The 72,089-nt window shown below is 44.8% G+C and overlaps 1 protein-coding gene across 1 annotated transcript; it reads right to left on the reverse strand.

The window, feature by feature from the left end:
* Positions 1 to 4,843: 4,843 nt before the first annotated feature.
* BOD1L1 (biorientation of chromosomes in cell division 1 like 1) lies at positions 4,844 to 58,278 on the reverse strand. The gene is made up of 26 exons (XM_052641923.1): positions 58,039 to 58,278; positions 52,549 to 52,673; positions 47,680 to 47,870; positions 46,044 to 46,658; positions 45,321 to 45,470; positions 43,339 to 43,505; positions 42,115 to 42,226; positions 41,327 to 41,465; positions 40,213 to 40,285; positions 32,224 to 38,167; positions 30,092 to 30,156; positions 28,954 to 29,038; positions 26,745 to 26,788; positions 25,042 to 25,099; positions 23,993 to 24,063; positions 19,962 to 20,034; positions 18,414 to 18,493; positions 16,579 to 16,663; positions 16,148 to 16,218; positions 15,076 to 15,148; positions 14,955 to 14,989; positions 13,883 to 13,928; positions 11,319 to 11,368; positions 11,136 to 11,220; positions 10,580 to 10,733; positions 4,844 to 5,008 (listed from the first exon to the last, which is right to left on the reverse strand). Exons 1-26 carry the CDS (start codon positions 58,276 to 58,278, stop codon positions 4,891 to 4,893), a joined length of 8,949 nt encoding a protein of 2,982 aa, XP_052497883.1. The 3' UTR covers positions 4,844 to 4,890.
* Positions 58,279 to 72,089: the final 13,811 nt, after the last annotated feature.

Below are 72,089 nucleotides of genomic sequence, written 5' to 3' on the forward strand. Positions count from 1 at the left end.
ATGCGTTCTAGGTTGGTCATAACTTTCCTTCCAAAGAGTAAGTGTCTTTTAAATTTCATGGCTGCAATCACCATCTGCAGTGATTTTGGAGCCCTCCAGAATAAAGTCAGCCACTGTTTCCACTGTTTCCACTGTTTCCCCATCTATTTCCCATGAAGTGATGGGACCGCATGCCATGATCTTAGTTTTCTGAAGACATAACAAGATCTAATTACAAAATGAAATTTATATTCAATTACATTAAAATTAACCAAAAAGTATTGTAAAGAAAGTGGCAAGATAAACCCTTGCTGTGTGTGTGTGTGTGTGTGTGTGTGTGTGTATTTGGCAGAGTGGTATTTGCAACAGGTTTACATGAAGGTTTATTGTGCAATACATAAAGACATGGGCTTCCTTGGTGACTCAGTGGTAAAGAATCTGCCCGCCAAGGCAGGAGACGTAGGTTCAATCCCTGGGTCAGGAAGATCCCCTGGAGAGCCTGGTGGGCTACAGTCCATGGGGTTTCAGAGTCAGACACAACTTAGCGACTAAACGGTAGCAACACCAATATAAAGATATTTTCAATACATTTATAACTTTATATAAAATAGTGCATAAATATATATCTTTATATTAAATATATAAAGGGCTCCTACAAGTCGGTAAGAAAAACACAAAGAACCAATTGGGGAAATGACATGAACAGGCCTATCATGAAAGAGGATATAAGGATAGAAAAGAAACACATGAAAAGATGTTCATCCAATGCAACTGGCTGTAAGCAATGCAAATGAAGACCACAGTGAGCTATTTCACATCCACTCCATAGGCGAACATCAGGAAGTCCTATCTCACCAAACATCAAGGGAAGGAAACACACTGCTGGTAGGAGTCCAACATAGTAAAAGCATTTGGGAAACAAACTGGCATTATCTTCTAGGAATCGGCTGTCAGACACTGGAGCAGAAAGCTGGGTGTGTCTCAGTGCGGAAAATGGGGACATATATTAACCCTTTAGCCTTTGAAGTGGCTGAGTGGCCTCTGGTTCACAGGCTAGTGGTTGCCTCAGGCAGCCCCCGGACTGCTCTTTCTGCTTTCCTTGATGTGACAGTACATGTCATTTTCTGTGTACAATGATTAGTTTGAGAGGTTCTGCCCACAAAATATCATAGAATATTCACAGAAGCAACCCAAAGGCCAGTAACAGGCAAATGAGCAACTTAGTATATTGCGATGTAGTCTTTCAATGGAATACTATACAGCCTTGAAGATCTACTAACCGGAGCTATGCACGTTACTATGGATGAATTTCAAAACACAGCATAGAAGAAGGAAGCAACTCAAATGACCCTTAAAATAGGATTCTATTTACATAGCTTAAAAATGTGTTCAAAACTTAAAATATTGCTTACAGATGTGTGTGTGTATATATATATACAGCAACGTGATAAGCTTGTGTTGAGAATGGTGGTAACCTTGGAGGGCTTCCCTGGTGGCTCAGAGGTTAAAGTATCTGCCTCCAATGCGGAAAACCCAGGTTCAGTCTGTGGGTCGGGAAGATCCCCTGGGGAAGGAAATGGCAACCCACTCCAGTATTCTTGCCTGGATTATCCCATGGATGGAGGAGCCTGATGGGCTACAGTCCACAGGTTCGCAAAGAGTCGGACACGACTGAGCGACTTCACTTTCAACCTTGGAGGCACGCAGGAAACTGCCAAGGTGTTAGTTGATAATAGTATTGGCCTATGTTTTCAATGTGTTAGGGGCTGTAGCTGCTGTATTAAACTGCAAATATACAGATTACAACCTGCTGAACGAGGCAGCGTAAATTACCCCCGTGGGGTTAGCAGTAGCTCCCCCACATTGGAGCTGCCACCCTGGGGAAGTGAGAACCCCTGGGTCCCCTTGATCGAACACGTCCTGTGGGGCCAGACGGCAGCCCAGTGCCCTACAGCTATGTGCCACATGTCTGGCCATCCTCGGGGTTGTGGCTCACACCTGTGGCCCCAGTGCTGGGCGAGGAGCAGCACAGATGCACATCTGCCCTCCCAGCGGGCCCAGTGGCAAGATGCTGTCTACACAACCATCTCCTTTCCCCTGAGAAAAATGCCTCTGTCAGGGTATGGTCAAAAAGTTCTTGTTCTTGATATGGCTGCACACAAATAGCTCAGCAGCAGTTTTAGGAAATGGAAGATGCTCTTGCACGTGGAATGAACAGTGCAAAAAAACCAAATGAGAATCAAACCATCGAGGGGACCTCCCTGGTGATCCAGTGGTTGATTTTGTGCTTCCAATGCAGGGGGCATGGGTTGGTTCAATCCCTGTTTGGGGAACTAAAAACCCACATGGTGTGTGGTGCATGAAAAGAAAAAAAAGTAAAACACATACACACATTATTGGGCTGGAATCAGCTCCCACACCCCCTCAGATCAGGTAGGTTTTATCAGCGTGTTGTCTGGGAAACCTCCACTGTCTCATGGTCTGGCCATCTGTTAAGTGAGCTGCTGTGGAGGTAGGAAGACCTGTCTTCCCTCCCGTGGGGCTTGGCAGAAAAGAACCCAGACCCGGGGTTAGAAGACAGGAGGGCTGTCCCAGCTTGGCTTCCACTGCGAGATCACAAGATGGCTGTTTCTAATGGGTGGCCTTGGCACTCTGGAGCTGGTAGGGTCTAGTCTTGAAGGGGTCCATGTGATGGCGGTCTAGCAGGATCACCCCAAGGAAGGAGGCCTGAAGCAGGGTGGCAAGGGCCAGCTTCTGCTGCAGGGGAATTGGCCACGTCACTTTGACTCTGGGACACGCTGCCCCTTCGGGACGCCTCGACGGATGGGCCCAGCCTCATGTCAGCTCCTCAGATGGGCCACTGTTCAGGTTCTTTATGGAGGAGCAGGGAGGCATGGGGGTCGTCACTAAGCTGAGACCAGGGAAACGTGAGTTTGAAGTGGTGTGCCAGGGTTCTCAGGGGGCACTCAGGGGGCAGCCCCTGGCATCTCGGGCTGTGGGGTCGGGGGCTGTCCTGTGTCTTGCAGGATGCGCGGCACTTCAGACCTCCTCCTTTCTACAGACGTGGACCAGTGTTGCCAAACATCATGATGCCAAGAGCCACCTGAGTGCTTTTCTAGAGCCGCTCAGGGTGAAACACGGGTTTTAGAACTGCTGGAGCTGAAGTGGCCCAGCTGAGTTCTCCAGCAGGCAAGTCCTTATGCAGTGCTCATGTTTGGTTTCAGCTTTATTAAAAGAGCTGCACCCACTTACAGCCCAGCTATGCCCTCTGGTAAGGCTGGGGTGGGCGGTCCTAAACTGAGTAACACGTGGAGAACACCTTGGGTAAGCAATTCTGGTGAACCAACCTAGAACCATCGAGTGCAAGGATGGTTCACCTAGGAGTATGGAGTCTTGCAACCCGGTCTGGCTTCTTATCCTTAACTAACTTTAAGACAGATCACTAGAATTTTGAGCTTTGGTTAAATTCAAACATATCATGTTCCTTGTCTCTGAAGCCCCTTCCAGATATAACATTAATTCTACTGAGAGAGGCCATTGCCAACTCAAGTCTGAATGTGAAAATGGAATAAATAAGACCAATTATTTAAAGAGATGAAACAGCTTTCACAGGGAGACATTTTAAAATAGGGGAAAAAAAAGGAAAAAAAAAATCTTAACACTCAAGTTTTGGGAAACATTTTATAATTTATATATAAAATCTCAGTAAGAAACAATGTAAAATGACAGAAATATCCACCTTACATTAAGAGTCAAAAAAAAAAAATTCACACACACTGAATGTAAATTTTAATTATAAAACAAGAATATGAACAAAACATTTTAAAATAATCTCAATTATTTGGCAACTCATCACATCATTGCTAGAGACAAATTTGATCTTAAGAAAAGTTTAATTTTATGAAAAACTTAAGTTGGACAGTTTGCTCATATGGGAGTTAAAACATGTTTAAAAAAGAATCTGGCAATAAAGCCAGGTTCTACCTTGAAATAACTGTGTATAAAACAACATATAATCCTGAAGCTCAACAGACAGGGGTGACCTAATCTTCAATGCATCACTCTTCGCTGAAAAAGACACTGTGGGAAGGATGCGGGGTAGCAGAGAGAGACATGGGTACCGACGGGGTTTCTGCTGGAGGTGACAGACCCAGAACCCCTGACGCCAGAGGGGCTGGTAGTAAAGTCACAGATGTGAGCATCACCTACAAACAAGTTACATTCTTAAAAAACAGTCACAACTGTGACAGGAAAAGCAATGGAAACTCTTTCTTGAGCTAACCTACTTTACTCGGGTACATGCGAGAAGCGTCTGTATTTCCTGCCAGATGAGATTCAGATATTTACGGGGGAGGCAGAGTCCTAGAACATCTCTACTGATGACTGCATAGCATTTAAAACCCCCCTTTTTATTAAAAAAACAATAATAATAAAATAAAATAAACAGATATATAGTAAAGTTCACAGATAAGTTTTCTCTGTAAAATAAATAAAGTGTTCATTGATTAGCATCATACATAGAGTAAAATACAACCTATTTTTACATGTTTATATACTGTACACAGATTACCAGTGGGCAGCCTGGTGTCTGATGGGCTGGAAGGGTTTACATGAGTGACATGTCACATCGGGAAATCCCAATTTCGAACGTTAAAATATACAACTACTTTGTTTTGAGTTCAGATACAAAGTAAACTTATTTTCCTTTATCTGAAATTAATGTACATAATACCTCTATGAACAATAGTTTATAAAGCTGTTCAGAACGTAACAAGAAAAAGCTTGCACCTAGGTACTTGGCGCACATGCACGGCCTTCCCCCGGTTAAACGCTGCGGCCCATGGCCCCGAGGTGTGTCCCTCTTCTCGGTCCCGTGGCCCCGGCGGACCGGCTGGGGTGGCCGCGGTCCTGTTACCGCTTTGCCTTCTTCACTGGGGTCTCCTCCACCCTCTGCTGGCCTCTGGTGCGTGCCCCGGGGGGGCTGGCTTCTCTCTTGCGCTTGGCAGAAGGGGAGAGCTGTGCCTTCCATCTGCAGGAAACAGAGGTCAAGGCTGTGATTAAGATTCGAAGAAAAGGACCTGCTTCAAATAATCTGGGAATTCTTCAAACACTGGAAGGTTTTTGAACTTGAGAGCCAAGAAGAGGAAAGCTGGATAAAGGGCTACATGGGAAGAGGGGACCCTGCAAGAGCCTGTGCTGACTGGCTGTCTGCCAACAGCCTCACTCCTAACAGGCCATGAGGAGAAGTCAGGAAGCCCCAGCTGAGGTTCTGGGTGGGTGTTGACTTTGGTCAAGTCCACTTTCTTCTCGAGCACCTAGTGCTGGTATCTATACAGTAGAGACATCAACAACCAGTCCTGCGTTGAAACAATCATGAACACAGCGGGATGGCATGATCTGAGCACATGCACACCCGCGCTCACAGGATGCTCCCAGAAAGCTGGCAGTCTTGGAGAGGGCGTGGGAACTCGAGAAGAGCTCCCCATCCAGTCTCCCGGCCAGCAGCCCAGCCCAGCCCTGCTCTCCGTCCTGCCTGCAGAATGACTTGTCGGAAATGTCAAGTTAATCACATCCATGTCATCATCTTGTTTATCTCCATCCTCAGGCTCTCTGATGCCTTCAGCGTAGGACCATCAGGAGCCCAACAGAGTCCCTTACCACCTGCCCGGGATACCGTCTCGGACTGCAGCCCTAACACAGCAGCCTCGTTCCCTAACACGCAGCGTTCTTTCACACTGTCTACTTGGGCAGGTAATTCTTTTTGGCTTCCCTGTGACTCAGCGGTAAAGAATCCGCCTGCAGTGCAGAAGACACAGTAGACACAGGTTCGATCCCTGGGTCGGGAAGATCCCCTGAAGAAGGGCATGGCAACCCACTCCAGTATTCCTGCCTGGAGAATCCCCACGGACAGAGGAGCCCGGCGGGCTACATTCCATAAGGTCACAAAGAGTCGGACACGACTGAAGCAATTGAGCACGCATGCAATTTTTAAAAATACTCCACACCTTCTATCTGGCAAACTTCATTCTGGAGCCTCAGTTCAAAAACAACTCCTTCTGGGAACAGTTTCTCATCACAGAGCAACCTGCCCTTCGGAAAACCTGCAGACAGCACTTTCTGTCTCTACCACTGCACTTCTGGTTGTTTGTTTGTCCACTGGGGTTTTTCAAATTGCAGGTTACAGCCTTTATTTTAAAACAAAGTATTAATAGAACACAATAGAAAATACCATTGTTGCCATGTCTATTCAGTTTGGGCATTAAAATTTTGTTTCAGTGACAAGAGGCAGTATTGCAAAAGACATTCTTCCTATGAGCCGCCTGCTGTCAAGGGAGTTTGAAAACCAGCTACACACACGTCCCCCCAGTTAAGACAGGATGTTTCTCCAGGGCAGCTGCAGAGGTTATTCATTTTCCTTTCTCCAAGGCCTAGTACAAAGCCCAATCTGTGTATTCGAGCAATAAATGTTATACCAAAGAATGAAGACGCTTGGATAACTAAAAGGACAGGAGATGGAGAAATGGGCCGTCACTGACGTGAAGACCTGTCTACTCGCTGCTCCTTTGACAGCAGAGGTAAATACGCTCAGACTGACTCAGATAAAGCTGAGTCAGGTACTGTTGTATACGATGCAGTTTTAGCGTAACATTACCTACGCATGTGTTGAGAACAGCTAACAAGCAGTTGCTTGTCAATATCCCATTTCAAGCCACGTCCAGGGAGAGCCACCAGCCAGAGTGACCAGCTGTTTACCCAGGAGTGGGTGTGTTGCCAGCACAGTGCTGACGCCATGCAGCGGAGAACAGAAGCTTGGCACAGAGGCTTCTGCCCATGGGCATGAGCTCGGCCCTCTCTTCCCGCCCAGAGGGTGGCCTGTGCCCAGAGGCCCTGGCAGCACCTGGGAGCTCAGCAGCAATGCAGACTCTCAGGTCTTGGCCCAACACTACAGAAGTGGAGCCTGGGTCTCTGCACATTTGAGTTTGAGAAATAACAAACCAGACCTTTGTGAGATTCTTCTCAAATACACAATAAAGGTAAATACTATGTTTTACTTACTGAGGAATAATGGGAGAGAATCCACGTGAAAGGTGCCTGGCATTCCAGTTTGCTTCCCTTTCTGTCATGGGGGAATAATAGTGCGCATGCGCGCGCACACACACGCATATGCTGTGAAGACCTAATGTGATTCAATATACCTAAACGGCCTTTGTACACTGGGAAGTCTTATTTTTTGATGCTATCATGTACAGAAGGTAAATCAAGTGCCTGACCTCAAGGAAGAAGCTCACAGACCAGGGAGGAAGACAAAACGAAAACCCCCGAAGCAACGTCACATGCCACTGCCCACCGCACAGGCTGGGCGGGAAGGGCAGAGGACGGGGATGCGGCCGGGCGGAAGCAGGCAGGGGGTGTGTGTGCAGGACGGAGGACCTGGTGATGGGGGGCTGGTGGCGAGGGTGCTCCTCAAGGAAGAACTGGCACAACCTGCAGGATGCGGGAAGGTGACTCGGGCGGCATGAAGGTGCCTGCTGGCCCACGGCTGTGCCTCAGGCGGGTGCCCTCCTGTGACCCCATCACCTCTCCAGTGCTCTGTGAAAAAGAGAGCTGGCTCTGGGCTGTAACCCGCCTGACCACGCTGCACTGCTTTAACCCAGCACCCAGCGCTGTGTCCACTTGAGGAGAAACAAGGTGTCCCTTTGGTCCTGGGGGGCAGGAGCTGATGGCAAGGAGCACAGGATAAAGCCGGTGCAGGAGTGCTGTGAGGCAGGGAGGACTGGCGAGGCCACTGAGACTCCCTCTGGGAGTCCTTCCCGCTCTGTCTAGGGTAGGTTTCCACTTGGGAAGCCGAGGACCCCCACAGACAGCTGTGTGGCAAGCCAAGACTCTTAAAGAAACTTAGGGAGAAAGTATCAGTGCACCACAAAAAGCTTCAGGGGGTTAAAGATGACTTCAAGTGTCAGCAGGGACTTTCCTTCCTAAGAGGGGAAAATTTACTAACTTCTTCACTGGCAGATAATTTTTCTTTTGCTAATTTTTGGTGATATCTAGTAGAAACGATTCCTGGGCTCCCAAGTTTGGATGCTGTGCATGTAGACAGCTCTCCATGCTGCTTTCTGAAACAGATGACAGAAACCCTGGGCGATGGCAGCACTGAACGCCCCAGTCCCTGAGACTAGAAAGGGCGAGGCTCCTCGTGCGCAGGGCAGAGGTGGGGATGAAAAGCAGGAAAATGCCTGGTTCTGTGGGTCTTGGCTGATGAGCAGAACTTCATGCCACATGACTAACTGCTTCCCTGACTCCGGCTTTGCTTTCACTGTGTGGGATACTTGACCATGATTGAGAGAAAGATGAACCTGTGATAAACAGAAAACATACTGGCTGATGAAGCGAGATCCCACAGTGCTCACCAGAGTAGAAGGCGGGCCAAGATGGATGGAAGCACAGTGTGAAGGCCCGGGGACCGGGTCTAAGCAGCGGGGCCCGCACAAGCAGCAGGTGAGAGAAGGTGTGCCTCATCGGGACAAGGGACGCACTGAGCTGGTGCGCAGCCCAGGCTGAGGGAGCCCAGCAAGCTGGATGCAGGCTGAGCTTGGTCTCTAGGAAACAAGGCAGACAGTCCTCTTCTGGATCCGTCAGCGCACACCTGGAGTCAACATTTGCTTCGTAAAGAGAATAATCAATAGATAAACTGATGAGAACAAACAGGATGAGGAGGCACCCAGTGCAAGAGAAGACCTGGAAGCTGCCTTCCGGTGTTTAAGCCAAAGTGGTACAGGAGGCTCTGAGAGCAGAAGCTATGCGGAGCCCAGTGCCCACTGCACACGGAAGAAAATCTTTCCCACCCAAGGTAACGCGCAGAAGCAGAAAGACTCTTCAGAGCGGCTGGGCACTGTGATCGACACCCACAGAGACCCCAGGCGAGCCTGAGGACCTGGGAGACGACACAGGCGCCGGAGCCTAGAGCCAAAGCACCAGTGCGGAGGTGTCTAGAGGGAGGGGCCGCGTGGAGACCGCAGGCTGCCGCAGTGCCGAGGAGAAGCACCGGTGATCCGGGTGATCCCAGAACCGAAACACAATGCACTGCGGAAGAATGGATTTGGGAAGGCACACATCTCAGCTGCTGCAGACGCTCACTCGAGGCTGCCTCGGCGGCCCGCGGCGCGTCCTGCGTCGGGCCCCACTCCACTGGGTGATCTCCCGTGACGCACAGAGGGCGCGGCGGCGCTGGGGGTCTGCATCTAGGCGCGCACCCACCCTCTCGGTGCACGGTGAGGTGCACCTCTCAGTCAGCAGGTATCCTGGTTTTGTGATTTCTAGTTATCCGAGCTGCCCCGCCTGGAAAACCTTACCTTTAGCCCTGTGAGCTCCTAACATCTTTTGGCTCTAAAAATCTCACCAGGGCACAGATAGCTAATGATGTCCAAGTTTAGAGAAATTAGAAATAGGCTGATTTTAAGTCTTTACATAAACACATCAGCGTCAATGTATGGCAAAAACCACTACAATAAAGTAATTAGCCTCCAATTAAAATAAATAAATTTTTAAAAAGGCAGGCAAATAAACACATCAGAACTACTATACTACAGTGACAGATATTAATAAATGATACTCTTGAAATCAATATTCCTCAACTTTCTAATCTTGGATAATGAAATTATAGAAGAGGGTACTAAGATTAACAGCTTGTGAATCACATTAAAAATGGAAAATATTCACGCTTCAGAAGTTATAAAACTGTAAAGTGATAAAACATTTCTCAAAATGTGCTGCGGGAAAGGCGTGCTGACTGATGCTACCAGGCATAACGACACGGGGAGAGGGGGTGGCAAAGTGGAACTGACAAAGCTGGACAGGTTTCCCTTCTCAGGACCACGCCAAGTGCATTATAGTGGGCACTGTGGCTCAGAAGGAGGGGGAACTCACGGGCACTCCCCAGGCTCACTGAGCCCGGCCTTCTTTTCTCCAGAGGCTTCTGGCTACGTGAGGGCGTAGGACGTCCCGTGGGGGGCGTAGGACGTCCCCAGCCGTGTGCGTGGAGAATGGGGCACTTGGCTGGTCTCCTGTGACGGACCTGTGACGCAGCACTGGGAGGGGCACCGACGACGGGGACGGGGCTGAGCCTTCTCCCTCACAGCCGCTAAGCAGGCTGCGCACGCAGATCATGCTGTACGCGTCTGTTTCCACCGACCGTGCTCAGCATGGCCTCTGAGATCTAATTGTACTTGGTAAGTATTCATAAAGGAACTGAATAGGTTCCACCAAACAGGCATCGAAGCCTGGCAACGATTCTAAAGGGCTCCTGGAAAATGGTTTCAGAGGGAAAACGGGTTTCCCCGGGGGAAACTGAGATGTCAGAGGGCTGGGAGCACGTGCTCTCTCCCCACTGGGGCTTGTGTTTTATGCAAGGAGAGGGCTCACTCTGTGGCATGAGTGAGGCAAAGAGATGGAGCCCTCGCTGTGGTCTGACGGAGAGCGGGGGAAGGTTCTGGAAGCGCCTCGCTGCGGTCTGACGGAGAGCGGGGGAAGGCTCTGGGAGGGCCCCGCTGCGGTCTGACGGAGAGCGGGGGAAGGTTCTGGAAGCGCCCCGCGGCCCCATTACCTCTGAGCCTCTGACCTGGTGCTGGACCTTGTGGTGGCTCCCGACGGCTCCTCGTCCTCGTCTTCCTCCTCCTCCTCCTCAGACTCCTGGTCTTTCTTGTCCTCAGTCGCTTCAGAAACTGATTTCTGACGTTTGCGCTCTGGCTCTGAGGATTCTGTTCAGACAGAAGGGAAACATCTGGACTGTACAATTCCCAAGGACACTTCCAGAGGACAGAGTCGCAGAGTTTAGAACAAAGGATATTAGGGACTTGGAGGCAGAAGAAGTGGTTTTCCACTTCCTTTTTGTTTCAGCACTTGCAATTCACAACTGTTTAACTTAATCTCAAACACATTTGGGATAGTTTACTTAGGCGGTTCACAGCCAGCATTTGCGAAAAATTCACATGTGCTCAGAAAAGCATCTGGAATGTGCCATTTCTGACACAGGATTACAGCCATTTCACACATATTTATGTAGCATTAATACTAGCTGGACCCCACTGGATTTTTTCTCATCCAAAGAAAAAGTCTTAAAAAGGTGACTCTGACATGATAAGACCTTGCCAGTAACATACCAGCATCATCTGACAGAGTGAGCGAACGCTTGGGCTTTCTTCCTCTCCGACGCACACTTGCCACAGATTTTTCTTCACTATCATCCTAGAAGAAATAAAGTTAAAGTGGAGAGGGTGGTCACCTGAGCATTTACTAAGTTTTATTTCTAAAGGACATGCCTTGATCATAAAATTAACACTTACGTTGCTTCCACTTCGTTCTTGAAGGTTAGGGGTTTCTTTAATGGCTTCATCTTTAAGAAAAGAAAGATTTCTACATTAATATTTTATTAGTGTCAAATTAAACTTCAACAGTTTGTTGTCTGTGAAGGTACCTAATTAGTGCTAATTATGGTATCATTACACAATTCATCATTGCTTTCTTGTATCAGCCAGCAAAGATTGAGATGGAATACCTGAGCAGAGAACACATCAGAATGAAAGTCAGGACACCAAAGTCTGCATCTCAGACCTGGCATGCCTGCCATGAATAAGCTATGTGATTTGGGCCAATCACTTACATTCCTAGAGCCTTGGTTTTTTATCAGTGAGAAGGAGTTGGGTTAGAAGGCCTTCACAGTCTCTCTCTTTCAGCTCAAATATCTGAATCTGGAAAGGGAGGAGGAAGAGGGTATCTAGGGAGCCCCCGACACAGCAGGAACTACAGTTCAGGATTACAGACTTCACTCAAATCGTAACATAGCTCTCTAAATAGTTTTCCAGAGTCATGTACAGATGTAAGTTGGACCATTAAGAAGGCTGAGTGCCAAAGAATTGATGCTTTTGAATTGTGGTGTTGGAGAAGACTCTTGAGAGAACCTTGGACTGCAAGGAAATCCAACCAGTTAATCCTAAAAGAAAGCAACCCTGAATATTCATTAGAAGGACTGATGCTGAAGCTGAAACTCCAATACTTTGGCCACCTGATGGGAAGAGCTGACTCATTGGAAAAGACCCTGATGCTGGGAAAGATTGAGGGCAGGAGGAGAAGGGGACCAGAGGATGAGACGGTTGGATGGCATCACCGACTCAATGGACATGAACTTGAATCAACTCTGGGAGATGGTGAAGGACAGGGAAGCTTGGAGTGCTGCAGTCCATGGGGTTGCAAAGCGTCAGACACGACTTAGGGACCGAACAACAACAAATAGTACAAGCACCATTTGACAGGGAGGAAAATGAGGCTTGAGCAACTTGGTGAAGTACTTTGTTCAGAGTTCCATAACCAGTACATGGGGTGGGAACTGGATTCTTAGCACTCCATATACTTCCATGATGGGATCTAGAAAAGTATACTGGATAAGTCTATTTTAGGTTGTGTATACCTATTTCTTATGTATTTGTTTCCTGTAGACGTTACCATTTTCTGAGAATGTATCTGGTAAGAAAAGTGAAATTTACTTCACTGCACTGTTAGAAGCCAAAATTATGAACATGTTGATTAGACGACTCAACACCCAGAGGTGAACTTATCAGTAATGAAGACTGTATAGCTGCCCTTTCTGAAAGTTCACTATACGAACGATGCCAGAGTTAAAAACCAAGAAAAAGGCCCACAAAGAAGAATCTAGTCTTAAACTGGTCATCGTTACCCAGATTCAGAAAACTACTGCTGAACAACGCATTAAAACATAATTATGCAGCTTAAAATAGAATCTTTAAAGGGCATTTAAGTTATGGAGATTTCTCCTTGTGTGAATTTAAACATACAATTATGGATAAAAAGATGGTTAAAAACAGAACATTCTTTTTTTGTTGTTAAAAAGAAAACCTTAACTTTCAAAGAGATAAGAAAAACTAAAGTATGATCATAAGATCCCACACATAGTTAAATGTGGAAAAATTCTCAAATACACATTTACTGTTATCTTGCTGATCAGAATATATATTTCATGATATCACCATGCTATTTATTTGATCCAAAATAGCTGTCATATTCTTTTTTTTTCCCTTAATCAACACTTAAAGCCCACCAATGGCTCTTTTTGCTTGTATGTAAAAAGAAAAATTTAAACCATGAAATTAAAATATACACATGGTAAAAATTCTGGAAAATGCAGGCACTAGTGAAAATATGAAATCTTCCTATTATCTCACCAAGGTGGCTCAGAAGGTAAAGAATCCTCCTGCAATGTGGGAGACCTGGGTTCAATCCCTGGATTGGGAAGATCCCCTGGAGGAAGGCCTGGCAACCCACTCCAGTGTTCTTGCCTGGAGAATCCCTATGGACAGAGGAGCCTGGTAGGCTATAGTTCATGGGGTCACAAACAGTCAGACACGACTGAGCGACTAAGGACAGCACAGAACTAATCATTATCAACATTTTGGGAATATTTTTTTTCTCCTTGGACTGAAGACAAAAATACCTCATCAAAACAATTTTATCTCTTGCAGCCTAGCTCTGTAAGCAGTACCAGCTGCTTTTGCTGAAAACAACAGGCTCTTGGGCTGAAATCTTATCTTCCTGATAAGAGCTCTCAGTCCCCAGGTTCATCTGTTTTTCCCTTAACAAGTCCAAGTCTGGACGTGGCCATGCTGCCCCCCTCCTCTTTGAGGTTTCCTGGACTGACAAAGACAAGAACGACTCAGATCACAGGAAAAACCAGCTACTAGAATCTCTCACGGCTACAAGGGCAGCTGCTTTTACCAAGGAAGCCACTCACTTCATTGAGAAACAAGGACATCCTAAACCCTCTGCAGCCTGCGGTTCCCCCCGGGCCGCCCCCCTTCCTTAGATCACACACACAGCAGTGCTTTCAGGTACACACCTGTTTGCATGACTTTCAGCTTGCCGCCAGGTGGAGACTGTTCTACCTGAGTTTGAACAAGGAGAAAAAAGAGAAGTCACTGGTTTGTGATCATCACACAGGAAGTCAATCAACAATGTGAAGAAGGTTCAGGACCTCTGTTTATTATGTAGGCAGAATATCTGTAACCCACTTCCTGAAATGGATTAAATAGACCCAGCAAATATGGATGGCTATGAATCTGAACTCACGGGTCTTCCCACAAGGATCAAGGCTGCCACATGCCTCTTCCCCAGTCGTGCTACTGCGGCTATGAGCACTGGAGGCGACAGAGGCCTGCAGGTAACACCCCCTAAACTGGCAAGCCATCTTCTGTGTGCTGGTAAAGGCACTCACACTTTTACACGTGGCTCTTTGGTTTAGCTGTCTTGGATGAATTCTAGTGAGATAATGATTTCTTCGTATCCAAGGAAATGGGAATCTGGAGAGGGTCATATGACTGGCCCCATGTCACAGCATCTGGGAGCAAGCCATCAGTGAAGACATATCTGTTCTGTTAATAGTGCTATCACTGAAACTCATGCAATGAAGTCTTGGTGCAATGATTTTGTTGGGTACACACTTCAGGGTCAAAGATAAAGAACGGTAAAAAAGATCAAGTCTTACTACAGACTTTCCTGCACTGAAACTAGTGTCCATTCTAATAAAAAAGGAGCTCCATTGAAAGTAGTAAGACACACACTTTGGAGGGTTCCATAAAGAAGCTGTTATCTAAAAATCATATAAAACAGCTATTTTCTATGTTTTAATCAAGGATGACAAGATAAGTCCCTAGATAATTTTTATACAGCCGATCAGACAGGTGAGGATAGAGTCAAACTAAATTACAATGAATATAATTATGTTTATATGATGTTACTAGTAATTAAAATATTATCTGAATGGTTATTTGAGGTTTTATTTTAAAAAGTTTCTTTAAAGCTTTTCAAATACTTTAAAAAAAAAAGGCTATTTGAAAATGCTAATATTGCAGTGTACTCTTTCAGGTCTAGAACAGCCAGTTGAAGAGTTCTCATCTTTCGCAATTACTTACCGTGACAAGGCCAGCATCTGTTTTGCAGTCATCTTCTGAAAAACAGGAAATAAAAATCCCACTTAGAAAATCCAGTTTGAAAATATCTTGTGTGTGAACTGAAAGCACACCAAATACCTACTTGTTTTTAATGTTTCTACAGGGTGTTTACGAGGTCTTCCTCTTTTCCTTTTAATAATTACTGGTTGATCTTCCTAAGGGGGAAAGGGAAAAAAAAAAAAAGGGAAAAAAAAGTTCTATCATCTATTACACAAATAGGTTGCTTTCTCAAAATGGAATTTAGAGTTCCCTCCCAAAAGGGTTCAAATCCCAGCTTTGTCTCTTAAGAAAACACGTGACCTGGGGCTCAGTGGTTCATTTTTCTCAGTGCAGTCGGTTTGAATTCACGGAGCCCCGAGGACTATGAGGTAATGAGGTAATGGGAGTGCTCAGGGTCAGCTTCTACTTCTGTAATAAATATGCACGTCCACTTCGTGTGGATTTATTCCTGGTTACTTGTGATCAAATGCCATCCCTTACAAAAAATAAAGGAGGCCCGCGAAGACAAACATAACTATTAAAAAGCTGTATCCGGACAGGCAAACTTGGCGATGGCTACCTAGAGGATCTGGCTGGGGCACAGCTTGTCTCCCTTGATTTATGGGCCTGCACCTCAGGTCACGCGACTCTGTGTCCCACTGGGTTGTCTGCAAATCCCAAGGGGCCTGGAGCAGCAGAACTGGAGGTCTGCCTCTCCTGCAGCCTCTCAGGAGTCCCTGACCTCACCCCGTCAGGCTGGGTCCTGGCTGGCCCTCGCGGCCGGCGCTCCGCACAGCCTGCCGCTGCTCCCGTTTCGTCCCGCGGGACCCCAGGGCTTGGCAGCCCCGTTCTCCATGCTGAGCTGGAGCCTGGCTTGGCTGTGCTAAGCTTCCCGGTCAGGAAGGGACACGGACACTGAGGTACAGATCTGGGCTGAACCCATGGGGCTGACAGAAGGAGGTCTCATACAAATGTTGGGAGAAAATGAAGACACAGAGGACAAAATACATCAAAATGACACTGATAAAGTGCTCTGCGTGAAATGCTGTCCGCTGCACTAAAAAAAGAGCTACTTCCAAAGCATTTAGGAGCAACTCCAGGTAAGAGCACACTGATGCACTCTGTTTTTAGTACTTGAAAAAACCTGAACAAATAAATACGAAAAACATCTCTACCTGAGATTTTACGGTGTCATCATCATTCTGCTCTGCCTTTTCACCGGCAGCTTCACTGCTGCTGGATTCATCTGCAGAAAGAGCAGAGCTCGTTCACTGCTGGGGCCACCCTCAGCCTCAGTGCCAGGACGCCCACCAAGGTGACCCAAGTCATCCGCGTGCACACAGACTCCATTCTCAGGCAGACACACTAAAGTGCATTAGCCAGAGTCTGGTTAACCAAGAAGCAGCACACTTAGTGTAGAACAGGACCTCGATTAAAAACAATCTCCAGGCCCTGTTACACTCAGCACGACACACTGTGCTATATGGAGGGAAGAAAGATCAGCAAACCGCAGTTTCAGCTGGCGAAGCCTGGGGAGAGAGGTGCTAACTGCTTTGAAGGATTAGTCTCTCTCAAAACAGTTTAACTGCAGAGATGTCTTACTCACCTTTTTCTTCCATGGCCCTTGAAGCAGCGCTGTCTGTCTTAGAACTTGCTTTAGATAACTCTTCCAAATCTCCAGAGTTCTCTTCCTATGGAGAAGTTGAACAAGACAAGAAGCTCCCTTCTCATACCCATTTCAATATAATTACTTCAAAAATAATTTCCTAGCCTGTTTGTTGGACATTTTTTAAAAAAAAGTAACTATTTTGCTGCTTGGCAGACTGTACAAAGATTCAAATTCTGAAGGCAGAAAAACACAAGATAAGGTTATAAAGCAACAAGGCCGTTATTTTTACCCCTGCAAAATAGAAACTGCTCTTTTTGCTGACCCTGGACTTTTCAAGAGAAACTCCAAAGAAAGAACTTAAAGGAATTTCCAAGAGATATTTTTCTCTTTGCTGGTGGAAGGGAGGGACCAGAAGAAAGGGATAAAGGAGAAGGAGCCAAAGAGAACTTCTGGTGTCCAACTGGGCTGATTTAGATAAATGGTCTATCAATGGTTATATTATCTGCCCTTAGTTGCAAAGAAGTTTTGAGCATGAAATAACCAGTTGTTTATACTACAGTATTAATATAATGTATACACAAAATTATACAAACTAAATTTAAAATCAGAGGACTGTTTTATACATGGAATTTTTAAATACAAATAATTAAGTCAGAATATATTTAAACTTAACACTAAAAACCTTACATGAAGTTAAAAGTGAAGTGAAAGTCGCTCAGTCGTGTCCGACTCTTTGCGACCCCATGGACTGTAGCCCACCAGGCTCCTCCGTCCATGGAATTCTCCAGGCAAGAATACTGAAGTGGGTTGCCATTCCCTTCTCCAAAGGGATCTTCCCAACCCAGGGATTGAACCCAGGTCTCCCGCACTGCAGGCGGGTCCTTTACCATCTGAGCCACCAGGGAAGCCCTACATGAAGTTAAAGAGAAACTTAAAAGCTACCCTTTAATCTGCCTCGCTCCAAATGATAGAGTACTGTCTCGAGATTTTTGTTCTCAATAGGTCAGGGGAAGGAGTGGGCTTTTGAAAACCTGTTTCTTTCCTTGACCATGACCAGTTGAAATTCATGACAATGTATGACTTCACCTCTTCGGTTGTTAAACTTCTTTTACTACTTTTTACTTAGTATATCAGTTACTGGGGGAAAAAAACGAGACTATAAACTGGCTTCAGTGGGCTGGAAGTCAGCTGAATATATTTCTGGAAGCTGACTTAATACTTCTGTAACAAGCTGGAAAAAAATAGATTAGGAAAAGAGGGAGGAAGAGAAGATAGAGGCAGACTGGAATAGTCAATAAGTATTGAGTCTCAGGAATGTAAGAATATCTATGAAGAGGAGAAAACTGGCCTAGAACAAAAGACAGGATAAGAACAGAAATGAATATTTGTGAGTTACTTCCCCAAGGCACAAGATGAAAATAAGACCACAGGAAAAAAGGGCAATGAGTGAGGCCTCATCCTGGGACAATCTATGTATTAGGGGCTGGAGGTAAGGTAAAGAGAAGCTTGTGTATTAAAAATTTTAAGTCACATGTATCACTGTATTTCACTGTTCTGATACAACTATATCTGTAATAAAGCTTATTATACTTGGGAACAAAGGACCTGAAAGTCTAAAGAAGTCAATAATACCACTGAACAAAAACCTAAGCAATGATTATATCTAAACTGTGATAGTAATACAATCTTGCAGTTTATGATTATAAAGTGTAACATTTTTCTGAGAGAGTCTAAAAACTATACACCTTTTACAATAAATACACAAAATACATATACACAGTGATGTAAACAGGCTATCCCTAAAACTTAAATTTAATATGTGGAAAAAATACCTTTGTATCTTGTGGCTCAGTTCCAGAACACTGCCTCTGTGCTGTTTCTATTTTGGAATCCAGGACATCTGGGGTATCGTCTGTAAATCAGTTTAAACAGAATCACAAAGGAATAAAAGCTAAATGAAAAATGAAATGCACAGTTCTATTTCAAGACAGTTTGAGACTTTTCTTAGGCTTATGATACAGTGAAGCCAAAGTAATCCTAAATGTATTTATAATGTCATGTGACATGAGCACTGAGCACTGGCCTGCTGCTGCTGCTGCTGCTAAGTCGCTTCAGCCGTGTCCGACTCTGTGCGACCCCACAGACGGCAGCCCACCAGGCTCCCCCATCCCTGGGATTCTCCAGGCAAGAACACTGGAGTGGGTTGCCGTTTCCTTCTCCAATGCATGAAAGTGAAAAGTGAAAGTGAAGTCGCTCAGTCGTGTCCGACTCTTAGTGACCCCATGGCCTGCAGCCTACCAGGCTCCTCCATCCATGGGATTTTCCAGGCAAGAGTACTGGAGTGGGGTGCCACTGCCTGGGCCTTAGCAAAGCCAAAAAATAAAATATCTACAAATGCTTAAACAACTCCAACAAAACAGGAGGTTCTGTGGAGAGGGCTTAGGGCATAGTTTCTAGACATACTTTTTAACTTCCTGAACAACTTACCATCTAAGTGGTATGGCTTAGTGATGAAGACCATAATCTTGGGAATCAGATTTACTTGGTAGAGAAAAAGTCATAATTTCTCAAAATCTTAATTTCTTTATTTATAAAACGGCAATATCTGACTCACATAGTTATTGGGGATGTGTATAAAGTACTAGAGACGGTACCTAGCTTTGGTATGAACTCAGTAATTACTAAACATGTTCCAAACCAAAAAAGTAAAGTATGTAACTATCCATTTTTTTCTCACATATTATTTAATATGTTATTTACTGAGTTTGCATTTTGTGTCAGGTATTAAACTATAAAAGTCTCTGCAGTGTCCAAAATGGGAGCCACTAGCCACAATGGCTCCTGAAATTTAAATTAATTAAATTCAAATACAACTAAAAACTCAGCCTTTCATTCACAGTGACTACATTCAAGTGCTCAATAGTTCTGTGCCTTGTAGCTTCCAGTAGACAAAACAAACATGGGACGTTTCCACCTCTGAGCAAGTTCTATGGGCTGGCATTGTTACGGACAACCAACAGCATGAAGCACAGAAGGGTCACTATTGCATGCCTGTTCCTAGAGTGCTTCACTAGTTCCGCGCGGCCTCCGTTCATGACGTAAAATAAGCAACTCAGGGGCACCTGGAGGCCAGGTGACAGAGGGAGCCTGGGTTTCTGTGATTTCCAAGGGCTGGGTCTTCGCCGGGAACAACCTAGCTTCTAGATCAAGTCCGGAAAAGACCCTGGAGGAGTCAGGCTGGTCTGGAAACACACGAGACTCAAGATTTGTAAACGACTACTACTCTCAAGAATTTTCTATGCTACTGGCCCACTATTTGGATGTGGAAATAATAAGATTTTCAGAGACATTTAAAACAGGAACATGTATATTCTAGATACCCAGTTCATCTTCTGAAGAGAGGTACTGCTTCTTTCTTTTTCTTTTAGGTACGTGCCTTCCTTCCTCTTCAACCTGGAATTAAGAGTGACTATATTAAAGGCAGTAGAACCTGGATCCAATTCTACTTAAACGGGAGCACACTGTATTAGTTTCTAGTCCTTGAGACAAATTTTTTGAAAAATCTAGAATGATACTTCTGTCATCTAGATTCAGACTAGAGTCATTCGTAAGGTTGAGTCTTTTTAAAGATTTGAATATAAACCCATAAAAAATATCCAAATCTATTTTTCACTTCATAATGTATTTCAACAATTCCAAAATATGTTAAAAATATCCTCATTTTACCACTTCTGAAGTCAATCTATGTTTTATAATTGATGGCACATCATAAATTAATTGGCAGCATTTTTCTGCTCTCTTGGTAGCTCATTAAAAGGCTGATGAAAGGAAGTATATAAGAAAACAGCGTCAGTTCAGTTCAGTTCAGTCGCTCAGTCGTGTTCAACTCTTTGCGACCCCATGAACAGCAGCACGCCAGGCCTCCCTGTCTATCACCAACTCCCGGAGTTCACTCAAACTCATGTCCACTGAGTCGGTGATGCCATCCAGCCATCTCATCCTCTGTCGTCCCATTCTCCTCCTGCCCCCAACCCATCCCAGCATGAGAGTCTTTTCCAATGACTCAACTCTTCGCATCAGGTGGCCAAAGTACTGGAATTTCACCTTTAGCATCAGTCCTTCCAATGAACACCCAGGACTGATCTCCTTTAAGATGGACTGGTTGGATCTCCTTGAAGTCCAAAGGACTCTCAAGAGTCTTCTCCAACACCACAGTTCAAAAGCATCAATTCTTCGGTGCTCAGCTGTCTTCACAGTCCAACTCTCACATCCATACATGACCACTGGAAAAACCATAGCCTTGACTAGAAGGACCTTTGTTGGCAAAGTAATGTCTCTGCTTTTTAATATGCTCTATAGGTTGGTCATAACTTGCCTTCCGAGGAGTAAGCATCTTTTAATTTCATGGCTGCAATCACCATCTGCAGTGATTTTGGAGCCCCCCCAAAATAAAGTCTGACATTGTTTCCACTGTTCCCCTATCTATTTCCCATAAAGTGATGGGACCAGATGCCATGATCTTAGTTTTCGGCATGTTGAGCTTCAAGCCAACTTTTTCACTCTCCACTTTCACTTTCATCAAGAGGCTTTTGAGTTCCTCTTCACTTTCTGCCATAACGGTGGTGTCATCTGCATATCTGAGGTTACTGATATGTCTCCCGGCAATCTTGATTCTAGCTTGTGCTTCTTCCAGCCCAGTGTTTCTCATGATGTACTCTGCATATAAGTTAAATAAGCAGGGTGACAATATACAGCCTTGATGTACTCCTTTTCCTATTTGGAACCAGTCTGTTGTTCCATGTCCAGTTCTAACTGTTTCTTCCTGACCTGCATATAGGTTTCTCAAGAGGCAGGTCAGGTGGCCTGGTATTCCCATCTCTTTAAGAATTTTCCACAGTTTCTTGTGATCCACACAGTCAAAGGCTTTGGCATAGTCAATAAAGCAGAAATAGATGTTTTTCTGGAACTCTCTTGCTTTTTTGATGATCCAGCAGATGTTGGCAATTTGATCTCTGGTTCCTCTGCCTTTTCTAAGACCAGCTTGAACATCTGGAAGTTCACGGTTCATGCATTGCAGAAGCCTGGCTTAGAGAATTTTGAGCATTACTTTACTAGCGTGTGAGATGAGTGCAATTATGCGGTAGTCTGAGCATTCTTTGGCATTGCCTTTCTTTGGGATTGGAATGAAAACTGACCTTTTTCAGTCCTATGGCCACTGCTGAGTTTTCCAAATTTGCTGGCATATTGAGTGCAGCACTTTCACAGCATCATCTTTCAGGATTTGAAATAGTTCAACTGGAATCCCATCACCTCCACTAGCTTTGTTCATAGTGATGCTTTCTAAGGCCCACTTGACTTCACATTCCAGGATGTCTGGCTCTAGATGAGTGACCACACCATTGTGATTATCTGGGTCTTGAAGATCCTTTTAATACAGTTCTTCTGTGTATTCCTGCCACCTCTTCTTAATATCTTCTGCTTCTGTTAGGTCCATGCCATTTCTGTTGTTTATCGAGCCCATCTTTGCAAGAAATGTTCCCTTGGTATCTCTAATTTTTTTGAAGAGATCTCTAGTCTTTCCCATTCTGTTGTTTTCCTCTATTTCTTTGCACGGATCGCTGAGGGAGGCTTTCTTAACTCTCCTTGCTATTCTTTGGAACTCTGCATTCAGATGCTTATATCTTTCCTTTTCTCCTTTGCTTTTCGCTTCTCTTCTTTTCACAGCTATTTGTAAGGCCTCCTCAGACAGCCATTTTGCTTTTTTGCATTTATTTTCCTTGGGGATGGTCTTGATCCCTGTCTCCCATACAGTGTCACAAACCTTCATCCTAGTTCATCAGGCACTTTATCTATCAGATCTAGGCCCTTAAATCTATTTCTCACTTCCACTGCATCATCATAAGGGATTTGAGTTAGGTCATACCTGAATGGTCTAGTGGTTTTCCCTACTTTCTTCAATTTAAGTCTGAATTTGGCAATAAGGAGTTCACGATCTGAGCCACAGTCAGCCCCCACCCAGTCTTTTTTTTTTCATTTAATTTTTTATTTTATTTTTTTACTTTACAATACTGTATTGGTTTTGTCACACATTGACATGAACTGACTGTATAGAGCTTCTCCATATTTGGTTGCAAAGAATATATTCAATATGATTTCAGCATTGACCATCTGGTGATGTCCATGTGTAGAGTCTTCTCTTGTGTTGTTAGAAGAGGGTGTTTGCTATGACCAGTGCGTTCTCTTGGCAAAACTCTATTAGCTTTTGCCCTGCTTCATTCTGTACTCCAAGGCCAAATATGCCTGTTACGCCAGGTGTTTCTTGACTTCCCACTTTTGCATTCCAGTCTCCTATAAAGAAAAGGACATCTTTTGGGGGTGTTAGTTCTAAAAGGTCTTGTAGGTCTTCATAGAATCGTTCAACTTCAGCTTCTTCAGTGTTACTGGTTGGGGCACAGGCTTGGATTACTGTCATATTGAATGGTTTGCCTGGAAACGAACAGAGATCATTCTGTCCGTTTTTGAACTTGCATCCAAGTACTGCATTTCAGACTCTTCTGTTGACCATGATGGCTACTCCATTTCTTCTAAGGGATTCCTGCCCACAGTCGTAGATACAATGGTCGTCTGAGTTAAATTCACCCATTCCAGTCCATTTTAGTTCACTGATTCCTAGAATGTCGACGTTCACTCTTGCCAACTCCTGTTTGACCACTTCCAATTTGCCTTGATTCATGGACCTGACATTCCAGGTTCCTATGCAATACTGCTCTTTACAGCACTGGACCTTGCTTCTATCACCAGTCACATCCACAACTGGGTATTGTTTTTGCTTTGGCTCCATCCCTTCATTCTTTCTGGAGTTATTTCTCCACTGATCTCCAGTGGTACATTGAGCACCTACTGACCTGAGGAGTTCCTCTTTCAGTATCCTATTATTTTGCCTTTTCATACTGTTCATGGGATTCTCAAGGCAAGAATACTGAAGTGGTTTGCCATTCTCTTCTCCAGTGGACCACACTCTGTCAGACCTCTCCCCCATGACCCATCCATCTTGGGTGGCCCCACATGGCATGGCTTAGTTTCATTGAGTTAGACAAGGCTGTGGTCTGTGTGATCAGATTGACTAGTTTTCTGTGATTATGGTTTCAGTGTGTCTGCCCTCTGATGCCCTCTTGCAACACCTACCGTCTTACTTGGGTTAGAAAACAATATGGACATGTCCAAATAATCCTGCTACCTGCTAAATTACCTAATCTTACAAAAGCATAAACAAGTAACACAGACATAGAGAACTCTTAATACCTATCAGTACATTTAATTTATCATCTATACAGAGAGCTAAAAGCCCTTAGCACAGGAGAAAGCACTATTCATAAAACATGAAGTGCTTGAGTTTCCTATGAAAACCCACCTCTTTAGGGTTTGCTTCGACACTATGGCATCTTATGGTTTCTGTGTTGTCTTTTCCACCATTGGATATCTCTGAGTAAGAAATACAAAAGAAAAAAGAAAAAACAAACCCCCTTAAGTATTCACTCCAATACTTACTTTAGGCACATGTGTGGAATGGGAAAGGAAAAGAGGAAGGGACTTGACAAGCGATTGTGATGTGATCCTTACACAACTACGTCAGGTTAAGTTCCATGACTTTCATTTCTAGAATGAGTGAGCAGGGTTCAAGGCGGGGACAGCCTCACTGGCATTTACACAGCAGACCTCAAGGCCACTCCCCCCTGGCTCCTGAGCAGCAGAGCATGAGCAAGTGTCCAAGGAACACAGCACACCATGCATACAGCTCTTTTTGGAACTCATGGACAAGTCACACTTGCACGCTAAATGTCCATTAACAGAAGAAGCAATACAAATAAAAAATAACTGTACAGGGGATTAAGACCCCTTTCCCCATTCTTGGAACAGGGAGCGAACAAAATCAGTAGGAATACATACAACTCTGTATTTTGTTCTGAGAACAGAATTGTTCCTCTGGAGCTGGCAGTCTCTACAGGTTGTGTGGAGTAATGCCTGACTCCCGGGCAATGAGCACATAAATGTGCCGGCCCTGGTCTGCTATCACACTGAGGCTTCTAGTCGGAAGGCAACACAGTCAACTACACAGCACAGAACCTCTCCTATGAGACAAACCACAGGGGACTATACATTCTGTACTCACACTGGACAAACGCATTGTGAGGTTCCTGGCAAACTCTAGTTGTTATTTAAGGCCAGGGACCATTTATAAGCTTCATGACCTTGAACGAGCCACTGGCCCACTCTCTATGTCTGTTACCTCAACTACAGATGTGATGCTGTTGTGAACACACACTTTACTGGATTATATGAGTTACATGATAAAATTTTCCAAGTAATTATAATTAGCACAGGGCCTGCCACATAAAAGGCATTCAACAAATGATAATTACAACTAATATTAAAATTATACTATGAAATTCATTAACTTACCTTCTTTGCAATAAAATTTCCCATGAATTTCAGTTGTTTCTGAGCCTGCATTTTCGACCTAAACACACAATAGAAAAGACTATTTATGGATATTCTCACAAAAATCTTGAATATCTAGAAAATAATCTGGCCATTTGTAAGAACACTTAAAGGGACTGGTAAACATGTTCTTTTAAATTTCACCCAGTTCAAGAGTAGAGGACACTTTCTTTTTGAAGAAGTTTCATTTTAACAAATTAGCATCCTACTGGGTTTATTCTCCTTGTTGTTAAAGCAGTTATGGTAAGAGTAAGAAACAAAGAGAGAAAGAACTTTGGAAATTCTCTTCCCATGCAATGATCCTTCGTGATTTTCCTTTTAAAAGATGTTGAGGGATTTTGTCAATCTGTTATAAGGTTTCCCTCAGGCAAACCTTGCCAATTTTACATTTTTTTTTTTTTTTGAGGGAAAGCCTCTGAATATTCCTCATGCATGCTCAGTCACTTCAGTCGTGTTCGACTCTTTGCGACCCCATAGACTGTACCTGTCAGGCTCCTCTGTCCCTGGGATTCTCCAGGCAAGGACATTAGAATGGGTTGCATTCCCTTCTCCAGGGATCTTCCCCATCCAGGGACTGAACCCGAGTTTCTCATGTCTCCTGTATTGGCAGGTGAGTTCTTTACCACACTAGTGCCCCTAAGAAGCCCCCAGGATATCCTACAACATTGTAAGCCCCAGCTACAAAATTTCTTATTTGGAAAGGAGAGACATGCTCAGATAGGAAAAAGGCAGCTGCTGGGGGCTACAGGGAAACAAGGCAGAATGCAGCACACGGCGGGGCAGGCCTGGAGACACGGCCACATTTCGAATCCTTTGAGCTCTTGGTTCTTGAACAGAACCAAGTGGGGCTCTTCTCTCCCTTTCACTCAGCAGACTGGGTGTGAGATTCTAGATACAGCCTGGGATGTCTCAACAGGGGGAGGTAAGCCCCCTGACACCACGGCTGTTTGGTGGGAAGCAGGGCTCTTCTGAGTCTCCTAGTGACACGGGAAAGAATGTGACTATCTGTGATTCACAAGCATTTTACAAAATGTGCTCTTCTCTACGCATTAAGACAGACCAAAAAAAAAAAAAAAAAAAAAATTCCTTCAAGGACAAAAGGGATTATGAGAACCACAGCTAGGAAAAAAAAATGTATTCGTGGCAATTACAGTTTAGTGGATTCATAAACACTTCCTGAAGATATACAGTGAAGTTCGTAAAGTCGGTTTGGTCTATAGCACCGGGATAATTTAAAACACCACAGTCCAATTTGCAGTCCTATTATAGTAATAAAAAATAGAAAGCTCCCAATTCTTCAAAGAATTTCATTAAGATTACCAGGGGAGCTCCCGAGTCTGAGGGATCTGGACCTTTTCCTATTTCCTTGGTTCTGTCTCATGATATTGGCCTAAAGAGCTACTAGAACACAGGGCTGCCGAATTCAGAGTAACTCCTTTGTTTCTGAGAAAAGCAACTAAATTTCCTGACATCAGTGGATAAAGTTGAACATGAAATTAAAGATGTGACTAGGTTGAACTTCAATGGAGAGCACACTACCAATGGCCTCATCTCCTAAAGAAACGCGTGGCCAGCCCCTCCCCTAAATGTAATCACTTTCAAAACCTCAAACCAAAATAATCCCAAGTGATAACAACAAAATCCAAACAATTATGGTGACTTACATTTGGTGATTCAATCGCCAGCGAAGGCTCCCTCTGCAGTTCAACTGTTCAAAGACAAAAATGAGAAATAAGGAAACTGGAAACTGGTTCTGAACTACAGAGAAACAAATTGAGAGCTTTTTAGTTAAGTGAGACTATGTCACTAAGTGGCCTAGCTGCCTTTGTGAATTATAAATTTTGGACCAATTATTTTCTATCATACCATCTATGTTCTGTCACACGACCAGAAAAACAACAAAAGTAACGTTCCCTGCATTTTTAGAGTAATGGCAGCGATCCATTGGATCACTTCAGTGATATAACCATGTCGGCAATCTGAGGCTTGGAAGGAAGGTGAGGAAGGCCTGTGCTGTAACCGTTAGGTGACAGGGTAACACTGGCTCATTTAAAAATAATCCCATCAAATGAAAAGTTAGAGCCTATCCCCTCAAACAGCAAAGGTCTATTTATATTCTTTGGAAGCCTGAACTACAAGGCCTACTGTTTCTACTCAACAATGACAGAACACACATTTTTCTTTTAAACAACTTCCTTTTACGTAAGTAGATCTCTTATTGAACTGTACCTAAACACAGTCTGAAATACAACTCTGGGAACAAAGAACTTCAGAACCCAAAAATGTTACCTTCTTGACAATTAACAAATGGGATATTAATTATGTGTACTATAATATATACACAGGAATTTTAACTAATACCATCTATCCAAGTTTTGGGAAGATTAGTCATCGTTAGGGTTTTAACATGTCAGGACGAGTGGCTTACCAGGTCTTGGGGTGGTCTTCCAGGAACCCCTGGTATTTCTGCTTATAAGGTTCCTGTGGTCACATACTTCAAAGGTTGCCCTTTCAGATGGTTTGCCTTGGAAGGTCCCCACCCTGACAGCCCCAGATAGCCCTGGTTGAGGATTTATATACACCACTCCTCACACACTGCCTTTCTCTTTGTCTGGTCCACCAAATACACACCTACTTGTTCTTCAATATTTGTCTCCAAATTAGGGGGAATAGCAAGTGCTTGAAATGAAAATTTAAACGTGTGTGTTCTTTGACCTCTCGGTTCACTTTTTCAAAAAAAAACTGGAGAAGTACATAATTATAGACATATGGAAGCTCACTGCAGCGTTATTTGTAACAGTAAACACTACAAACACTGGAGGGCACTCAGAGACCCAACAGCAGGGGGGCCGTGTGTTGCAGACCACTATTGAAACAAAGGAAGCCGGTCTGCATACACTGACAATGAAGGACGCCCACAACATACAGCTGAGTTTAAAAAGAATTCTGAAAATGTAACTCAGGCACCTAAACTGAATCACAAGTCTCAGGGCTTCGGCCACGAATGACAGCACAACGTATCTTCCTAGAGGCCAAGAATGGGAAAGCGATGACTTCTGCTGGGGATTAAGAGAGAAGGTAAGAAATTGGGCCTTTGAAAGAGGTCTCTGCTCCTGGATCATGCTTTGCCTGAACTTTTCAGTGTTTTGAATGCTACAGACTGGATGTTTGTGTCCCCTTCACAATGAATATACTGCCACCCACCCCATCTATTAAAAATGCAATCCCCAATGTGATGGCGCTGTAGTGAGGGTCTCTGGCAGGTGGTCAGATTCAGATGAGGTCACGTGTAAAGTGGTCCTTAGACTGACGTGCTTGAGAGCTGCTGTCCTAACCCTGTCTGAGGCTGAGACCTTTCCCTTCACACCTTTAGTGGACACTGAAGACGGGTGCAGAGAGAGACTGAGAAGAGGCTCTGCAAGCGGGGAGGAGCTTCAGTGACGCAGCAACGGCCAGATCCCAGGGGTCAAGAGCCTGAGGTTAAAAGAAGTGGGCACACAGGCGCAGACTAGCCTTCTGGAAATGAGCTTGTGATGGCACCTGGAGGGACAGGGAGGGCCATAGAGACATACTTGTGGGCGAGAGCATGGGTCTGCTCCAAAGCAGCTCATTTGGCCACAATTATTCGGAGACATCAGATTTAAACAACAACCTTACGTGATTTTGACTGATGTTAATACTTTATGAAGAAAAAGTGTAAGTTAAAAATGAAATAGCAAAGAGTTTTCTCTAATCTATGTTAAAAAATGATAGGTAAATCCATATAGCCTGTCAATGTTTTATTACATATTAGCTATAAATTTTAAGTGGTAATAAAAGATAAACCCACATATAAGGAAAAAAAAAATGTGAACAACTGCTAAAGGAGTTTACCTGTTCCACTCAGCTTTCTCCCACCTGGACTTCCTGGTGGTGCTGGCATCTCATGATTTTTCTCTTCCTCTGATGGCACAAATACCTAAAAAGTCCAAGGCACCGTAACAAGGTAAATGAGGTTTTTGAAATAAGCAGGTAAGTTTAATTCACCTGAAGGGAATTAAACAAAACACTCAGCATCCTGTCAACCTTTAGGAACAAAAAGGTAAAACTAATCTCGTATTTCATCCATCAGTGGCTCTCCTACTGCGCTACAGTAAAATACTGAGTACAACACACAAGCCCTTCCTGACCTGGTCCCATTTCTTCAAGAGGCTTGAGGTCTCAGCGCAGGTCATCCCTGAAACACTGCAGTGCCCAGGACTCATGACTGGCTCTTCCCTTTCTGTGTCCTCGGGTACACTTCGATCTGTTTGCAGAAGTCCACTCCAAAGTCCTCCTGCAAGCCATCCCCTTCCACCCACTGACCCTGCTGTGAGTCGAGGCTCCTCTGCACTGCGTTCACAGCCCCCATGTTTACCACTATCTTGTCCCGTGGACTCAGAGGCAGCAGGAGATCAGGCTGGAAGGGGGCATGGAGACTAAACTGTTTAAAGCACACAGGCTGTGACAGAAGAACCAGAAAACCTCCTCCCAAACTAGATTTTATTCTAAATGCAACGAGAAGTCATTGGAAATTTCAAGCAGAGCAATGACATGACCTAATTTATGTTTTTCAAGCTAACTCTCAGGGCTGGGTGAAGATTGGAGGAAGGGCTGGAGAGGAAGCAGAATGGGGACACTACCTACCAGGGTAGAGGCTTAGACTAGGTGGCAGTCACAGAAACAGAAATAGATGGATTCAAGTCACATTTTGGGAATGGAAACTATGAGAACCACCAATAGATGAAACGTGGGGTGACTGAGGCTGACGCTTGGCTTTCTGGTTTGAGTGGATGGAATTGATGACAGTGCTATCAGCTGAGACTACTGAGGTTCTGAGCTCTTCCCTCACACAACGTGTCAGTAACAGAACTGAAATAGCTTCGGTACAGTGAGAGCTGGGGCTGCATTCTGCTTGTGTACATGTATCTGTACATGGTGAAAAGGTACGTACACCATTGGCAGTTCAGCATAACCGAATGATCAGCCATACCTCAGGTTTCAAGTTGGTTTTCAGTCTCAGTCTTCCCACAGCATTTGATGGAGACTCTTTGCTGCCTAAAGAAATGCAAACCATTCAATCAGTTTAAGAATTTGCTTGCAAACTACATCTTGAATAAAAAGGTAACAGAATGTCGTCTAGTTGTTATCTGGACACGCTACGCCCTCCTCTGTCCTGTTTTAGTTTGCTGTCAGTAGAAAACAATAAAGGGGAATATATCCGAAATTTCTCAGATAAAAGGCAAGGGGTCATTCACTCATTTCGGGGGGATGGGATGTGTATAAAATGTTTCTGGCTGTTATGCTGGCTGGCCACAAAGAATGATATGCTATCATTTGCGAGGACGTCTTATGTCCAAGTATTTTTCTATAGATATCTATATCAAGCTTGTCCCTAAAAGAAAACATTCAAGGCCACTGAGATACTTTCTTAATAAAGATGGTGATTTGTGAACAGGTTCACTTTACTTGCTTGTGCTGACACAGCAGAGTTGAACACAAAGTTAAAAACTGTGAAACAGATTAAAAGGAAACAGAATTTTCCCTGGTAGACTCAAACCTATCCCTTTCTTTCCTTCTCTCCTCTGTCCTGAGACTTGTTCCTCTCACCTGCCCACACAGACGCCTCCCAAGAAAACCCTTCCTTTCTCCAGGAGGCTGTGGGCTTATTCCTTGCTAAAAGTCCTTCTATTTCTGCTCCTTCAGAGGGAAGGAGAGGCAGGAGGCAGACGGAATAACAGACTGTAGCAATGGCTGAGTCATAGAAACTTCCAGAGCATTCAACTCACCCTAAATTAAAGTCAACAGAAAATTTTTAAGTCATTTATTTCAACCCTTGGAACATCTCTTAGTGTCTCCTAAATCCCCATAAGAAACAGGACTAAATCTACTGGCCTCAGCCTCCAGAGTAGCTCTTAGGTGATACTTCAGCTTAAAAATGCAGCTTGCTCCCATTTACACAGAGTGGAGAGGAAGACAGCATCCTTGCTTGCTTGCTGTCCAGCCCACATACCCCCTCCGAGTTCTCATAGCATCCTGTTAAGCCTGTCCTAAGCACCTGTCACAGTGCCGTGTCACAGCCTAAACACAATACGTAGCTGGATTCACAACCATCTTCCCATCATCTCTGAATCCACAGCGGTACCTGGTATAATGTGTCTGAAGTGGGTGGATGAGTGGTAATCAATGACTGAGCTCCAAGCTTACACCTTTGAAAAGTACCAACAAGTTTCCAACAAGACTGGCACTCTCTGGAATCTAGCAGGAGGGAACACGATTCTTTTCTTCTTCAAATACTAAACCAGAAACTAGCCTATTTATATGAACAATAAACGCTGCTAAATAAAATATAAGGTGCTTCCTCGATGAGAAGCAGCCAGCTAGACTGAACTGACACATACCTGGAATCTGTAATAAGTCACATGAGGGCTGGAACGGGGCTTGTTTTAAGCTATTGTCCCCTTCGCACACAACAGAAAGCTGAGGCTCAGATGTGATTTTTTTTTTTTTTCCTAAGAGGCGTCCGAGTACAGTGCAAGTTATTTAAACTCTTTGAACTTTCATTTGTAAAATGAGGGTGATTAAAAAAAATGCTCATCTCATACACTGCTGTAAGGTGCCTTCATTTTGATTGCTAAGAAGCCTGAAGGCCAAAGATGTTTAGTAACTTGCAACAGTCCTGCGGACAACACTTGTCCAGCTGATGAGACAGCTGGCAGCCTCCTAACTGCCCACGTCGCACATGAGAAGTGGGTCTAAGACTAACCCTTTAAACATGATTTTAGAGAAGCCTGGCTCTCAAGTTGGATGACAGTGATTTTGCTATATTCTAGAATCAAAACCTCCCTGGTGGCCCAGACGGTAAAGTGTCTGCCTACAGTGCGGGAGACCTGGGTTCAATCTCTGGGTCAGGAAGATCTCCTGGAGATGGAAATGGCACCCCACTCCAGTGTTCTTGTCTGGAAAATCCCATGGATGGAGGAGCCTGGTAGGCTACAGTCCCGTGGGGTTGCAAAGAGTAGGACACGACTGAGCAACTTTACTTTCACAACCAAAACCATCTTAAATGTCCTCTACATACAATTATCTTTATAAAACATGAAAATTTGCACTTAAGAGTCTCACCTCGATCACACAAATTTTCTTCAGAAGAAACAGTGACTTGAAGACCTTGCTGGCAGGATTTGGTCACGCTGTTATCTTCTCCTGTTTTCTCAGTGGATGCTGGGACAGTGCACTGGCCACGGCGGTCACTCCTGCTAGTCAAGTTCTGCTCCTGTTTAGGAGCTGAGAGCGCTACATTGTAGGCGGTGGGAAGGGATGCTGTGTGGGAGGAAGCCGTTTCTGACTCCTGGCCATTAATACACTCAAGGGTGGTGGTTTTCAAGTGCCCCTCAGGCCCCTGCTGGTCATCAGCTGTTTTAGCACCAGGACTGACTGCTGTCAAACAGCGCACACTGACGGAGGTGCCCTCGGGCCCCTGCTCTGGTCCCTGCGGGTCGACAGGCGAGTCCCTGCTCCCCCCTGCTGGACACCTCGCTGGCGTGCTGCCCCCTGATGTCCCTGCCTCGGGCCTTGCATCTTCTCTCTGAACTCTGTCTGCACAGTCCTTGCCAAGCCTCTTGCTCTCTGCCATAATCCCGACACTCGCAGAAAGCATACTGACCGACGCCTGGTCATGCCCTTCCCCGGTGCCCCCTGCCACCACGGAGCCCACTTCTTTTCCCCCTGTGGAGGGCCCAGAACACTGACACTTGTCCTCGGCCATTAGGCTGGACAGAGGGGCCTCAGGCTTGCTCATCTTCATGGCTGATGGGGCATCCTTTCCTTTGGGGCTGCCTGCACTCAGAAGAACCTCTTCATGCCTGTTGAGACCAGCGGGGGCCAGCAGGCATTCGGCCGTGCTGGTGGAGATGATAGCGGCATCGCTCACGTCCTCTGTGCCCATGCCCGCGGGCAGCTCCTCCTCCTGTGGCACGGCGCCCGCCATGACCGCCTCACAGCCTTCCGAGGTGCTGGTGGAAATCATGGCCGCATCGCTCGCCTCTTCCACCGGCGTGACCGAGGCCTGGGCGTCCCCTCGAGCGACAGCACTGGACACAGGGCCCTCGCAGTCCTCTCCCGAGCTTGTGGAGATGATGGCGCTGCCGTCCTTCTCTTCCAGGACGGGTTGCTCAAGCTCCCTTTCCCTAGCCACACCACACACAGAGGCTTCACAATCTTCCGCGATGCTGGTGGAAATGAGCGCACATTCGTCCTTCTCCTCCTTGCTGGTTGAAGCGAGGGGGCTCTCGGCTTGCGCCGGCGCGCTGGGCGTGGGCCCCTCGAAGTCGTCAGCGCTCACCGGGGCCAGCCCTTCGGCTCTGCCTTCCATGGCTGCCACCGGCTGTGGACTCTGGGCACCATGGAGGGCTGTTGCGCTGGAAATGGGCACTTCGAACTCCTCCGTGATGCTCGTGGAAATCATGGCACACTCGTCTTTCTCCTCGTTTCTCGCAGCCATGAGTTGGCTCCCGTCACCCGATGCTGCGCTGGGCATGGGGGCCTCGAACTCCTCCATGTTCACTCTGGGGCCTTCCGCGCTCTCTTCAGGTCTAGAGGCGCTTGAATGACCCGCCCTCATGTCTATCACGGTGTTGAGCTGTGGGGTGAGATCATCTGTTGTGCTGGTGGAGATCACCAAGCCCTTCCCTTCACCTGAACCCCCAGCCACACCAGCCTGGTTGGTGACACTGTTAATGGCCGTGGCAGCCGCAAGGCCGTCACAGTCTTCGTTTTCCACGGAGGTGATGACACCCTCATCTTTTTCGCTTGGTGACGTGTGAGGAGGCTCATGTTCTGGGACAGCAGCAGACACGAGGGCCTCGTAACTGTCCCCCACCAGGCCGGTGGAGGGCGTGGTGTCGTCGGCTTTTTCCTTTCTGCTGAGCTCACCGTCCCTGCGGTCTGAAGCTGCGCTGGTCATGGGCCCCTGGCGACCCTCGGGAGCGGGAGCCGCCATGCCCTCCCCTGCAGCCCCGCTGCTCACGCTGCTCTCCACGACCCCTTTGGCGCTGGAGCAGATCTCTGCGTCTTTAGCGTCCTTCTCGGCGCCGCTCACGCTGTCTACTGTACTCTCGTACGCATGCGGAACGGTGCCGCCTACCTCGGCGTCCACACGCCCTGCCGCAGGGCCGAGCTGAGCGTCTCCTCCTGCACTCTCACAGACCGACACCCCTTCGCTCTCCTCCTCCATCCCTGTGCACGTGGACGCGTGCCCAACCTCGTTCCCCCGGCCCGTGCTGGTCACCACACCCTCCCCTTCGTCCTCGTCCTCCTTGGCGCCCGTGCTGGTCACCACGCCCTCATCGTCGCAGGGGCCGGGGGCCACCACCGGCGCATCAGTGGGGTCTTTGGCTACCGTGCTGTCCATGGCACTCTCTTCGTTTTCTTCGGATTCGGAACTCAGGGCAAAGCCTTCACCGCTCTCCTCCGAACCTGTGCAGCTCGCCAGGCCCTCCCCGTCCTCCTCGGTTATGCCGGTGCTGGTGACAGCACTTTCACCCTCCGGGCCGTCCATCACAGAACCGCTTTCCTCCTGGGCGGCGCTGGCTGCCGTGGGTGTGGGGGTATCTATGGGGCCCCCAGGGACCCCCGTCACCCTGCGCTCCTCCTGAGGCCCCACACCAGCTGCGGAGCACAGGACGTTGCTGTCTCTTCGGGCCCCTGCTCCTGTGCACGTCACCGTCCCCTCGCTTTCCTTCTTGGGACCTGCTCTCGGCGGGCTTCTCTGGAATCCATCCAACTCTTCGTTGCTTAGGGACCCCTCCCTGATGTCCATCCCCGCACTTGTTACTGCTCCGTCGCTCTCAACCTCACTGATAAACCTGATCGTTCCTTCCACGAGGTCCGAGTCTCCACCTGAAGACCCATCGCATTTGCCCTCGGAACCTGCGCTGGTCACAGCGTCGTCCTTCTCCTCGGTCGCTGCGCTCCTGGCGTCAGCCTCGGTGGTCCCCGCGGGGGCCGTCGCGGGTTCGGCTGCTCTTTCTTCAGGCTCGGCTATGGCGCATTCCCCACTTTCTCCTTCTTTGGTGCTTGTGAGGAACGTTTCGCTTTCTGCAAATCCTTCTGTGACGACACCCCCACCTTCCTCGGCTGCGGCAAAGACGGTGCCTTCTCTGGCTTCCGCCCCGACGTGAAGAGGGTGGTTTTCGGAGCAGGTGCCTGTCGTGAGGCCTTCGTCCGCCTCGATGCTTGTGCAAGGCACGGCCACCCCACCCTCCACCATCTCTGCAGATGTGGTTGTGGCAGTCCCGGCCCTCACCGGGTTTAGGGGAACACCGCTGTCCTTCCCCTCAGTGCTGCTGGCAATGGAAGCCTTTTCTCCTCTACTAGGCCTGGCTGTCGGCATCTCAGCTTCCCCGCTCCTCTGATGTAGAACAGAGGGCACGGCACTGCTCTCAGCACTGGTGTCCACCTCACTGGGTCCACGCCTTCTGTCAGCATCAGCTGGTGTGCTTTCGACTTCACCTGGGCCTCTGCTCCACTTAAGTCCAACAGTATCTGTTTCTGTACTCATGCCTACCACCTGATCAACAGCAACACCAGCCTTGTGGCCATTTTCTACAGAAGCCCTAAGTGTCTGCTTCGAACTTGAGTTACTCCTTTTCCCATCCACATCCATCGAGCCACCTTCCTTGTCAACGTTTTCATTGTCCACTGTCCTGTCCGCTGCCTCACTGCCAACAGGCGTGTGTGCCTCCCCTGATCTGCGGTGCAGCACGAAGCCCTGTGCCGCTTCTGGAGGGCGCCTTCTGCTCTCCAAGCTGGCTTCTGCTGGCGTGCCCACTGTGGAAACGGCATCACCTTTTCTGCTGCCACCTGCCCTGGGAACTTCTGGTTCCTCAAGAGTCCCGCTTTGCTTAGGGCTTTCCGAGTGGTGGACGAGCGAGGTGCTGGCGGTGGCACCTTCTGACCCACTTCCTCTGTCAACTAAAGGAGGCACCCCTGAATCATGAGACTGTTTCTGAGGCCCAGCAGTCATGGAGCCCAAGGACGGGGCAGGATCTACCTTTGCGGAATGTTTAAGAGCGGGGTCTCCTGCAGCAAGGCGTTCTTCGGTGGGCCTGGTGATGGTTTTCAAATTCTTCTGTGCCACATCACTTTCTGATGGGGCGTGGGGTAACAAACAGTGACTCGTTTCGGAGTCTACATTCATTTCGTGAGTTTCTTGTTGAGCGGACTCCTTCTCCCCGGAGTTAGGTTTGGACACAGAGCTTTGGAGATGCATTTTCTTGGTCAGGGTGTTTCTATGGTCGGCGTGCTTTTCGGAATTACCAACAGCTCCTGTTCCACGCCCTGATTTACAGGCCGGAGATGCTGTTTTTGACTCTCCCATGGGAGTCTGTAACTCCTCCTTTAGGACTGCAGTGGCAGTTTTTTGTTTCGTAACATTTTCTGAGTCAAGTTCTTGCTGAGAGCTACTGCTGCCGTCTTGGGTTTTGCGGACTTCCGCTGCATTTTCCATGGCTGGCTCGGGATCAATTTCCATTGGCTCTTGTTCGGGCATCAGGGCAGGATCACAACTTTTTTTGGGTCTCTGAAGGGAGGAACTACTGGGAGCACCTGAAGGGTTTGCTGCTGGTTTTTCTTCTCCTTTAGCTATTTCTTGGGATACGCTGCCCCTTCGATTTTCACTCAACCTTCTAGTTAACTTCTTTTCTACGACTGAACTACTTCCTCTGGGCTTCTCATGACTGCCGTCGACTTCTTTTCCATCCTTGTCCTCTGTTTTATTGTCTTCCTTCTTTTTCACGTCCTTACTATTGTGCTTTAAGCTCCTGCTTTTGTGGCCGTCTGACAACTTTCTCTCGAGTCTGGTGGAGCTTGACTCTTTCTCACCCTTGCACCTCTCCTTTGCTAGCGGCAACTTTGCTCTGTGACTAGACTCTCTCTGCACACTATGTGCTGAAGGGGCCACACTCTCTGACGTGGGTTCCACACCGCTTTCCTCAGAAGATCTGTCTTCAACTCTGGACTTCCGCTGTCTCTCTGGCTCACTTTCTTCAGTGTTCTTCTCCTTCTCTGGTTTTGGAGTGGTCGCCAGTTTTGTGGTATTTTCTTGTGATTCTATTTCAGATGCTTTCAACTGTTTGCCTTGGCTTCTGGACTTAGACTTCAACCCAAGTTTCTCTTCCAACAAGCTCTTGGTTCTTCGCCTCTCCTTGTGAACCGCCTCTTCTGGTTTTGAATTACTATCTGCGTTAGTCAAGTCATTATCACATTTATCCTCGGAGTAACTTTCGCTTCTTCTCTGTACTGTGCTTCCATGTTGCCTGGAGCTCAAAGAGTCCTTCTGAATTTTAGAATCACTTGATCTTCTTGATTTGTGCTCTGCCTTGGTTTTGTCGGCTGACCCGTGTCTCTCTTTCTTATTTTCTTTACGAACATTCTCGTCACTTTTTATAATATACTCAGAAACTGGTTTGCCATCTTTACCCAAAACTGACAATTTCCTTTCATTCCGGTGTTTACTTCTTCGCTCAGCTTTGTCGTCTGATGAGAGTTTTGGCTGCTGACTCGCCTTCTGCGTATTCTCATCTTTCGAGCCCTTCTCGGGAGAGTGAAGCTCGGGCTCATCCCCTGCCTTATGCACACTGTCACCTCTGTACTTATGTTTTGTAGACGGTTTGTCTTCTGGCAGAGTTTTCTCTTTCTCAGGCTTTTCCTTGGAGGATTTTGCCTCTTTCTTAGGCAGGCTTTTTAAATGTGGTGTTTCAGAATCATCTTTCTTTAGATGCTTTTCGTTTTTAAGCGTGTTCTTCTGTTTCTGGGCTTCTTCTGTGCCACTTTCTGAGCGTTCCACTGGCCTTTTTCCATCTCTCGTGTCAGTCTCTTCCTGCACCCCTTCCGCCACAACAGGGGTAGAAGTCCGTCTTTTGTGTTCCCTTTCTATTTTGGATTCGTTTTTGTTTTCATCAGCTGGATGCAAAGACTCTGAAAGTCTCCGAGCAGGTTTACTTGGTTCACTCTTTGCATGAACATGCTTCAGATCCTTTGAAGAAGATGCTTTTTCCTTTTCACAATGCTGTAAGAAAATGAAAGTTAAAATATGAGACCTAGTAAGATTAGTTTTTATATTCAATTCTAAAATTTGGGTGCATTTAGTATGCTGAACGTTGTAACACGCTTGCTGTTGTTGTTTAAGTTCCTAAGCCATGCGACTCTTTGTGACCCCACTGACTGTAGCCTGCCAGGCTCCCCCGTCCATGGGATTTCTCAGGCAAGAATACTGGAGTGGTGTGCCATTTCCTTCTCCAGGCAATCTTCCTGACCCAGGGATCGAACCTGCATCTCCTGCATTGGCAGGTGAATTCTTTACCACATGCTACACCTTACTTGTCTCACTTCTGCCAGCAGCTCGTAGGTATTATTAACTTATTTCTATGCATCAGGAACCTGAAACTCAGGATGGTTCAATAATATGAAACCTAGCAACGAGTTCAGATAATTTCATTCCGGGTCTAATACTCTTCCCACTATATAGCAGCATCTTTATAGAGAGTAGTTCTTTCTCCTGAGATGTGTCCAGGCATTTGGAGGCATTCTCAGACTTTAAATTGCTAAAGCCCAATAACTGCCAGCGGTCACTAATAAATAGAAGCTGAAAGAATAACATTAGTTCTTTTTAGTCCAAAGGCTTAATACCCAATGAAGGCAATTAAAAATTTTACAATGAAATAAAGTTTTCTTACATTTTAATTTAAAAATGCAAATTATCTATGAGAACTTCATGAATTTAGGTTACCTGTAAGACAGTTTATTTAGGAAGCTTCAAATGCACATAGAAACTCATGGTAACTAAAGTAATCATATCATATACATCAGATGTACATGTTCATACCCAAGGGAAGATACCAATAGACCAAAGCAGCCAAACCTTCCTCCTGATCCACAGTCTGGCACTGACTGGACTAATGTTAATGACCAATGACACTTATTATAATAAGGACTCATGAACTAGCTATAATTATTCTTATTCAAACAATGGGCTGAATTGTGTCTCTGGGTCAGGTTATCACTGCACCTTTTTTATACTTTAACATGAAGATTAATACACTATTACTATAGGGACTGGGACATAGTAAGATCTTAAAAAAATACTTTGAAATTAAATTCCACAAATTAAGAACTAACAGGGATGCCATCAACCTAATTTTACAATAAGTTCTAACCAATTAATGTGAATACAATCTTACGAGATCATTTTCCACAGGAATTTCTCATTAAATATTAATAATATGACATTAGGATATCAGAATATACTAAATGACTCTAATATCTACATAAAGACATCAAGAATATTTACTGGCTATGAATAAATAATTACTAAATAATTACTGTTTCCTTTAGAAGTGTTAAGATATTCAATAGTTCAGCTATAGAATTATAAATATGAAAGCATATAGAAAGATTAAAACCCAGTGAAAACAGAAGTTTATCACAAGTAAAAAGGAGAAGAAATGTACTTACTGAACATTTTGAGGGTATTTTTATCTACCTACTTTTACTATTTAAAATGATCACATCTTAGAAAACAGTCTAAGTGCTCAACTATAAGGAAATGCTTAAATTACAGTATATTCATTCAATGTAAGCTATATAATCATCAGAATATATTAATTAGGAAGTTACAGTATGAACTGAGTATGGGGGGATGTTAAAAACACTATGCAAGATTACATTTGCTCTACAAAATTATCAACATATGTGGGTGAGAAATGGAAAACAATGATAATTTGTTAGTGGAGGGATTTTAGCTTTTTCCTTCTTTTCTTTTTCATTATTATTCCTGGCTATTTTATTATCGTCAATTTAAGAAACAAGAGGTGGGGGAGTTGGGGGAAAAGAAAGGAGAAGAAAAGTGACTATTATCCAGATAAAAGATCACAAGAATCAACTTGCCAAAATGAAGAATTTAGACCATAACAGGATGGCAGTGCTGGAATGTTGAATGTAAAAGACTTTATTCAAGGTAGAAAAAAAAAAATCAGACTGCATTTGTTTACTACAAATAACTGAATGGCTTAACAGAAGAGCATTTGAAGTGGGGTTTTACTAATTAAGACATACCTCACTTGTTTTGAGTGTTTCTCTGGAATCTTCTTCAGATTGCTGTTTCTTTTTAGAATTCTCATCAATGTTCCTAGGTGGGGCAAAATGTGAAATAAGAACTTTGGACCAAAAAATGTGATTTAAATTTCTCAGGAAGATTTTTAAAAAAGCTTAGCTTTTCTTTACTACAAAACACTTAATTTGTACTTAGAGACTTGTGCACTTCAAATTAAATCCTATTCTTGGTTGACAGTGAACAGCTAAACCCCAAATGTGAAGTGGACCACTCTTGGTCCTACAGGAAAGTATTCTTGAAACAAAAATTTGTGATTTTTCGCTTGAAGATGAATATGACATGGGCTACAATTTCATTTTGAAAGTCTTATCTTCTGAATAAACAGAGTAGTTCTATTTATTCAGATCGAGAAGGCTAAAGTCTGTAAGAAAAATGAGAGCCACCTCCTCTCACTGAGTTCTGCAGATTATTGGCTCAGCTAAAATCACTGATTTAGTTACCTTCAAGTCTAAGATAAACTTACAGAACTGCATGTTGTTGGTAGCCCAATAATGCTATAGCCCACGCCTACACAGCCACCCTCAGTCTCTTCAGCTGTGTAATTCTTACAGAATTAACCGTGATCATGAGGTGCTAAAAACAATGTCTGGCTTGGAACGCTGGTTTACGGGGAGAAGCCTGATATACTAGTGAAGTGTGTGGAAAGACTAGAGAATGGAGGCAGTGCCGTCAGTAAGAGGTAACTGAATGTCCAGAAGGGGAATGGCTCCCGCGTGCTTCCAGAGGGTCTACACACTCTCTGAGACTCTACGGACAACTCTGTGCTTATGCACGTGCATTTCTCTGGGCAGAGTCCAGTGGTTCCATCGGATTATCAAATAAAGTCTGCCCCCACCCCCACAAAAGAAAAAGATTAGTACACGCTGTTTTGAAATATCATAGCTATTAATACAATGAATTATGATACTGAAAAGAAAACCCTATTCCATGTTATTTCATAAACATGGAATAATATATACATTCAAGGTCTGACTCTTTCCTGTCATTTTCAATGCCTCTCCTCTGGAAGCTTGTTGAGAGAATATTATAATGTGAATGTGGCCAAATGATACGTACCTGGAATCCTTTTTCCTTTTCTTGCTTAAGGCTACCTTTTTCTCTAAAACTTTCCGTTCTTTGAGGACTTCTTTAATTCGGGGGGCTTTGGGTTCCAAACCTTTTGTTGATGATTCTTCTAAGTCTACATTACCTTTGCCTGGGGAAGAAGCAATCAACAAACTATGTTTCAGAACACAGTTTTATAAACAGTGTAATCTTTATTCTTAAGATTTTCTAATCACTGTAAAAATAAAAAATAGCTTCAATATCTCTAAGTTGTATTGGAATAAAAACATTTTATGTAGATGGAGAAGTCTTATATTTTTTATTTTAAGTGCTCATACATGTACATGTGTGTATTTTACATCAAACAAGATGAGTGTCCAGAGGAAGTTCAATTTTGTCCAATGAAATATTCCAGATAAATGTTTGACATTTTAGTTAATGTAAGTATAGATGAATTCCATTAGTATCACTGCAAGGCTTGAGGACTCACAGGTTAACAATAAATTTTCCAGTGATAACTCATTCCATAATCACTGGAAAATAAACTGCTATTATGTGAGTTATGTAATCTGGTATGTGATAGAATGTTTAACTTATATATAGAAATATAATGAACAAGTGACTAAAGACATCAGATTGAAAAGGAAATCTTAAACATCTTAAAATACATAGTTTTAAAAATCTAAGATACAATTTTTATCACTTTACTTTATAATCATATCTCATAAGCTGTCTTGATATCTAGAAGTCAATGGGGTAAGTACATAGTTTAAAATATTAAAAGTTAAGATCTCTTATACCTTGAGTCTTAGCTTTTGAATACTTTGTCTTTTCTGCTTTCTGTTTTCGTTTCTCTTCAAGTTTTTCTCTATTAATTTGCCTTCTTAAAAGTCTCTCTTCTTTTTCTTTAGCCTAAAACCACAAAATATTCATAATTATGCTGACAGATTCTCAAGTAAGAGCAAAAACACCCTGAAATAAAATATGCTTGCCCTTCAGATGTTCTTACAAATTAATGGGCTCTGTAAAAGTGCATACATACCACTATAAACACATCTATGTGTGTGCATGTGTTTCAAAAGAGACAGAAGGTGACATTTCTCCCTTACTAACTTTCAGAATGCCATCAATTTAAAGGTATCATTTGCGGAAATGGTGGTTTAATAAACTGTTATTCCAATTAAAAGGCTACCTATAAAAATATCTATGAACATCAAGTGTAGAGGTAGGTCTTTATAATTATCTGATTTTCTCAAAGAAAGCTGAAATGCAGATTCAAGTGACAGGATGGTCCTACAATAAATGTTACTTGCGGGCTATACTCTCAGGACCCAGGGTTTGGGTGTGGGACTTCCTGTATTTGTATTTTAAACCAGGGAGGATCCAGTCATTGTGTTACTCTACCATCTCTTTCCTGCCCGGAACTCAAAGCCTCAAAGTATCAAACACCCTAAGCATGAGCCTAACTCCTGATCAACTAACCTCTTAAAAGAGAAGCCACCATTAACATTTTGGTGCGCTTCCTTCAGATCATTTTTAATGGAGTAGTATTTCCTTATTCTTTGTTTCACAACTTTTCATATTTTAATGTTTCTGAAATTGTAAGCCAACTTATTAAAACTGATGTATACATACAATGAGGTAGCAGTTTCTCTAAAAAGCTGTTAATAATTCAGTGGTACATCTTAGAAGTACTATCAAATGAAGGAAATATGTGGATGACTGTGCTTCCCTCTTAATAATATGTTAACGGCTGATGCCATCTCTCTTTATGGCTGGATCCATACTCGGGTCAAACATTTCCATACTGTGAAACACCAAGGGTGTTACCAGTTTTTCACCAATCATGATGATATGAACAGCTCCATCATGTTTTTATCTATTCTGCCTAAATGACAAGGTTCCTGAAGGTGGAACCTATAAGCCACCATTTCGAATGCTCACCAGTAGCCTGTGAACAGACTAGTCAAGTATGCCAACCTGATTTAATAGGTTAACATAACAAGAGCTCAAATCTGACTTACGATAGACTGCCGCCGTTGTTCCACAGTAAGTTCGTCATCAGAATCACTATAATACTTTGAGTAAAGATATGGTTTGTGAACATAAGCATGCCGCACATTTTTTGCTTTTCCTTCACTGGGATCATTGGTTTGAGTTTTTGTTTTGTTTTGCTTGTTCTTCTCTTCATCTGGAACAAAGTCAGTAGAAAGAAGAGCTTTGCTGTCAGTCAGCAATTAACATCAACATCAAGTGGCAAAAGCTACATCAAAGTAGTTTAAGGGTATTTGTAGGTCCAACAGGAGAAATATCAGTATGTGAAAATTCAGAAAATTTTAAAGGCTCTAATTCATATCTTTATTTACTTAAATTTTCTTTTGTTTGCTTCTTTGGCCATGCCACATGGCATGCAGAATTTCTCAGGGCAGGGATCAAACTCATGCCCCCTGAACAGGAAGCGCAGAGTCTTAAACAATGGACCATCAAGACGTCCTCCTGATTCACATACTGTTTCTTTCTTTCAGCGTCTCACATATCAAAAAGAAAAATTGGACCTTAAGAGTTACTTATGTTTCCTGGACAAATAGTTAATCCTCATTTGTATGTCAACAGACTTGGCATGAATACTTTACCAGTATTAAGTTGAACAAATTCCCTTCAAGCCACACTTTAAACTTGAGATTTTAATGACCATTTATGATCTTTCGCTTATGGAAGAGGCAAGAACCAATAATTGGACCTACAGCAAGTATATACTAAAACCCCTCTACCCTGGGAAGGAAGACAAGTTCCCCATGACCCAGCAAGAAGCAATGAAGTGGTACTAAGTATTGCTTAGTACTCTTATAAAAGCAGTCTTCTTACTTTTGGATCCCATACACAGAAAATCTAGCCCTGTCCAGGAAAAACCTTGAAAAGACCCAATAAAGCATCTAGAAGTAAGATTTCCGTTTGGTCAGAGGAAGTGGAATGTTCACAGGATAAGAGCATTCGTCTTCCATTAGTACTCAGAAATGACCTCATGAGGATAATTATGAAGAGTGAGAAGTGCTACCCTTGCATTTTGGAGGCTGCTAATTCAGTTTTTTAAATGGATACTAAGAAAATGATGAAAAATGGGAGCAACTGAAAAATATTAATACATTTACAGCACTGAAACTTCCTACTTTTTTCTTGCCTATGATTTTCTCTACAGATATCCTAATTCAAGTATGTGTTAAGTCGCTTCAGTTGTGTCCAACTCTGTGCAACCCCATGGACTATAGCCCACCAGGCTCCTCTGTCCATGGGATTCTCCAGGCAAGAATACTGGAGTGGGTTACTATGCCCTCCTCCAGGGGACCTTCCTGATCCAAGGACTGAACCCATGTCTCTTATGTCTCCTGCATTGGCAGGTGGGTTCAATCCAAGAGTCAGTGGCAAATATACCAGATGCTATCTGCAGGCAATTGCAAATAATGTTCAACATTTTTTACTTTTCAAAAAATCATAAGCAAATATTTAATCACATGTTAAAGAGCAACGTAAGGTATTAGTTAGAAGCCCGGACGTGGGTTTCAAATGGTGCTGTGCTCACTAGCTTCATGACTCCTGGTGACTATGTCATTCCTGGTGACAGACTATACAGCCTGGTGCCTCTTCCCTTGGCTGATTTTAATGTGTCCCTTAGCTGTAAGAAACCATAAAGTGAGGGCAGTCTTGTGGACTGTGTCCCTCCAAACACTACCAAATATGGCATGTTCAAACATGATCTCATCCAACTCTTGTGACAATCCTAGGGAGTGGAGGTAAGAGATGGAGAACCTAAGCCTGTTGAGGTTTAGTAACTTACCAAGCTCACTCAGATAGACAATCTTGGAGCTGGGACTCAGAAACAAATCTTCCAACTAAAAGTCCCAAGCTCCTGCCATGGCGCCACACTGTCTTTCACGACACAGCCATCTGAACATACAAATACTGCTCAACAGGAAGCTTCACAGAGGCTTTACTAAGTAAAATGCTTTACCATCTGATGTAATCTCTCCTTCTTCCATGCTCTCAGACATCACAGCCTCCTCCTCAGTGTCTTCTTCAAAAGATGAAAGGTCACTGGTGTGGACGGAGCTAACTGTGATGTCTGTAAGTCCATCCACATCAGAATCTATCAAAGAGAAATCTACAAGAAAATGAAACATAGAAAACAAATCGTCTTGTGGTAAGAACAAAATCAGCACCCGATTCCTAAATTACATTAACATTTTTCTGCTTTAACTGCTCAAAGAACTTCAACTTCAGAAATAATCTCTCACCATTAGTAACCAATATCAAATAAGGTAGAGCTGTTTTCAGAAAACAGAAAGGCAAGGTTAGCCTATAAAACTAATAAAACTGATAATTCATGATGTGAATGATATACAAAAAGCAAATATTATGTAACTGAAATATTCACTAATATTTTAAAGATTAGGATATACAGTTACTTGGCTTAGAATAATGTATGTGAATAAATTATGAGTTAAATAATAAGGCTTAGAGTGTCTCTGTTCATTTGCATTGTCAACTGGCACATGAGAATGAAAGGAAATATACAAATGCTTAATGCTCATCTTTTAGCAAAGAGAATATGAGTTTTCAGGATTTTAAAACACAAGTAGCAAATATATTTACAAAACTTTGAAGGCAAGTTTGATGTGCCCTCAACGGACACCCTTTGTTCTTTAAACTGTTGTAGACTTTTCCAAGTTTTTACCTTCTTTTGTTCCTTCACCGGTTTTAGCTTTACTATTGGTTTTTTCCGAAGGAAGTTTTGAACATTCTACTTCTTTATCCTTTGCTTGTTTTTCATCTTTTACTCTTTGTACATCTTCGCTCCTTTTTGAGTGATCGGTTTTCTTTTCAGTCTTTTCCTTCTTCTCTTTCTTTCTTTCTGCCTTTTCATTGCTGTCTGGCCTCTTTTCGCCTTTATCTGCTGACTTGCTTTTTTGGTCACTGCTTTCTTGCTGAGCATCCTTACTGAGCAGAACTGAACTAGTGCTTTCTCTTGTGTGATTTTTCATTTCTTCAGCTGGACAAGGGGGATCACTAAGTTCTTCAGACCGAGGGGCAGCTTCCTGCCCTTCCCCTGCAGAGTCGGGTGTAGATTTTTCTTTATCAGCTGTGTCCTCTGAAGTCCTCTCTTTCTCAGCACTAGCGTCAGTGCTTGCCTGAGATGGGTTTTTTTTGGACATTCTCTCACTGGTCTTGGCATTTGACGTCTCTGTTGAAGCCCTGGCAGCACTAGCTTCTTGGTTGAGAGACGTGATGGTTTCCAAGATGGACATGGCATCACTGGCCACGTTTGCACTGGGCCCGGGGGCAGGGACACCTTGGAGGGAAAGACACGTTTTTGAACAAATTTGTGCAGAAGGTAAAGCCCTCTGCAGATTCAAGGCCACCTGCCACCGTCAGTTTTATATGACATACACACATACATTTCAGGTACTGGTGCTGAGACTGAACACACTCTCAATTCTCTACCTCTGTAATACAGGATCTTAGGCACTATGCAAATGTGAGAACAGTCTAGTTCCCAGAAAAAGAGTATGTTCTCTAATTATTGTAATTATTGCCTCTACTGAAACACACACATACCCATCCACTACATTATTAAAATAACTATTATTATAAAAAAAAAAGAACTGTTATGCCAGTTTAAGAATCTGGGTGATAATTAAAATAACTACAGATGAATGGATAAGAAAGCTGTGGTACATATACACAATGGAGTATTACTCAGCCATTAAAAAGAATACATTTGAATCAGTTCTAATGAGGTGGATGAAACTGGAGCTGATTATACACAGTGAAATCAGCCAGAAAGAAAAACACCAATACAGTATACTAACACATATATATGGAATTTAGAAAGATGGTAATGATAACCCTGTATGGGAGACAGTAAAAGAGACACAGATGCATAGAACAGTCTTGGACTCTGTGGGAGAGGGAGAGGGTGGGATGATTTGGGAGAATGACATTGAAACATGTATAATATCATATCAGAAACGAATTGCCAGTCCAGGTTCAATGCATGATACTGGATGCTTGGGGCTGGTGCACTGGGATGACCCAGAGGGACGGTATGGGGAGGGAGGTGGGAGGGGGGTTCAGGATGGGGAGCACGTGTACACCCACGGCGGATTCATGTTGATGTATGGCAAAACCAATACGATATTGTAAAGTAATTAGCCTCCAATTAAAATAAATAAATTTAAATAAAAAAAAATAATTACAATTTCATGAGAGTGGCCAAAAAGAGAAATATTTTAACAAACTAAATACCCCTAACGTGGTAATCAGCACAAGAAGAAAAGCAACGGAACTGGCCAAGAATGAAAGCAAAGCACCTTGCGTGATGGTGGAAGAGTCCGGTTTCTCATCATCAGGGGCTGTGCTGCCACTCGTGTCCTCCTTATGATTGAGCGTGGCCAGAAACTCGTGCACAGCTTTCTCCACCTGAGGTCTGAACGTGTGGTTGATCTTTGGATCCACAACCTGAGAAATAATTCGGTCAATACCAGACTCCAACATTCCTGATCTGAAACACAGGATAATTTACAGAAAAGTGAAAAAACAAAAACGAAAATTAAGGTAGTATTAAACAGTCTCCTTTTAAGTAAAGCTGTATCAATTACATACATGTTCTTAAACTGCCTTCTCTCCATTCTCCTTGGATTACAAGAGTACACAACAGAAAATGAGGTTCACACTACACTGGCATTTAACAAAGGATACTGAAAAAAAAAATTACATGAAATATGTCACATCTCCACTGCGTCTAGTGGAGATACTAAAGCAGACAGAACAAAGCAAAACAAAATGCCTTTAGGATGAGACAGAGCACAGTATCTAAAGGCCAGGCTTGTAGGTGACGCTTATCTTACCTCAATCCTGCCCACGGCAGACAGGAATAAATGACCACTAAAGCTGAATTCTAGGCACGAAATAAACCTATGGATTCTACAACATTTTTTTTTTTTTTAAACAGAAAGATGTAAGTCTCTCATAAGTATTAGTGTGTCCACGAAAACTGAAGAATACACGCCAAGTGTCATTTCCCCAAACTTACAAAAAAGAAAAAAAAAAAAGGAAAACTTTAGAAGAACAAAAACAAAGCTTAAGACTTTTGGCCTTCTTATTATCTTCTTGCCTTAAAGACTGAATGATTTATTCATTCAACAATTATGTTCCAAGTGTCTTATACACAACAGGCACCACACTAGCTACTGAGCCACTGCAAATCAGACCTGGTCTCTGTTCTGGTGGGGGTGAGAGACACAAAATACAGCCTGACAGCCGCTGGGACATACAATACACTATGAGAAAAGAATATTGTCATTATTAGTGATCCCTGAGATGACTTGCGAATGCTTTTCAAAGGAGAAGACATTTAACCTCAGTCCTGATTTCCAAAGAAGAGAAGGGAACAATGTATTCAAAGAAATATCACACGTAAGAGACAGAGGAGCAAAAGGGCCAACAAAGCCTGAAACACGAAGAAAACCACAGAGGCCTCGGAACAAAATAGGAGGACATGCATTTATTTGAAGAATCGCACTTCAACCTTGTTTCTTTCTAACAGAGAAGCTGAGCGGTCACAGTTCCCTGGACAGTGTTGGGAGAGCGGGTTTGAGGCCTCCAGCTGTCCCTGCACAAGGCTGAGGTGTCTCTCTCTACTCCCTGCAGGGCTATGTCTGAGTGCCGTGCTGTCTGCAGTGGAGGATGGATGCAATTCGCCTTTCCCGACGCACCTCGCAGCCCTGGGATACTACAATTCCATTTATGTGGGCCATAGAGAAAAATGAGACACCATTGCATAAAGTAGGTAACCTGCTTTCTAAAGTTCTAAGATTATTTTAAAAAAAAAAAAAGCGAATCCTCTGAACACCGTTACGTCTTAGAGGTGTCTTTAAAATGTAGCAGGTGGAAAAGAAGCAAGGACAAGCAATCTGAAAAATGTTCTAAGGTGCAAGCACAAAGGCACAAAATAAAACACACCCTTCAAGTGATTGCTTCAGTCTCTTTCCCTGATGCCTACGTTCTGGGCCTCCGTGTACTTACGTCCTTGCTCACTCAGAGGTCCACTCTGATCTCAGAAATGGAGGCCCACACTAACAACCACACTGTTCCTCGAGGGTTCATTTCAGTGACGTGTGGGTGCAACCCGGGCTGCCTCATCAAAGGAGGGGAGAAGTCATAGCTCCAGGTTCAAGGGCAAAGCCAAAATGCCAGCAGCTAGCACTGTCTTGGCTAAAGCCACTTTCTTGTCTTCCTTTAAACACTGTACAGTTCAGGTCATCATTTCTGAGCTCCCTTGCATTTTAAGGTTCTGTTGTACAAATGAATGCATAAACAGAGTAAAACTTTTTTTAAACTATTGGGCTGGCAGATTGGTTACTGAACCATGCAAAATTGCAGATATTAAACTATCTTGTCTTATGAAAATGGCAACTGTAAACAGTTCAATCTGAGTCAATTCAGTATTTCTCAAAGTACATGCAAAAAAACCAATCTGAAATTGTATTTATAGGTGCAAATACGTTCCTATACCATTAGTAGTTGTCGTCGTTTAGACGTTAAATTGTGTCTGACTCTGTTGCAATCCCATGAACTATAGACGCCGGGCTCCTCTGTCCATGGGATTTCCTGGGCAGAGTACTGAAGTGGGTTGCCATTTCCTTCTTAAGGGGATCTTCCTGACCCAGGGATCAAACCCACATCTCCTGCACTGGCAGGTGAATTCTCACACACTGAGCCACCAGGGAGGCCCTATACCATTAGTTCAGTTCAGTTCAGTTCAGCCGCTCAGTCGTGTCCGACTCTGCGACCCCATGAACTGCAGCATGCCAGGCCTCCCTGTCCATCACCAACTTCCGGAGATCACCCAAACCCACGTCCATTGAGTCGGTGATGCCATCCAGCCATCTCCAGACACAACTAAAAGTTACCCTTTCTTTAGAGTAACTTAAAAATGTTATTTAAGAGACATAAATTTACTAATATAATTTAAATGAAGGAACAGTTCAATTAAAAATAAGTAAAGTAGCTAGAAGAAAATGTACAGATGTCCCAGTAAGAGCAATGCCTAAACTACCCAAGGGATGACAATTCGCCCGCTCTAGTGCATAGAGGAGGGTCCTCGTCACCCACAGGCAGACTGCCCTAGTGTTAACTGCTGACAGTCACAAGCACCCCCTACTGCAGTGCCCAGCAATCCCTCACCAAACAAGGTTCTGTGAAAACAACGTCATATGTTGGTACAACAATTTTAAGCGCTTGATTTTACATGGGCAAGATTGAGTTTAGCTCTTTAAAGAATAGAACAAATGACTGCTTCCCAGCTGTAAAGGTTTTGCTGTGCTAAGGAGTCAATTTCAAGAAATGTGCCTTCCATTCAGTCTCTTAACAAATGAAGAAAAAGACAGACTCTAAGACCCTCCCCTTTCCAAACACGCTTTTAAAACAATGTTATTCTTTGTGAAAAAGGAGGCAGCTATGCACACTGTTGCGGGCTGGTGCTCTGTAACTGTGGATAATGTCTGTAAGCCTCCTGCCACCGCCACCCCCCACCCTTGGCCCCCGACTGACCCCTGGCCTCTGACTTGACCCCTAGCGCCCTACCCCTTATTTTGGTTACTGTTCTCCTGAAGGTCTGGAAATGAGGAAGCCCCTAGGCCTGCTGCCCAACAGGAAAGGCCTTGACTTCTCCCCAGAAGCTATCAGATGCAGCCCTCTAATGGCATCTTGTGATCTCACCTGGACTCTTTCACAGGTTCCTGAATATCTTTTAAAATGTAGACAACAAACCTACTGTCAAATTTCCCTCTTCCCTTCTCTTATTTACTAGGACACGCAGTCTGAGCCCCAGGTTCCTGGTTTCTAGGATTACCTGTGGCTAAATGGGTCTTTGAATCAAAGTGTAAAGTTTTATTTGTGGGGCTTCCTGTGGGTGAACTATCAAGGGAGCAATACACTAGGTAGGTTTGCAAGGTTCCTGAGGGACAAGAGGGACTTGAGGGGCAACAGCTATAAATTGTGCTTCCCTGGTGGCTCAGACGGTAAAGATCCGCCTGCAATGCAGGAGATGTGGGTTTGATCCTTGGGTTGGGAAGATCCCCTGGAGGAGGGCATGGCAACCCACTCCAGTATTCTTGCCTAGAGAATCCCCATGGACAGAGGAGCCTGGCGGGCTACAGTCCATGAGGTTGCAAAGAGTCAGACACGACTGAGGGACTAAGCACACAACTATAAATCACATTTGTTTAACTGTTTAAAAAGCCACACTTCGTCCCAGCAGATGAACTTGAACATAAACATTTGTCAAGGCAGGAAGAATAAAGCATTTTTAAAACAATGCAAATAAAATAAAATAATGCAGTCAGCTTTTCTGGGGTGTGAGGCAGGGAAAGAGGGTTCAAGTCTTCTAAGCCTGGTGAATACTTACATTCATGAACAATATTGTAAATCTGCTCTTTGGGGGAACAAATATGATCTTTTTAGGTCCATCTGAACATTCCGGCTTTTCTTACTCTCTTTGTGTTTGCCAAGAAAAGGACTCTGACAGGTCCAGATGCACCACCTCTCCCTTTCTGGTTACATCATCACTAAAACCCACAGGCAAAATCACAGGAAAATTAAAAACAAAGGACTCAGTGCTTTCACTGCTAGAGCCAGGTTCAATCGCTGACAGGGTAACTAAGATCTTACAAGCCACACTCAGCCAGGAAAAAGAAAAAGAAAAAGAAAAAAAAGCAAGCAGTTGTATTAGAACATAGAAGACACTGTCTCAAATCAGGAGAAAATGTTTCAATTTCAGTCATCTTTAATGTCTTTATTTGTAAACCAGGAATAATAAAGCCTACTCTTTCAGGACCAAAAAAGTAACTGTAAATGTAACTGTATAGGACACACTGACGAACCTGGCATTTGCCATCCATTCACATCAGATCTAGAGGGCTTTTTTTTGAAGTCACATAGTCACTCCTTCACTATTTCCAAAGGTCTATAGGAACAATCAGACTGTCAAATTTATGAGGGAAATGTGAAGGGATTTAGAGTCTACTCTAAAATTACACTGTATCATTGTATGAAGTAGCCACACGAGACCTGACAAAACTATTACAAGGTGAACAAACTTCTGCAAATGTCTCTGCTTTCAGGCAAGGCACACTGACATTCTCAAGCCTTCCTAGGAACTCTGCAGTTCTGAGACTTACTTGAGCACTTGCTGGCGAATATTGTTTCTAAGCTGGTTCTTGTTGAGGTGGGGACTCCATGTATGAGTTGCTAAGTGGTTTGCAACAAAGTTGTCAACACGCTGTCTCAGATTCTGATAGGCAGGCTAGAGAGAAAGAAAAAGATATCAATGTTAAAAACCTCAGTGTTACACAATATCAACACTAATATCCATAGTCTCAGGAATCTGAGTATCTTTAGCAGTGTTAACATTTCTCACAGCATCAATGTGGCAACAAAGTTTCATAGTTGGACAACCTTGTATTATCCTTCTGCTTCAGGATAATACAAGACATTCAAATACCATTTATCTAAAACAAAATGTTTACAGATGAATACAAAGACAGATATAGCTAATTATAGACAAGAGACTAGAAGATAAGATACCAAGAAGTGTTACTGTTAGATGATTTGGAGTGAAGAAATGGAGAAGAGCAGACAGGAAGTGAGCCTTCATTGAGAATAGGGCACCCCAGTTAGACCTTCAAAGTTTCACAACACAGCTGGGACGAGGAAAGGTGGGCTGCACAGGTACAGCGAGCAATGTAAGAGCAGGTGGATGAGAAAACATGGAGTCAGGAGAGTTGGGGAGCCCCCATACCATTAAATGCAATTTTGCTGGAGGAGAGAAAACAAAAACAGACAAATGAGATTGGAAACATAACCTGGAACCAGGGTTTGGAAGAATTTGGGGACTCATATATCAAGCCTGGAATTATGGGAGAGAGAATGGGAACCCACAGCACATATGAGCAGCATGATATGTGATAGTTGACCCGATATTCCTACGGTGAGAGAGTAAACAGACCCAAGATATTTGCAGGAAAGCAGGCAATAACTAGAAGAATGAAAATCAGTACTGGAGTGGCAAAAATGCACTGAAAGGCATGGATCCAGGAGAAATTGGGAAGGGACAATCGCTGGAACCAGGTGTTACATTAGATATAAGGCACTGGTTCCTAACTGGAAGCAATTTTGCCTCCCCCCACTCCACCCCCACCCAGGTGACCTCTGGCAATGCCTGGAGACATCTCTGATTGTCACTGCTGAGGGGAGTTGCTAGTGGCATCCTACCACGCACAGGACAGTCCCCCCCAACAAAGGCCTATCCAGCCCAAGATGTCAGCTGTGCTAAAGCTGAGCACTACTGGTACACAAGAAGCAGGAGAGAGGACCCACGCTAACAGGCCATTCTATGCTGCCTGGAAGGACTGTCTGACTGCACACTTCCTTCCTACAAGCTGTCCCCACCACGCATGCTCTTTACACCTTTTATGTGACTTTTAATGTAGATAAGTCTGAGTATTCCCGAATGACTTTAAGCAAAACTGTACAACCTCCGATCCTGCTGTTTGCTCCCTTACCCCTCAAAGTTTACTCTTCAGTCACAAGTTCTCATGATTTCAATGGTGTACACCTACCACTCCTTCTCCCTGTCCATCTGGCAAATTTCTCGCCTTCAGAGCTCACCTAACCCGTAAAGCCATCCTGACACCCAAGGTAGACTTCCACGGCCCTTTGCCCATGTACCAACACTCTCATTCAAGTAATTCTTGGTTTGTATTGTATTTTAGGGAGGGGGGCATATTTATCTCCTTACTGAAGTGTAAGCCTTCTCTCATTCTTTTAGTCTTTGTTTTCACACTGCTAGGCAGATAAGCAATTAAAAAGTAGTTATCAGATGAGATGACTGGGTAACCATCTAGGTAATGGAGATGAGAAAGATTTTATCCCTCTGTGACACCCCTTTACCCCTTCCAATTACCAGAATTTTGCTAATACCTATGTTCTATCCTTTATATTCTATCCTCTATTCTATACCTATATTTAGCTGGGAACAATTAAAGGCAAAGGAGAAGGGGGTGGCAGAGGATGAGATGCTTAGATAGCATCACCGACTCAATGGACATGAATTTGAGCAAACTCTGGGAGATAGCGGAGGACAGGGAAGCCTGGCGAGCTGTAATCCAAGGGATCACAAAGAGTTGGACACAACTGAAGTGACTGAACAACAAATATTCCATCTGACCAAAACTAGTCTCATGATCATTTCTCATGTTCCTCTCCATTTATCCAAAATTCATATGAACGAAACTAATTTTCTCCCCAATGATTCTAAAACATAATTATTCTTCCCAATATTCCCAAACCTCAGAAACATTTAGGCTCAAATGTCACAACGTATTTAGCACTCTACTTGCCTATAAAACAACCTTCAACTTGAACTATAAAAGTTCAATCTCTTGGTTTCTAAGTTCTCATTCAGGTAAAAAAGCCTAGTGACTGCGATAATATTTTGGGCCCCATTACTCTTCTGGGGAGAGCTATCTCCTTTTTCCAGTCCAGTTCAGTTCAGTTCAGTCGCTCAGTCGTGTCCGACTCTTTGCAACCCCGTGAACTGCAGCTCGCCAGGCCTCCCTGTCCATCACCAACTCCCAGAGTTCACTCAGACTCACGTCCATCGAGTCGGTGATGCCATCCAGCCATCTTATCCTCTGTCATCCCCTTTTCCTCCTGCCCCCAATCCCTCCCAGCATCAGAGTCTTTTCCAATAAGCTCCTGGCCAAAAGCCTTCACATCATCATGACTCCTTCTCTTCCACCCCTCACCTGAACCAGCAGCAAATCCCGCCGGCATTAGCCTCAGAATACAGCCAGAACCTGAGCACCTCCCATCCCCTCCACTGCTACCACGCCTGTCCAGAGCATCCTCCTTTCCTGCCCAGATTACAGCTGCATACTGGCCTGCATCTAGTCTACCCTTGCTGTCTGAAGTCTGTTTTCCACAGTGCAGCTAGTGCCGATCTTCTAAAGTTAGGGGGACCATGTCATTTACTGTCCAAACCACGTCACGACTAAAGTAAAGGGGGTACTGTTAATGACTCCACAAGGTCAAGCCATCTAAGATGGAAGTCAGATCGCATCCTTCTTCTGCTCTAACACCTGCCAGTGGCTTCTCAGCTCCAGTGAGTGCCAAACTTACCAGGGCTCCAGCAGCTCTGTAAAGGGAGGGTGGCAGGGGGCTCCTACCTCAGCTTCTAGCCCTTCCTCCCTCAGCAGGCTCTGCCTTAGGCCTCCCGCACTCGCTGTGCTCCCCAGCTGGCACACTCAGCCCCCACCGCTGGAGAGCTCCTTCAGCGATGGCTCAAATGTCATTTCATTCGATCTTCCCTGAACAACTTACGCAAAACACACCACCAACCCCTTCCACCCTCATCCTGCTTTCTCTCTCCCACAGAACCTCTCACGAGTGAGATTTACTTTCTCTGATGGGCTTTGAGCTTCACATCAGCAGGGACTTTCTGCTCACTGCTGTGTCCCTGGTACCTAAAACAATGCCTGGTGTATAATAAGTTATTTGTTGGGTGAATAAACTTACATTATTTCTGTCTCTGATGTTTCTTTTAAATCTGAAAAGAAATAGACAGTAATTATGGTGACCAGGAGCCATTTCCAGCCGGGAAAGTATCCAAAAACCGGCCTTTACGACCTGGAGTGAAAGGGGCCACATTCACTTGGTCAGGGAGCACCCTGCTGAGTCCCTAGAGGTGGGTCTGCCTTGATTTTCCCTCCTCACGTGCCACTCGGTGCACAGGGGTTGGAATGGCTTTGAAACCTGGCTCCGGGGATCTGGAGACCACAGCAGAGGTCAGCATTAGCTGGATTTTGGGCTGCATGTTCATGTCAACCTGTGTACTTATCCTAGTTGTCATTAGATTGTCAAACCAACGTGCTTCTTTCTTTCTCCCCAAGCAATGTTTTAGGACTCTACTTTGAGAGGCTCTCGCAGGAATATTACAGGCACAACAACAATATTCAGAGGGAATGTGGATGCAGAAAAAGTTGAGCCTTAAATACTATAGCTCCCCACCCCCCCCACTGCTGGTGTATTTGAATTTTCATCTGCATACACAATGATGACACATGGATTTGTAGGTTTCTAAGGACAGCAAAGTGAAATCTCTACTTGCAAAATTAAAAAAAAAAAATCTTTACTTTTTGACAGCTGGGTAACATTTACTTCCCCATGTCCTGTGGGGGGGGGGGGGGGGAAAGGATGGAAGGAAGGGAGAGGGAAGAAAAAAGTCAGCTGGCATCACTTTCAAACAGGCAGTGCGCACATTCCCTAAAATGAAGTGAGCAAACTACATACTACCTACATAAATAAATATCCCCAAGAAAATTGAATTTCATGTGGTTCAGAAACTCCAACACCCCCAAAAGGCACATTCTATTTCTGGTCTACAAGGTGGGCCAGAGTTTTTAAAAGGGATGTCCCCAGACTGTCAGAAAGGTTTCCCCAGAGGAGACAAGGGAATGGTGTGTGCTTCACCTCAAAGCCCTTTCCTCAAAGAAACAAGCTTCTTTAGAAGAGCTGAACATGTTATGTGAAAACCCTGACCCCACCGAAACTCTGAACTAATGAACCAAACCAGATCTAAATTTAAAAAAATGTTTTCCCCCAACTGTTTCCAACCAAAGCTTCCTGCTTCACTTGCTTCTACACCTACTGGGTTTCCATCCATCTACTGAATGCACCTTACCGTTTTCTCTACTCAGCCTTTGCAGAACCACCCAAGTTGACCCGCTCCTGCTAACCCCTCTTCACTTTGACACTGGGTACATACTCCTTTTCCCTTCCCAGCCCCGCTCTTTTTGTACAGGGAACCTTTCCCCATACACCCCTTACTCTTCGCAACTCACTCTTCTGCCCAGTCCTTCTTCCACTTCAGTGTCTGCCGTCACCTCTCCCCCGTCCTTTGCTCAGTTTCCTCTACCCCTCCCCTCTCATCCCTTCTCCCTTCTCACTTTAGAGACATTACTTGGCCTGAGCGATTAAATCAGAGTCCCTGGGGGAAACAAAAGCCCCATCTCCGTACCCCACCTTTCCATCGCCCCTCACCGCATCGCAACACTGCAAACAATTCGATTCATTACCATTTAGCGCTTTCTCCGAAGGACACAGACCTGATGCTTACCAGCAATCTTCAAGAGAGACGGCAAAAATAACTTGGGACACAAAGTAAATCGGGGGGCGAAGGGCGGGGTGGGGGGGCGGCGAGTGGAAATCATAGATGAAAGCGCCGTTAGCCTTAGTACAGACGAGCCTCCAAAAGAACAGCAACTCGGTGTGGCTCGCCCCTATATTCCCAGCACCTAAGGAGTGCCTGGAACGTAGGAGATGCTTAACGCTAGTCTGTTAAACCAACGAAAGGCTGAGCGAATGAATGAACACAGCGAGCCCCGCACAGCGCCGGGCACGAAGCGGTCCCTCAGAGAGGAAGCGGCTGCGCAGGCAACTCCGGGGTGGGGAGGCGGCGCGCTCCAGAGCAGCCCCGGGGCTGGGGACGCCGAGGCAGCCGCCGGCCCACCGACCGATGGCGGGCCACCGACGGCCTGCCCGGCAAGGCGGCAGCCCGCGGGGCCGTCCCCGGTCCCCGCCCGCCCGCAGCTCCCCCGCGCGCCCCGCACCTTGGTGTCCACGTCGGCCAGGCAGTCCCTGCGGAACTGGTCGAAGAGCCCCTGGCTCTTGAGGTGGTTCACGATCATGGCCACGAGCTGCGGGTCCCCGGCGCCGGCGCCCGCTCCCCCGGCCCCGCCCGCGCCCGGGCCAGTCCCTGGGCCAGGCGGCGGCGGCGGCGGCGGCTGCGGCTGCGGCGGGGGAGGCGGCGGCGCGGGAGGAGGTGGCTGTGGCTGCGGGTTGGTGGCCATGGCGGCCTGGGCCCGGAGAGGAGCGCGGTGAGCCCCGGGCGGGCGGCGCTCCTGGGAGGCGGCGGCTGCACCGGTCCCGCCGCTTGAGGGAAGCCAACGGGATGTTGTTACGGAACCAGCGGATCCAGAGTGACCCCGGAAGTGAAAGGGAACTCCGGTGGGGGGAGGGGGGAAGGAAGGAGGAAGGAGGGAAAAAAAAAAAGCGGTGACAATGGCAACGGAGGCGCGTCTACGGCGGCCGCGAGGGGCCAGTTCCGGTCTTCGCTGAGTGCGGGCACCCTCGCGAGGCGGGGCTGCGTGGGAGTCGGCGGCCTGAAGCCCGGCTGCTCAGACGGCGAGCGGCGGGCGGCCGCCTGGGGCCTGGGTCTGGAGTCCTGGGCGGTCTGGCGTACGACTGGCGCCACGCCCCGGGGCCCGAGGGCCGACTGGGTGCCGGCACGCGGGGCCGGGCCGGCCGGGGCGGGGGAGCGACACCTAGGACGGGTTCCAGCCGCGGTGGCGTTCAAGCCTGACACTCTTGTTCCTGTTTCCCAGAGCGGTTGAGATCCGTAGACATTCCCGTGCAAACGCGTGGGTAGAACTGCTTACTCTTTACTCTCCCAGACCTCCTTGTTCTCAGCCTGTGACCTCCCGGCTGCCCGCCCCATCCCTTTTATCCCTGGAGCATCCTCCGTTGGGTCTGTGGCCAAGAATCCGATCCCTCCAGCGCCTCCCTGCTACCCGGGAAGACAGATCCCCACCCCCACCCCACCAGGCTTTCAGCTCTCAGGGTGTTGCTTCTGATTAGTTTGATCATTTGGCAATGCTTATAAAGCACGCTCGCTAGGTGCCAGGCGTGGCATTTGGTTTAGATGCATGAATTCACACAGTCTTCCGAACAGCGGTAAACTAGCTCTCAGTTCAGTTCAGTCGCTCAGTCGTGTCCGACTCTGCGACACCATGGACCGCAACACGCCAGGCCTCCCTGTCCATCACCAGCTCCTGGAGTTTACTCAAACTCATGTCCATAGAGTCAGTGACGCCATCCAACCATCTCATCCACTGTCGTCCCCTTCTCCCGCCTTCAATCTTTCCCAGCATCAGGGTCTTTTCAAATGAGTCATTTCTTCTCATCAAAGTGAAAGTGAAGTTGCTCAGTCGTGCCGATTCTTTGCGACCCTATGGACTGTACCCTACCACGCTCCTCCGTCCATGGGATATTCCAGGCAAGAGTACTGGAGAGGGTTGCCATTTCCTTCTCATCAGGTGGCCAAAGTACTGGAGTTGCAGCTTCAGCATTAGTCCTTCCAATGAACACACAGGACTGATCTTTAGGATGGACTAGTTGCATCTCCTTGCAGTTCAAGGGACTCTCAAGGGTCTTCTCCAACACCAGAGTTCAAAAGCATCAATTCTTCAGCGCTCAGCTTTCTTTATAGTCCAATTCTCATATCCATACATGACTAGACTACTGGAAAAAACATAGCCTTGACGGACCTTTGTTGACAAAGTAATGTCTCTGCTTTTTAATATGCTGTCTATGTTGGTCATAACTTTACTTCCAAGGAGTAAGTGTCTTACAATTTCATGGCTCTAGGCACCATCTGCAGTGATTTTGGAGCGCCCCCCCCCCCGCCTCCCCCCCCAATAAACTAGCTCTAAACTAGCACTAAACTACTATCACTCATTTCCACATCAGGAGCCTGAGATCCAAGAAAGATTAATAGTCCAAGGTTACATAGCAAACCAACTGATTCTGGACTGAGTCTTTTAATCTTTAAAATAGTTATTAGTATGTGATGGAGGGCAGAAGGAGAAAGGGACGACAGAGGATGAGATGGTTGGATGGCATCACTGACTCAATGGACATGGGTTTGGATGAACTCCGGGAGTTGGTGATGGACAGGGAGGCCTGGTGTGCTGCGGTTCATGGGGTTGCAAAGAGTCGGACATGACTGAGTGACTGAACTGAAAGCAAAGTGAATATTGCACGTTTATAATTAGTTGATAAAATGTTAAAGTTATGGGAAAGTACATCTTTTGGTGAAATGGATATTGTTGCTTTTTAAAACCCATAAATCTATGGATGAATATGTCTTACTGCTAGAATGGGAAGGACTGAGCAACAGTTTTCTTCATATTTCTAGTTTCTGTAGCTGTGTGACCCGAGAAATTGAGTTCATATAAACATGTACTGTACCTGGAAACAAAGTTTTATTATAGCGCTATCACTCAGTTCTTGATTTCAAAAAATTAAATTTGATGATCTTTGCGATCTTTTTCAGTTAGACCCTGTTTCAATTTTGCTGAAAGTCAAGACTTGAAAACCACCCAACTTGCCAAAGGGTTACCTAGTCCTTATTTTTTCCATTTTTCAGTTTCTGGAAAATATACCATATACGCTTTATCAAGACATCCTATGACAAGCAGTTAAAAAAGCAGCAAGCAGTTAAAGAAGAAAAACAAAAGTGACATGAAGTGACTGTGAATTAGACATTAAAGAGTCGGACACGGCTGAGTGACTGAACTGAAGAAATGAGATGTATGTGTCTTGTTTAACCTGATAGTAGTCAAACTGGGAAATATCTAAACATGGTTCATTTGCATAAGCAGTTCTGGATAAAATGCCTTTTTTTTTTTGGTTACAGGTGGTTCAGTTTTGTTTTTGTCAGAACTTTGCAGCTAATGAAACAGCTCATTAAAGTTGAAACTGTCAAATACAGGAAATATTTGTTATTATAACCTAATCAACAGCTGTTTTCATCATCAGACTAGCCAAATAAGCCCCACTGGATTTACTTTCTGTCAGAAACAGTTTGACTTCATTGTTTCAATTCAAATAAAGTGTTCATTTTGAGGAGTATAATGAAGATTTGTTGTTTAATGGCTAAGTCTGTCTGACTCTTGTGACCCCATGGACTGTAGTCAGCCAGTCTCCTCTGTCCATGGGATTCTCCAGGCAAGAATACTGGAGGGGGGTGCCATTCTCTTCTCCGGGAGACCTTCCTGACCCAGGGATCAAACCCATATCTCCTGCTTAGCAGGCAGATTCTTTACCCCTGAGCTACCAGGGAAGCCCATACAGAGTGTAGAAAATCCTAAATATCCTAAAACATAATAAAGTGAGAATTAACTATAGTTTAAATAGATAATTCACACTTGGTCTTATAAAATGTATGTTAGCTATCTTATTGAGTGACTCACACTTAATCTTAAAGAAATAAGAATATTTGTACCCATGGATTTGTTACACTGGGTACATACATACTGGATACAGCATAACTTTGAACAATTTTTTAGCCTTGGAAAACATTCTAGTTACATTGGAAAGAATCAGGGTCACTGACTGCACTGCCTTAGCTGTTCCAGCCTGCTCTTCTTTCCACTTGAAGACAGGTCCTAGGGATGAGTACTGTGAATACATGAGGTGGAAGTGGGGTGACATGTAAATCTTTAAAAAAAAAGAAAAAGAGCTGTTTTAAGTGATCATTATTTCTTACCAATGGCCTTGTTGTTTTGTTCTCTACTCTCACAGTTTCTTTAGAAACAGTAATATAATTTTTGATAATAGTGGGAGTGTATGACCTCTTGGCGAGGTCTTCAGAATAACTTGCCATTGGTCTCCTACCCCACTATATGTATGTTTGAATTCAGAGTATCTCAACTAGAATCAAATACCTTATCCCTGAGTATGACTTTTGGTTTCCCATGTCTGATGCTCAGGTGACAGTTAAACAGATTTTGCAAACACTTTGGGAAAGAGAGGAACCATGGTGGGTTATTGGGCAGTCCTTTGTATCCTTGGGCACCAGACGGCTGCCAACTATCCAACTCCTGTGGTTTCTTCTCTTTTTTACAGTTCAGCAGGCCCCGCTACACACCCCTACCCAATCCCCCAAAACCTGTTTCTAGGGGCTAATCCTGTGAAAGTCAGCCATCACTCACAGTGGTGATCTCCTAACCCCGTGGAGTCTACCTACTCATTCGGCAAAGTGGCTGGTTCTCTTGCCCTCACATCCCCAGGCCCCACTCCCAACTAGGCCTCAGGTCTTGCCTTCCATGATCAAAAGGCCAGTGAATATCATTTCCTAAATGACTTTCCATCAGCTCAAAGTTCAGTTGAAATCTTGAAAGTTTGAGAACTTTCACCTGATCTGGGATGAGCCTCCCAGTGCCATGGGACAAACAATGGTCATGAAACGTCTCTCAAATATTGATCAAAATTCGGGCCATGGAGAGGGACTGTGAAACGGACTATTTCCTGCCATGTCAGTAAACAAGGGTGTCACAGTTGTTAGTGACTGCAGCCCTCCAGTGTGGGCCCTAAGGGAATTCAGGAAAGACAAGAGTACCTGCTATGTAACAGTTACCACACTGTAGCCACACCCTATGGTGAGCCCCGAGGTAAGGAGACTCAGGATGTGAAGACAGGATACTGGTCCCAGATAGGTGAGGTACACATGAAAGGAATGATTCCAGTGAGCCCAGACTCTTGCATCTACACATACAAGGAAAAGCATGAAATTCCTTAAGTTGAGATACCTGGTTTTTCCTAATTAATAAGAATATTTTGATGTTCAGACTACCTGCCCCTTATTGCAAACCTCCACATAAGCTATCTCCTCCCCCTACCTCCTCGGAACAGTTCCCTCAGGGTCACTTGAGATGCTATCTCCCGGGCTTGAAGTCCTAAAAATTCCCACAAAATAAGACATAACTCTCAACTTCTAGGTTGTGACTAGTTTTTAAAGCAACACCTTTTTCAATGATAGCAAAACACATTTTAAGGTGGGATTCAAAACACTCCCATTGATGGTTTTTGTAAGAGGAAGTGAAGAGGATAATATGAATCATTAATATTTGTCTTTCCAGAGTGAACCCTGTGGTCACAGCTAATCTCTTATTTCTGTGCAGTATATAATACTCAGGGAAGATGGAGTGACATTAATAGTTGGGAAGAACATTATAAAGTGTTAATTTGAGGGGAGAATTGCTTTTCTTTTTTTTTTTTTCCTGAAAGAACTTGAAGGGATTGTCATGACTTGTGAAACAGGAGGGAAGGGGGCAGGGCACACCCTTTAAAAGAATGATATAGCCATAGGACTTGAAAAATCTTGGTTAGAGGGAATTCTCTTGTCCAGCAGTTATGAATCCATACTGCGATGAAGGGGGCACATTGATCCCTGGTCAGGGAACTAAGATCCCACATACTGGGGAACAGCTGGGTGCTTATGCCACAGCTGGAGAGTCCATGTGCCTGCAATGAAAGATTGAGCATGATGCAATGAGGATCCTGTGCGCTGCAACTAAGACTTGATCAAGCAAAAAAAAAAAAAAAAAATCGGTTAGAACCAATCAGGTCCAGGATGGTGGACCTTCCAGTGGACCATGAACCAAATCAAATGCCCCTTGTAATACATTGACAGAAGCTAAGTGACACACCCACCAGGACCAGGATGGTTCTGAGACGAACAATAAAATGCCCCAAAGTGGGTGGTGGCCCAATCTTTGCCTATTCCTCCAAATAATTGGAATAACCCACTCATTAGCCTATGAAATCACCTAGCCTGTAAAAATTAACCACACCATATTTTGAGGCTGCTCTTACCTTCTGAGATGGCCCACGCTTTGTTTGTGAATTTGTATGTGTGTGTATGTGTATATCTGTGCTCAGTCATTTCTGACTCTTTGCGACCCCGTGGTCCAGGCTCCTCTGCCCATGAAATTTTCCAGGCAAGAATACTGGAGTGGGTTGCCATTTCCTCCTCCAGGGAGTCTCCCTGACGTAGGGATTGAACTCGCGTCTCCTGTGTCTTCTGCCTCTGACAGGTGGACTCTTTACCACTCACACCACCTGGGAAGTCTGTGGAGTGTGTGTCTCTCTAAATAAACCCACTTCTTACCTATCACTTCTCTTGACTGATTCCTCTGCAACAAGACATCAGGAGCCTCACATTCACCAGGAACATTTGGAAGTGAGAGTAGCACAAGGGGATGGCAAGGTGGCGAGGAGGAAGGACAGTTGGGGACATTATTCTGCAGAGGTTGGAAACCCCCTCATTCCCTGCCAGGCTAGGAGTGGCCAGAAGTACCTGGATGAGCTGCAGGACTAAAGAGGACAACTGAGTTCTAGCAGGTGGGAAGACAGGAGATGGGTTTGGAACAGCAAGATAGCAATGACAACAGAGAATGAGGACTGGACTTTGGAGCAGGAAACCCAAAGGAGCAGAAAATTCATGATTTGGGGGTAGGGTGTGAGTGATTTGGGGAAAGAGTGGGAGAGAAGTTTTCTGGTGAAATGGGACATACCGATCACCTTAGTTATTCATACTTGGTGTGGGAGAGTTGTGTATGAATCATCAGGAAGGTTAGCAGTAGCTCTCAAACTTTTAGTTCAGTTGCTCAGTCATGTCCAACTCTCTGGACTGCAGCATGCCAGGCCTCCCTGTCCATCACCAACTCCTGGAGCTTACTAAAACTCATGTCCGTCAAGTCGGTATGCCATCCAACCATCTCATCCTCTGTCGTCCCCTTCTGCCTTCAATCTTTCCCATCATCAGGCTCTTTTCAAACGAGTCAGTTCTTCACATCAGGTGGCCAAAGTATTGAAGTTTCAGCCTCAGCATCAGTCCTTCCAATGAACATTCAAGATTGATTTCCTTCAGGACTGACTGGTTTGATCTCCTAGCAGTCCAACGGACTCTCAAGAATTTTTTCCAACACAACAATCCAAACTTTAGTGAGCATTAATGACTCTCCGGGAGGACTTTTAAAACTGCTGCCCTCACCCTCAGAACCTCACTTTTGATAGGTGTAGGCCAGGGCCTGTTGTTCAGTTGCTAAGTCATGTCAAAGGTTTGTCATTGACTGTAGCACACCAGGCTTCCCTGTCCTTCACTCTCTCTTGGAGTTTGCTCAAATGCATGTCCATTGCGTTGGTGATGCCATCCAACCATCTTACCCTCTGCTGTCCCCTTCTTTTTTTTGCCTTCAATCTTTGCCAGCATCAGGGTCTTTTCCAATGAGTCGGCTCTTCGCATCAGGCGGTCAAAGTATTGGAGCTTCAGCTTCAGCAACAGTGCTTGCAGTGAATATTCAGTGTTGATTTCCTTAAAGATTGACTGGTTTGATCTCTTCAAGAGTTAACAAATGCCCGTGGATCACCATTTGAAAAACAAGGGACTAGACTATGTCTCACATAGGCCTTTATCTGTGTTACCTGCTTTTAGAAATAAAGTTTTATTTAAACCCCATTCAGTTTGCTTTTTCCTCCCATTGTCTGCGTCTGCTTTTGCTGCAAGGCCAGGGCTGAGGCAACGACTGCATGGCTTGCAGCACTGAGAAGATTTACCATCTGGCCTTTTATAGAAAAGTTTTGTCAATTCCTGGAATAAAAGGAGGCAGCGAAGTTGTGATTGTGACCCTTCAGAATTGGGAAGCCTGTATTCAAGAACTTCTGCCTGTCACTAGATAACAAGTTGCTTCTCTGAACAATGAAGATTATGTCTAGTTCACAGGGCTGTCGTACGGCCAAGCCAACTCACACAAATAACAATGTGACATATACCATTTTGTCGCAGGACAGTTTGTCATATGCTGCCCAGATGAAATGGATTGTTAAGAATGAGTGGAGAGACTTCCCTGGTGGGCCAGTGGCTAAAACTCTGTGCTCCTAATGCAGGGGGCCTGGGTCCCATCTTTGGCCAGGGGACTAGATCCCACGTGCTGCAACCAAGATCCAGCACAGCCAATGAGATACTAAATAAATAAATAAAAAGAGCGGGTGGGATTTGGACAAAGAGAGGGGAGATTCTGCATGCTGAGGAAGGAGCACGTTAAAGAAAAGTGTCCAAGTTTGCCTTTATTATATCGTGCTGGGGGCGCAAGATGTGCTCACGAAATGCTCATTGAGTTAGTATCATATATTTATTTCATTTTTGTCCGAAATATTCTGTGACGTAGCCCAGCCAGTCAGTGCTCCGTTGTGTCTGACTCTTTGAGACCCTGTGGACTGTAGCCTGCCAGACTCCTCTGTCCATGGGGGTTTTCCAGGCAAGAATACTGCAGTGGGATCTTTTCGACCCAGGGATTGAATCTGTGTCTTCTGGGTCTCCTATATTGAAAGGTGGATTCTTTACTGCTGAGCCACCAGGGATGGAGCTCATCAATTATCTGAACTGTCTGTGAATGTACAGGCAGATTTGCTACAGCGTGAAGAAACTGCTCCTAGCTTTGGGGGAGGAGGTATGGCAGGAATGTGTACGCACGGGCTCAGTTGCTCGGTCGTGTCCGACTCTTTTCGACCTCAAGGACTGTGGCCTACCAGGCTCCTCTGTCCTTGGGATTCTCCAGGCAAGAGTACTGGAGTGGGTTGCCATTTTCTTCTCCATGACAGGTATACTTAGACAAAATTCTAAAATACAAATTTTCTCATCAAGGTTTGGGAAACTCTGAAGGCCATCTGTAGCCCCCTTATGTGATTGGAGAAGGAAATGGCAACCCACTCCAATATTCGTGCCTGGAGAATCCCATGGAAGGAGGAGCCTTGTGGGCTATAGTCCATGGGGTTGCAAAGAGTCGGACACGACTGAGTGACTTCACTTTCACTTTCACTTTATGTGATTGTTGATCTTTTTGTCCCATTTTTATTCCATGTTTTCTAGTTTTAATGTGTTTTTGTTTTCAGAAGGTAACATTACTTTTATGCAGGTAACATTACTTTTTTCATATTTCTTTGCTTTCAAGATTTACATCTAGCAGCTATAGCAACAAAATATATAAAAAAGTAAGATTTATTATGAAGTTAAGAAGCCGTTGTCTATTAAAGTTACTGAATTGCTAGCTGTTTTGACAACTGAAATGGCAGTTTATCAAATGGCTTGAAATAAAAGGTACTCCTTTACATGCTTATGAAAATGGAAAGGAATTTTGCATTTAGAAGAGTTAGTCTTCAATATTACTGTTTTAATTTTAAAAATAGCCTTAAGGGGTTTGAGTGTGCATTTATGAATATTCTAAATAATAGTTGGCACCCTGAAAACTGAAAGTTACACCTCCTGGAATGAAATTAGAAAAAAGTAGAAATGAAATAAGATCTGTAGAAACGATGTAATATTATCTGAATCACCTAATTCCAATCCTGGTCTTCTGGGTAGAAATTCTGAGAGGAATGAGAAAACAGTGATTATAACCAAGAAATTGTATACCTAAGTGATGAAAGCATTCTACCTCTGAATAAAGAATCTTTTCAGAGGGGAAATGGCTGGAATGTCATCTATGAAAGCAATGGATCCAGTGTCTGGAACTGACCTTGTTTCTACAGAAAGCATGCATTTGCTAAAGGGCACTCGCCACTGAGATCATCTAATTCATTCCTCTCTGACTCTGTGATCATTAGACAAGCTTTGAGTCAAATCTGGCTTTATTTTTAACTTAGCCTCTAGGAAGAAAAATTGCTGATCAGCAAATATAGTAAGCTCTTCACTTGGCGCTAATAACACTCCCCAGGAATGGTTTTTTAAAATTTATTTTTAATTGGAAGATAATTGCTTTAAATGTTGTGTTGGTTTCTGCCATACAACAAGATGATTCAACCATAAGTATACACATATTCCCTCCCTCTTGAACCTCCCTCTTAGCTGCCCCATCCCACCTCTCGGTTGTCACAGAGTGTGAGTTTGAGCTCCTTGTGTTATATAAAACAGTAGCTGTCTATTTCACACACAATAATGTTCCAGTTCTACTCTCTCAATTCGTCCCACCCTCTCCTTCCCCTGCTGTGTCCACAAGTCTGTTCTGTATGTCTCTGTCTCTCTTCCTGCTCTGTAAATAAGGTTTATCAGTAGCATCTTTCTAGATTCCATATATATGTGTTAATATACGCATTTGTTTTTCTCTTTCTGACTTACTTCACTCTGAACAGGCTCTAGGCTCATCCAACTCAGTTCAGCTGACTCATATCTGTCCCTTTCTTTGGCTGAGTAATATTCCATTGTATATGTGTACCACAACTTCTTTATCCATTCATCTGTTGATCCATGAATGACTTTTATGCATAAAGCTCTAAGAGCTTGATTAGTGGAGAAACTATGTGGAATTCAGGTCCCCTCTTCGTGTACTGATAGCCACCTTCTGACCCTGCAGGACGGAAGACAGGACCCCACACTGTGGTGAACAAATTGAGGTGTTGCTGAGGAACCGTTCCAGATGTGTCTGTCTAAGGTAACCTCAAATTTTCTTGGCTACATTTTAAGTTTAAACTCCACAGTTTCCTTGTAGAAAATGAGGGCAACACAGTTTATTGACAACAACTAATCATCTAGAAATAAACCCTTGATACAAGCTGCATCAATTAGAATGTCGCCTAAAAGAAGATGCACAACGTTGAGAGTGTGAGTTAAGTTTTATCTGGGGCAAAATGAGGACCACAGCCCAGAAGACAGCGATAGCTCTGAGAGACTGCTCCAAAGAGGCAGAGGGGGAATGTCAATATATGTGATTTTGGTGAAGGGGGAGTTCACACAATCAAACACTCATCTTAACAAAAAGTTTTCTGGTAGCCACAAGGAACTGGTGTCACCATGAAGGGATTTAGTGCTTTTCTGGATGGGGGGAAATGCAAGGATCGGGATCAAGAAATCAGTTTCTGAAAATATCTAACTATCTAAAGACCTGTTCCACCAGTTTTCTTGGCGCAGAGTGTCTCACTCTCCACGCTGAACTCCCTTCAGGGTGTGTCGAAGGTCAACAGCTGCAGCAGAACAGAGCTCAATCTCTGGAAGAGGCAGATGGCAAATGCCGTTGGCAAGCGTCAATTTGTAGTTGACTAGACCTATGCCTGGGGTTTTTGAAGTCTCCTTCTCTAGTGGCCGCATCATAAGCAGATGTCTGGAGCCGCCAACCACCAGGCCCTCTGCCGTATGGATGGAACCAGTCTGCAGAAGAAGAAGAAAAAACCAAACCTGACAACCTGCAGAGCAAAGCATGGGTAAGAGATGCTCTGTCCTCCTGAAAGGGAAAGGTTAACATTTTACATAACCTCCTGCTCCTTCTGCCTCTGTAACTCAGCTTGCTCTTCGTAAAGTCTGGATCATGTAGGTCACGTAGTCTCAGAAAGTGGGAATTCATAATACTCTGAACTGGAGTTTATCTCATTCACCCTTGTCCTGCTCTTGCAATCGCCCAGCCCCTGCAAACTCACAAACCCGCTTAATCATGCCTGTCCGTGTATATATACTCTGTAACCCCTTTGTTCAGGGCTCAGAGCTTGGAGAGTTAACTCCTCTGGGCCTGCTGGTGTAATAAACCTGAGTTCTCCAACTGTCCAGGTGTGGTGCTTGGTTTCTCGAGGACTGGTCTCTGTAACACTCCAGTTGTTCCTGTGGCCCAGCTGTACTTGTTCTTATCCATTGTTCGATTATGTGAAACAAATACCACAAATTCAAAGTCCTGTGGCTTAATATGAAATATACCTTGTTGCGATGATGAGGAGGGACCCAAATGGAAAGGGACTGTGAAAAAGATGGCATGTTCTTGGAAGCCTGGTGTGCCATCATGTGCCCCCTTTGTGCACTTCCCACGTGGTTCAGTGGTAAAGAATATGCCTGCCAATGCAGGAAGTGCAAGAGACGTGGGTTCAATCCCTGGGTCAGGAAGATCCCCTAGAGATGGAAATGGCAACCCACTGCAGTGTTCTTCCCTTGAAAATCCCATGGACAGAGGAGCCTGGCAGGTACAGTCTATGTGGTTGCAAAGAGTCGGACACAACTGAGCACGCACACCCCCTTGGTAAACTGAGGATTGGCTTGACCCTTACTACTAATCCATGCTGGCCTACATCAAAACATCAATACAAATCTGATATTCTTCAAGCCAAATGGCTTGCTTTTTTTCATATTCATGTCTCGTTACATCAGGGAGACCATAGATCGGGTGGGGACAACTCTTTAAAAGTGTTGCCAAATGCCAAGTTCATGTGCCCAATGCAAGGTGAGGCCAGACAAATGGAAACATCAGACTGTGGAGCAAAGGAAGGTTTATTGCAAGGGCCAAGCAAGAAGGATGAGTGGCTTGAGTTCAAAAAACCTAAACTCCCTGATGGTTTTCAGGGAAGAGGTTTATAGGCAAAATTTGGGGTAAGGGGGCTTCCCTGGTTGTGCCAATGCAGGGGACGTGGGTTTGATCCCTGGTGCAGGATGATCCCGCATGCCATGAAGCAACTAAGCCTGTGCACTGCAAGTACTGAGCCCCCGGCTACAACTACTGAAGCCCCTGTGCCTAGAGCCCATGCTTCAGCAAGAGAAGCCACTGCAATGAGAAGCCCACACACCACAACTAGAGAAAGCCCTGGCACATCAGTGAAGACCCAGCACAGCCCATAAATAAATAAATGAAATGTTGTTTAAAAGACTCTTCTGATGGGCTGGTGCTGAGGTTAACAGGGTGTTGTTCCAGGAATCTTGGGCTTAGCCTTCCATTTGGGGTGGGGGGCGGGGGGGGGGCCTTAGTTCCTGCAAGAGAACTCATGGGTATATTTTATGTGTACTCCTTGGAGAGGAACCAGGACCCGGCTTTATTGCTGCACCATTGTTTCTTGACTGCCCCTCCATTGTTTTGGCATTTTGTCCGGTCCCTAGTAGGTTGCCATTTGAATCTGCCCTTTGGAACTCAGGGAAGGTCTAGGAGGCCTAGGCCTTTTCTCTACAAAAAAGGAAGAAGACATGGAAAGAGAGCCCCTGCAGAGTCCTCCTTGATTTCAAAAGTGGGAGCTATTTTATTAGAAAGATCTGACTCAAGAATGATGTCCATGACTTTTCTGGTGGTCCAGTGATTAAGAATCTGCCTTGCAAGGCAAGGGATGCAGGTTAGACTCCTGGTGAGGGAATCCTGTGTGCTACGGGGTGAAGCCAGAAAAAGAAAAACAGGAAGGGTGAGGGAAGAAGCTTGTGTTTGCAGGCATGATGATGAAGAGATAGAACGTGGGGCATTTGGAGCCACAGCTGGGTTTGTATTCCAGCTTTGCTGTTTTCTTGCTGCAGGATTCTGGACAAATCCATCAGCTTCTCTGTGCCTTGTGGTTTTATTTATAGAATACAAAGAGTAATAGACCTGCCATAGGGTTTTAGGGAAGACTGATTGAGAACATTCATTTATTCACTGCAAGGAGATCCAACCAGTCCATCTTAAAGGAAATCAGTCCTGAATATTCATTGGAAGAACTGATGCTGAAGCTGAAATTCTAATACTTTGACCACCTGATGTGAAGAACTGACTCATTGGAAAAGACCCTGATGCTGGGAAAGATTGAAGGCAGGAGAAGGGGATGACAGAGGATGAAATGGTTGGATGGCATCACTGACTCTATGGACATGAATTTGAGTAAACTCTGGGAGTTGGTGATGGACAGGGAAGCCTGGTGTGCTGCAGTCCGTGGGATTGCAAGGAGTTGGACATGACTGAGCAACTGAACTGAACTAATTCCTTAACCAGATATTCAAAGCGACAGTGCTCTTTAAGCCATGTGATTTCCCAATAATTTTCAAACCAGGCATTCCTCTTCTAAAACTTTAGTTGAGTGGTGTTTAAGTCACTTTTGGTTTCTCCTCCAAAAGAAGTCTTTGAATTAGCTTCTCTTTCTAAAAATCTTTCCCACTGGCAACAAGCTTGGGCTCCTACTCGGTTCAGTTCAGTTCAGTCTCTCAGTCATGTCCGACTCTTTGCAACCACATGAACCGCAGCACGCCAGGCATCCCTCTCTATCACCAACTCCTGGAGTTCACCCAAACCATGTCTGTTGAGTCGGTGATGCCATCCAATCATCTCATCCTCTGTCA

Source organism: Budorcas taxicolor, chromosome 6 (assembly GCF_023091745.1).
Source record: "Budorcas taxicolor isolate Tak-1 chromosome 6, Takin1.1, whole genome shotgun sequence".
Classification (NCBI taxonomy): domain Eukaryota; kingdom Metazoa; phylum Chordata; class Mammalia; order Artiodactyla; family Bovidae; genus Budorcas; species Budorcas taxicolor.

What these genes read in the sequence shown, in the direction of transcription:
- BOD1L1 (XM_052641923.1), bottom strand. Translation starts at nt 58,278, where the DNA reads ATGGCCACCAACCCGCAGCCACAGCCACCTCCTCCCGCGCCGCCGCCT. An exon ending in TTCAAAAGCTAAGACTCAAG is followed by an intron (nt 41,466 to 42,114) that starts GTATAAGAGATC and finishes CTTCTTCCCCAG; the next exon opens with GCAAAGGTAATGTAGACTTA. An exon ending in ATGACACCGTAAAATCTCAG is followed by an intron (nt 15,149 to 16,147) that starts GTAGAGATGTTT and finishes TTTCCCCCTTAG; the next exon opens with GAAGATCAACCAGTAATTAT.